We start from the raw sequence: 65,127 nt of genomic DNA on the forward strand, positions 1-65,127 counted from the left end.
TTTATTATTCAAACTATTTTAAACCATTCCAAAAACAAATATCTCGAGCAGGTTTTTACATAGCATCAAGCCCATGCAGAGTGGTACAGGTGGAGACACAATATAAATACCAGCTTGTTTTAAACAATGAAGTATAATACAAATATGAAGTATTGAACAACAGAATACTGAACAATGGCATTTATGTTTAGTGATGAAATGGAAGATTGGATTCCCAACTTTTAGAATAATCAAATTTATTTCATGAACCAAATCACAAACGTGTTAAACTGCAATGAAGCCAGGCATAGGTAAACCATTGCACTAATGCAGCAAGTTCTCCTCTTCCTATTGCAGTGCCCTGAAGATGCACTACTTTGTTTAAAAGGAATTTGGAATCCTAAAGGCTTATACATTTCTGATGTTTATGGAGAAAAATTACAATTACACTAGCTTTCAAATATCACAATCTCAATTGCACAACTTGCAACGTTAACAAAAAGCACTGTTCCAATGAATTTAATGGGGATTTGAAGCTCTAGACAGTCTACAGAAAAACTTCAGAATGTTGGATAACTGCATTTAGGCAAACAAAAAGTTTGGCATAGAATTGAAGTCAGTGAGGGAATCTAAACTTGACAGAAGTGTGAAAGCCACATTCAACAAATGAATAAAATTACTAGCAATCGGAACAGTGGCTGAGTTTTGGCACAAGTCTGTTAGTTAGTACTATGTTTCTGGAACATTTCAACGATAGTTTGTTGTTTTTTACTGTTTCTCAGTTCATTGACAGGAATCAATGCTGCAGAGTTAGCATCCATACAATTAAGTGGCCCCTGATGAAGGGTTCTTTGACTTTTAATTTGGTCTGCTGGGTGCTGCCAGGTTCTGCTTCTCCGTTTGTTTGTGGTAGATGAAGAATCTGTGAACACTCTTTGCTTGTTACCCAGTGCAGAGCGCCTAGACTGTGATCTCGGCGAGTTTCTGGAAGTTCGACTGCCCTTTCGTGTTCCCACTGAGGTTTGGTTTTTAGCATACACCCTTTTCTTACAATTTATGGGAGGTGATTTGTTGGTCCGAAGCAAATATTCGTCAGGTGATCCTCTCTTTCTGTCAACCATCAGCATCTCCTTGTCAAGTTTCCTCTGAATGCGTAATGCTAACAATCTGTCCTGCTCTTCTATCCTGAGCTTTTCAGATTGTTTTTTCTCCCAGTCTGAGTGTTGCTCTTCATGGAAGATTCCAGAAGAAGGTTCTATGCTTTCACAGGGTTCATTAGGACAGATTTTTCTCTTTTTAACAGTAGAGCAAGTTTCTCCCTCTGCTTCAGGGGAATTCCATGTTTTCCTTTTCACAACCATTTTCAATTGAATGGGAGTTTGGTTCAACATCTGGTGTTTAGTGCCTTGATCTTGGCTTGGCTTTTGTTTCAATGCAATGTTCTCATCTGTGTGTTTTGTTGCACAGTCTATATTATCTAAATCACAAATGTTTGCACTATTGTGCGCATAATCATCAAGTTTATGACCTAAAATTGGCAGAGATGAAAAACCTTCATCTTCGCCATTACTATTGATGGAATTTAACTTCAATTTTGTAAGTGGCACATCTTCTTCACACCTCTCTCTGCCCTTCCATACACCACTGCAAACTCCCACCATCTCATTTTCATCGTCTCCTGGGCTGTGCTCACCAGTTTCCTTGCCTTCTTGCTGATAATCTGTGATAGTTGCAGTGGGAGTTCCTTCCATATATTGGGCTAGCTCTGGCTGAGCTGGAATGCAGACTTGCTCTTGCTCCTCCTCATAATGAAAAGGAGAAATACCTTCAGTTGAGTCACTGTTTGAAATGTCATCTGCATCAGTAGATTTGCTGTCCTGAATAAAAACACAAAAGAACTTCAAAAGTTTGCAGACCATTCAAAAGCCTTCAGAGTGAATAGAGTATATCATTTAATGCAGTTGCACACAAGCGATCTTTTTGCTACTCAAATGAATTCTCATTGGTTTTATTTCTACTAATCTGAAGTTTACCGTGAAATATAAAATAATGTTTTTGAAAGAAATGGTAGTGATACAGTATTATGTTGCTGCTGGGGCATGGAGTTGAAGGCACTCGAAGTACTGTTACACTATTTTTATTGTTCCCATTTAGGAAAAGCAATCCTTGTGGGTTACTCTCCTTTTATTTTTCAATCCGGGGGCAGTTTCACTGCCTCCGTTGTGTATTATGGAAACCTGATTGTAATTAGAGCATTGCAGGACTGACTCCCCATGATTACAAGAACTGGTGGCCTTAAGCTTAAAAATGTGGCTATATGGCTGCACTCATACCTACTTTTCTCTTACTGGTTTGAACTTGGGTGTGAAATCTTCTCTGTTGTGAAAGCAACTCTGCCATCCTCCAGCAGGTAACTGCCTAACCATGCACAAAGCAAGATACACCATCTTAGAAGTTATGCTTAGTTTTGCTTTGAGGGTTTACTGGCATTTCTAGAAATGTTTCAGTATAATCGCCATTTACCTCTGAGGCACTTTGCCAACACAAAGGGGCTATTATAACTTTGATGGAAACCCATTGGGAAAAATCAGGCACCTCTTTACACTCATGGAAGTGGTCATTTCTTTAACATTTTTGACTATTTTTCATTGAAAAGATCCAGATAAGAAGTATTTTATAATATGGTTCAAGTCAAACATTCCTCTAAAAGGAATTCATTTCTTAGGAGAGCCCCATGCTATACAAATCTAAAATCAGCATATTAACCACCTTTTAGCCTAAGTGGAAGTTATTTGCCTTAGACATTTAACAATTCCGTAGCATGTCTTTGTAAGGAATATACACCTCGTACCCACTGTGTTTGGAAGATTTTGATCTATTTCTGACTGTTCTATGAAGAGAACAGAACACAGGAACTCGGGAGGGCTCTCCAGTTTTTGCAAAGGGAGCTTCGTTTAATAAAACACTGCAGATTACTTCTTCCAGAGCGGTAGGACAGAACGCAGAGATTACTTTGTTTAAGTAAGCTAGCCCCCAAATGTCAGGTAGCGTCACTTGTTCTTTTTCCTCAGACAATGTAAATATAACTTCTACCCATTTGAATTAAGCTATTCTGATCATTCCCATTTTACAGTTAACTTTGGAATAAACCAGCTTATAAGTTGAATCAAAACGGAAAAAAAAAAAATCGCCTGAGTTTTTACATGGTCCACCTTGATTGAGATTGAAGAAATATTTATTGAAAAGTCAGATATTGTTCAGATCATAACACAATTTCATTGTTACACTCTAGGGTCCTGCTGCCATTCAAGTAGCTAGTGGGCAGTTCAAGCAAACTTGTAATAGTAGGGGGCCAGGCCTGAATCCACTAAATCCAACAAAGTTTATTTTTGTACTTTTTCATGGGATTTGTTACTCATCCTTAACTCCCTTTGAAACTGTAGTGATAATATACTCTCTTGAACCCTACACTCAGCCTAGTGTAGGTACACCTACAGTGCTATTAGGGAGGGAGTTCCAGGACACTATCCAGTGACAGTGAAGGAACAGCGATATAGTTCTAAGTCAGGATGGTTTGTGGCTTGGAGGGGAACTTGCAGGTGGTGGTGCTCCAAAGTGTCTGCTGCCCTCATCTTCCTTGTGGTAGAAGTTGCAGTTTTGGAACATTTTGACGAAAGAGGCTCAGTGAGTTGCTGCATCTTGTAGACGGTACACACTGCTGCCACTGTGTGTTAGAGATATGGGGAGTGAAGTTGATAGATGGGGTAGCAATCAAGTGGGCTGCTTTGGCTGTCCTGGATGGTGTCAAGCTTCTTGAGTGTTGTTGGAGCTGCACTCATCCAGGCAAGTGGAGAGTATCCCATCAAACTCTTGACTTGCGCCTTGTGGGCAGGCTTTGGGGAGTCAGGTGGTGAGTTACTCACCCCAGAATTCCCAGCCTCTGCTCTTGTAGCCACAGTATTCATATAGTCAATTCAGTTTCTGGCTAATGGCATCCCTCAGGGTGCTGCTGGTAGGGGATTCAGCGATGGTAATGTCATTTAATATCAAGGGGAGATGGTTAGATTCGCTCTTGTTGAAGATGGTCATTGCCTGGCACTTATGTGGCACAAATGTTACTTACTACTTATCAGCCCAAGCCGAATACTCCCCACATGGGCATGAACAACTCAGTATCTGAGGAGTCATCAATGGTATTGAATACTGTAATCATCAACGAACGTTCCCACTTCTGATCTCATCTTGGAGGGAAGGTCATTGATGATGCAGCTGAAGATGACTGGGCCTAGGACACTATCCTGAGGAACTCCTGCAGTAATGTCCTGGGGCTGAGATGATTGACCTCCAACAACCATCTTTATTTGTGCTCCGTATGGCTCCAACCAATGGTGAGTTTTCCTCCCATTGACTTCAATTTTGCTTGGTCAAATGCTGCCTTGATGTCAAAGGCAGTCACTCTCCCCAAGCTCTTTGACTATGTTTGAATTAAGGCTACGATGAGATCAGGAGTTGAGTGGCCTTGGCAGAACCAAACTGAGCACCAGTGAGCAGGTTATTGCTGTGTAAGTGCCCTCTTGTTAGCACTGTTGATAACATCATGATGATAGAGAGTAGACTGATGGGCGGTAATTGGTCAGATTGACTTTGCCCTGCTTTTCATAGATAGGACTTAACTGGGCAATTTTCTGCATTATAGGCTAAATGCCAGTGTGCCAGTGTTGTAGCTGTACTGGAACAGCTTGGCTAAAGAGGCAGCTAGTCCTGGAGCACAAATCTTCACTACTATTGCTGGGATGTTGTCAGGACCCATAGCCTTTGCTGTATCCATTTGAGGAAACTAGAAAAGGTAACTGCAGTAGACTTGAATTTGTAACAGTGGAAAACTATTGCAATTTTAGGATCCACATCTAACATGGGAGTTTGCCCCTTCCTTTAAATTAAAATCCAGTGTAGCTTTTGTGTGCATATAAATGTTAAACTAAATTTTTTCAAAACACTTACTGTAGCAGATGCATCACTTCGCCGTCTAGGAGTTTCAACTATTTGATACTTCCGTGAGGTGGGAGATAAGTACCTTCAAAGAAAGTTAAAATTAAATAACATTTCTAATAAATCAAGCTGGCCTTAACAGAGTACTACTTATAGAAAAGGCAGCAATGTAAACCTATAGCAAAATCAAAGTCTGTGTAAACATCCCACATAATGGCAGAAGGTACTGTCACCAAAGCAAGACCTCTTGAAACAAATAAAATGTGGTTTCTACATAGAACAGAAAACTTCAGACACAAGCAACTTCATTCTATATAAGAATCCTATTATAACGCCTATAAAAGGAGTGCAAGAACAAAGAGATCCAAGGGTACATGTACAAAAATCTTTGAAGCTGTTAAAAGACAGGTTGAGAAGACTGCTTTAAAAAAAGGTATTTGGGATCCTTAGAGAGGCAGGAAGTACAATGACAAAGCAGTTATGCTGAACCTTCATAAAATGCTGGTTAGGCTTTAGCTGGAATATCGCACTCAATTCTGGGCACCGCATTTAGGAAGTGTGTTAAGGCCGTGGAGAGGGCGCAACAAAGATTTTCTAGAATGGTACTAGGGATAACAGGCAAAAACAGAAAATGCTAGAAGTGTTCAGGTGGTCAGGCAGCATCTGTGGAAAGAGAAACAGTTAATGTTTCAGATTGATGGCCTTGCATCTGACAAAAGGTAATGGGTCTGAAACGCCCATTATCGTAACTCTGGCTCCGTTTCCACAAGTACTGCCTGATTTGCTGAGTGCTTCCAGCATTTTGTTTTTTTAAAAAAATTTGATTTCCAGAGGGACCAGTTATGTGCAGAAAGGAAAAAGACTTGCGTTTATATAAGACCTTTCATGACTGCTGGATGTCCCAAAGTGAGTTACAGCCAATTAAATATTTTGTAACAGTGACAATGCTTCAAAATGTATGAAATGTGGCAGCCAATTTACACAAAGCAAGCTTCCACAAACAGCAATGTTATAATGGCCTACGGTGTTGCCTGAGGGTTAAAAATTGACCAGGATATCAGAGATAATTCCCCCTGCTCTTCTTCAAAATAGTCCTATAGGATCTTTTCCATTCACCTGAGTGGGCAGACGAGGTTTCAGTTTAACATTTCATCCAAAAGATGGCACCTTCGAACAGTACCGGACTCCCTCAGTACTGCAATGGAGCTTCAGCCTAGATGGCTGCGCTCAGGTGGTCCTGGGACAGGACTTGAACCCACAACCTTCTGTGCTACGAACCGAGCCATGCCAACATTGCAGAAGTTGTTGCTCTTTTTTTTTAAAAAAGTGTTCAAAATTGTAAATAAAGAGGAGCTGTTTCCAGTGACAAAAGGGTCACCAACTAGAGGACACAGGTTTAACGTGATTGGCAAAAGAATCAGAGGCAACAAACATTTTGTTTTAAAACATAGCAAATTATGATGGGCTGGAACATACTGTCTGAAAGGATGATAGAAGCAGATTGAATAGCATCCTACAAAGGGGAAAGGATAGATGACTGAAAGTGCTGTAGAACTAAATGGAAAGCTCTACCAAATTGCTGGGACAGGCAGGATGGGTCAAATGGCAGCCTTCTGTGTTGAATCATATGATCTTGCATTTATACAGTACCTTTAATGTAGGTAAACATTCCAGGCATTACACAGAAGTAAAATTACAAAAATCAATGACAAGTCAAAGGATTTGTTGGGCAGGGAAAGGGGGGTGGGGGGGTCGAGTAAAAGCTTGATAAAAAAAGTAGGTATGTCTAAAGGAATGAGGAGGCAGAGTGGTTTGAGAAGGATTCCGAGCTAAGGGCCTATTCAGCATAGCTGCCAAATTGGAAGTGTGCAAAGATCCAAGGGTTGTAGAGCTTGTGGAGATTAGAGGTAAGGATGGTTGATACTATGAAGGGATTTGAACATGAGGATGAGAATTTTAAATAGGGCATTTGGGGAAAAATCAGAGCCAATATAGGTAAACAAGTATCAGGGTGAAAACGTCAAATTTTCAGCTCTGAGTCAAATAGCACACCAATGTAGTGAACAGTCTACTTCAACCCAAGACAACCGTCAAGAATGGGATGGAATCGGTGGTGAGTGAGAGAAGTTTGTGACAGGAATTGAAGTTGATGGTGTTGGTCTTGCCGATGTTTAATTGGCTCTCTGTTATCCAGTACTGGACATTGGACAAGTAGTCCAACAAAACAGAGGCAATGGAACAGTCGACAGAGGCGGTGGAGAGGTAAAAAGTAGGATGTCTGACAATGGAACCTGTTGTCATGTGAGCTAAGAGGTAGAAACTGCATGGGAGTGAGGAATAAACAAGGGCCAAGTATAGAACCTTGGGGGCCTCCAGGGGTAAATGTGCTGGGGCAGGAGAAGAAGCCATTGCTACAACAGGGGAGCTAAGAGTGGAATCAAGCAAGGGCAATCCATTCAGCTGGACAAATTAATTAAAATAAAAACAATTGTTTGTTTTCATGAGCTTTGAGGTCACACCCTGGAAGTCAATATTGTAATTTTTTAAAAAATCAATTCCAACTAATTTTTAGTCAACTGAAACCAGATTTAGTCACAACACCAGGTGCACATCTTGGCTTTATCTTTGTTCAGTGCCAGGCAATGACCATCTCTGACAAGAGAATGTTTAACCACTTCCCAATGACATTCAATGGTATTATCATGGCTGAGTCCCTCACCATTAACATTCTGGGGTCACCACTGACTTAAAACCTCAACTGAACTAACCACATGATTGACATGGCCACCAGAGCAAGTCAGAGGCTGGGTGTTGTAATGAGCAGCTCACCTGACTTATTAAAGCCTTTCCACCATCTACGACAAGTGAGTCGTGAGTGTGATGGAATACTTTCCACTTGCCAGGATTAGTGCAGCTCCAACAACACTCGAGAAGTTCAACATGATCCAGGATAAAGACCACTTGATTAGTGCTATATCCACCAGCCTCAACATCCACCAGTCTGGCTTTATATTTCAGATTTTATTAACTGAATTTAAATTCCACCAGCTGCTAAGGTGGGACTTGAACCCATGTCCCTACAGCATTAGCCTGGGCCTCTGGATTATTAGTTCAGAGACATTACCACTATGCCACCATCTCCCCTTTGGCGTAATTTATTTTAGTTAATAACTGGGACCATGGGACTTTAAGTCTCTTTTTAAAAGTTAATGGTCACCCTCAAGATCATAGCAGTCAAGAAACTTAACACCACCCAGCACAAACCAGCCCACTTGATCAGTACCCCATCCACCACGGAAGCACACTGACAGCAACGTGTACCATCTACCAGATGCACTGCAACAACTCAGCCAATGCTCTTTTGACAGCACATTCTGAACCTCTACCACCTAGAAGGACAAGGATAGCAAGTACATGGGACCACCACCTGCAAGTTCCCCAAGGCACACACCATCCTGACTTGGGACAATATCGTCTTTCCTTCACTATCACTGACCCAAAATCCTGAAGCTCCCTCCCTAAAACCTTTGTGGGTGTACCTACCCATGTGGGCTGCAGGTCAAGGCGGCAGCTCACCACCGCCTTCTTAATGACAAATATGGCCATTAAATGTTAACCTTGCCAGCAACATTCACAACCCAAGAGCGGATAAAAAAAAATTGCCTCAGGAGTCCAAAGTTCTACCCTTGCTGCCTCCTCTTCTTCCTCATTTATATGCTGCCATATGGCCACATCATCCAAAGCCACAGAGGCTGGCTCCACATGTACACTGATGGCATCGACTTTACCTCTCCAGCACCTCTTCCTCTCGCTCTAGCCCTTCACCATTCCTTACCCTTGACCAACATGCAGTCCTAGTTGAGGCAAATTTTCTCCAGTTGAACATTGTCAAGACCAACATCACCTTTGGCCATTGTCACAAACCTCGTACCCTTGTCACTCATTCCATCCTCCCACTCCCTGGCCAGTCTCTGGGTGAAGATGATTGCTCACACCATGGCATCTTTTTTGACCCCAAGTTTCCAAGTCCATATTTTCCCATCACAAAGATGGTTTACTTCTACCTCCAAGGCATTACCCACCTCAGTACAGCTGTTGCTGAAATTTGCATTTATATTTTTGTCACCTGTAGGCTTGGCTATTCCAAGGGCTCTCCTGGCCAACCTCTATCCTCTGAAAGTTCCTATTCACTGTAGCTTGTATCCAATCCTCTGCTCACGTCACCTCGCTGCTCACTGACCTACACTGGCTCCCAATTGCGCATGCCCTAACCCAGCTGCCCCTCACCCCACCCTCCAATTGAAAAATTGTTTTAAATACCTCCATGGCCTCGCTCCTCCCTATCTAACCTTCTCCAGCCTACATATTTGCTCTCCTCAAATTCTGACATTTTGTGCAACTCCAACTCCTTTCAACACACCATTGACATCCATGTCTTCAGGCTTCCAGACAATAAGCTCTGGAATACCCTTCGTAAACCTCTTTGCCTCTCTTTCCTCCTTTAAGGCCTTCCTTAAATGCCATTTCTATGTCCAAGATTTATTATCCACACAACCCCCATCTATTTCCTTCCATCTCTCCAACTCACCACCCAAGGCCCAAGCACTCCTTCCAAGTCAAACAGCAATTTACATGTGCTTCATTCAATCGAGTGTACTGAATTCACTGCTCAAAACATGATCTCCTCTACACAGGGGAGATCAAATGCAGGTTGAGTGACCACTTTGTGGAACACCTCCATTCAGTCTGCAAGCATGACCCATAGCTTCCAGTGGCCTGTCATTTTAATTTTCCAACTTGCTCTCAAACTGACATCTCTGTCCTCAGCCTACTGCAATGTTTCAGTGAAGTTCAACGTAAGCTGAAGGAACAACACCTCATCTTTTGATTAGGCACTCTACAGCCTTCCAGACTCAATATTGAGTTCAACAATTTCAGACCATTATCTGCTCCATTTTGTTTCCTTGTCTTTGCTTGTCTCAGTTTTCTTTCTTTCAGTCAGCAGCACAACAGCTCTAGGCACATCTTTTGTTTATTTTTTTACCCTATCATCATTGCCCTTGACCCTGGAAGATTAATTGTTCTGTCATTCAATCTCCTGACTTCCACCCCACCATAGACCTTCCTTTTGCTCTTGTCCCACCCACCCCTTGTTCAAAACATATTACATGTCTAACTTTTCCTAGGTCTGATGAAAGGTCATCGATCTGAAATGTTAATTGTTTCTCTCCACAGATGCTGCCTTAACATGCTGAGTATTTCCAACATTTTCTGTTTTTATTTCCTTCTATGTCTTGGCATAGATTTTTATCTGATTGCAATTCTATGAAGCCTTGATACTATTTTCTATATTGAAAGGCACCATATAAATGCAAGCTGTTGTAAATTTTTAGCTATAGATATGAAGAGAATTCTGTACCTGATAGCACTGTCTTCTTTGTGTCAACTACTTTTGTCAAGCAAAATAAAGTGGAGCCCAAACAAGTAGCAGTCTTCTCTGTTGATGTTCAACCATCCATCTTATTCCTAAACTTAATTCTGTGGCAGATTTGGCATCCCACATCCTAGGTCTTTCCTAATCATACTGTGCTCAGAAGCCAAATCAGATTTACAAAGTCTATGTTGGAGAAGGTTAAGCAAAGATACTTTGCACTGCACCTGCCATGACCTGAACATTTCACACAACCCAAGAGGTTTGAACATCACTTATAAATAATGAAACAAACTACTAATAACACTCATTTGATCAAAATAAAAATATGGGAAAACACTTATGAAACAGGAAGCTACATCTTAAAAGGGGTGGTACCTATAGTAATTTGGCTCTTTCACAATCCAACTCTACTCTTGCTTTATGTAGAAGATACAAGAACGAGGAAGAATGATCCCTTCAATGACCCACATGTAGTTGGGTTCAGGATCCCCTTTGTAGCTCTACTTACTTCTGTATATCTCCTGTATGGCTGGGACTGTGTGTAGTCAATTTGATTTCCCTGTTGACTGATGAACAATTGGATTTTGAGGAATTCCGTCTTGTACGAACGTTCAAGTTTTCTGGAAAAGTCTTGGATACTGAATTCTGCAAAGAAAACAGATATTTATAAAGGAAATACAATAGTACAAAAATATTTACAGGTACGCACTGGATTCATTACTTATTCGTGGGATAAATACTTTTCTATTTATTTATATAGCTCACTACAATTGTATCCATTCAGATTCATTGACCTATTGCAGAATTAGATTTTCAGCTGGCCACATCTCTTGAAGATCAATGTTGATTATGTCATAAAATATGTCCAGATTCATGTCACTTGGGTTAATACATTAAGAACCAAGGCAGGCAGCTCTGGAGGTGGTAAATGAAATTTACTCAACATATTAGCCTTTAGTTTACTATTTGAAACAATTATATACTGGTTCAAATAGAGCATCTCAAGATCAACCTTGCAAGAGATATAGCTGCAACTATTTGAAGGAATTTTGTATCAAGAACTGTGAATACACCTGCTGACAATCAATCCTCATCGATCACTACCTGGAGCCCTGGGATGGACAGTTTGTCGTCGCAGTCTCCGTGTTACATTATTATATTGGCAGGCCTTAACTAGCACCAGTTTTCAGTGGGCAGTCAGGGAGAGAATTTGACAGTCAACAGACAGGGCTGTCAGCATTTTAAGTGAGACAGATTACCAAAGGGACTTTAAGTTTTGATTGTGTTTATGACAGTTCAGATATAATAAGTTTAAAGAGAAAGCAAGCTGCATCTTTACTGTGTGTCAAGGGACATTGAAAAATATATATTTTTCACTAATCCTACTACTCTTTCTTGGGTATTTAAGATCACCAATTTGCCCAAAATTTGCATAATTTTGGAAGACTGAGTATCCAGTCTACTACCACAGAGAATGACACATTCCAGTTGCAGAGCATAAGCAATGTTTGAACCATGGTATCTTAGAATTTAGAAGGGGGTATTCAGTTTACTGTACCTGTGCCAGCTCTTTGAAAGAGCTATCTTCCCCCCTTAATCCTGAAAATTAGTTATCTTCAAGTATTGTCAGCTGTGGCTCAGTTGGTAGCACTTTCATCTTGGAGTCAGAAGATTGTGGGTTCAAGGACCACTCCAGAAATTCAAGCACAAAAATCTGGGATGGTACTCAGTGCAATACTGATGGAGAGCAGTTTTTTGAATAAGCTATTAAACAGAGGCCTGAACTGCTGTCTCAGATGTATATAAAAGGCTCATTGCAATATTTGGAAGAGGAGAGTTATCCCCAGTGTCCTGGTCAGAGTGACAGTTGTTTAAAAAGGGTCTTTTAGGCTACAAGGTTTAGGCAGCTAAAGACAGAGCTGCCAGTGGAAGGCATACACAAGAGCTGTGGGTCAAAAGTGGAACTCTGAAAGTAGGTTGCAAAGCTGCAGAAAGTTATGGAAATGAAGAGGCCATGGAGGGATTAAACTATGAAAAGTAACAACTGGAGGCCTTAAGTGACCAGGGAAACCATGCAATAAACAGGGGAAATATTGAGGAGTTGCCAGTACAGAATAGCATATGGGTAACATAGTCTGACCAGCTGAGGTTTAACAGTGGAAGTAGTCCTTCTGATGGAAAGAATATGGAAATTGAAACTCGGGTTAAATAGGACAGACTATGAACAGTGTAGTTCAGCCTGTAATGATGGCCAGGGAGGACTTGGAGTCATTAGGGCAGGTGTAGGGTTTGTGGCTGGGGCTAAAGATGATGGTTCAGTCTTCACAATGTTTAATTGTCAAAAACTGCATGTCATCCAAGACATTTAAAAAAAAAACTTTTCACAGGGTGTGGGCATCACACGCCAGCATTTGTCTGTCCTAAGTTGTCCTGAGAAGGTGATGGTGGGCAGCCTGCTTGAACCGCTGCAGTTGTAGCAGCAATTTGATACAATTGAACGAATGCTAGGAAACTTCACAATCGTGTTGCATGTGTGTTGACTGGAATTTCACACTGGCAGACCTTCTAAGGATGGCAGATTTCCTCCGCTAAAGGACATATTGAACGAGTTGTTTTGAAAGCAATCTGACAGCTTCATGGTTACTTTTACTGATAGCAGCTTTTTGGTTAGTTTTCTTTTTTATATAAACTGAATTCCAATTCTTAAACTATCATGGTGGAAGTGAATTCATTTACTGGATTACTCTGGGTCTTCTAGAGTCCAGGAACATAACCACTACATCAGTGTGCCGCAATTGACTGATAGTAGAGGCAGTGGGGGTCCAGAGAAGTGAAGAGGGAAAGTTGAATGTCAGGTAATATGTGAAAGCTGACCCCACATTTGTGGTTAATAATGCCAAGCCAAAGCATGTAGATGAGGAACAGGAAGGGGCCAAGGGTGGATGTTGGGGAAGTCCCAAGGTGATGGTGCAGAGATAGGAGATACCATTGGAAGAAATTTTCCACTATACATGGATTAGATGGAGGAGGATGGTAGGGTTGACTGTGCATGGTAACGCCATGTAGCCACTGTCACACAGTGATTTTTGTGACTTTGGTTAGAGCTTTTTTGGTAGGGAGGGAAATCCAATAATTTGGAGGGACTGAAGTAGGGAGTTATGAGAGATTTAACTGGCAATACTTTGAAGGATGAGAGGAATGGGAGATAAAATATTTAGATATTCAAAAATTGTAACTGACATTGACCAAGGGCAAATTGACAAAAATGTTATTGACTGAAGCAGCAGTGCAACTAACACAAGCTCTGACCCTAAAAAAATTTAAGCTGGAATTCTGCCAAAAGTCAAAATTTTAAATGAAAATCACACTGGACAGTCACTTCGTTTGCAGGTTTCCTGTTTTTAATCAATGCATTCACTCCTATTTTTGTATGTTGGAAAAGAGCAGCAGGCCCATACAGTCAGTGCAATTAAGCACCATGAACCCCAATCAGCAGCCATATCTTTTCCTGGGAGATACAAAAAACTATATTTTTTAAAAATTAGGCCAGTTTTAAGAGGGAAAAACATCCTGGTAAATTCCACTCCAACCCCCTGAAATGTGATCAAAACTCCTATCTTTTGAAAGCCACAATATTAACTATACCCACAAATTTGTCCAGTTCCCTTCTAAATATTTGCAGCAAATCTGTACTCTGTGAGCATGCCAGAAATTTATTCCAAAGGTTGATGGCTCCCTGCAAAAGTTCTGAAGAGAAACCTTAAAATACATTATGGAGCCGTTTATAAATCAACTAGCTTTCTTAAGCAATATTGTGTTCCTTTAGCTTAATGAAAAAGCACGGAATTAATTGAGGCTCATCAGCTCATATCTTGAAAGCATCCAAAGTTATCAGTTGATAGTGACTTACCACCTTCTCACTCAGCATTTTAGCTAGTTTTTCATCTCTTTTTAATTGTTCATCCACTTCCTTCCTCTGCTGTTCTTTATAAATTAGTTGCTCCTTCTCCTCTGCCAATATCTTCTGGATTAAGTCTTCACTGGCTCGGAGTTCCTCCTCTTCACGAGCATGGCGTTCTGCCTTCAACTGTGAAGTAATTCCAGCATGATCATCTCATTATCTATGGCTGAAGAAACTGACTTCAGATTCTAATATTCCCACTATGGGTTAACCACAAGCAATTCGGAACCCCATCTTAAACGAGTCCTTTCATAAGCTCTTTCATTGGTGCCGTTTACCAAGTGGGCCAATATTCTTATCATGGTGCGCCTTTAGTAATCTCCAGCCAATTTATTCACCTGATTAATTCTAAACAGACCAACAAGTGCACACATTCCTGAGATGGCCCAAAAGGGGTTTCCTGCAGGACTGGGAAACTTCTACCTCAGCTTTCAGAAACCTGTATTCCCACAGATAAGCAAGAGCTCAATGTTGACCAAAATAAAAGAAGAAATATTGAAGAAAACAAATATAAAATACTGTATCACAGCCTGGATGCCAATGAGAATACTGTCCATTTTTTCCATTTAGATACAATATCATAAGAAACTCCAAAGTGCTTTTAATTTGACAACATCATGAAGTAACTAGTTCATGAAATAATTCCTTGGAAAGGATGCATCCTGTCACAAAATTCAGTTGGTAATGTATAATTATACCAAGCTTTATGACAGCCTGAATTTTACAGGCAACTCATCAGAATCACTACACAGTTGTAGTGTAGTTGCAAGCTTCTCTGCACTTGCACATTTGTAGGCATAATCAACATTACAGCAGAAGTGATATAAAATTCCAAATAATCAAATGTTAATGGCTCTTTGCATGGTGAACAGCCACTAAGTATGAACCAAACTCAATAGTCAGATACTGTTAAGTATCTATATTGTCGAGCAGAACCAATACCACATGTGAAAGCATCTTCTTGGAACCACCATGAAGTAAAGACAGTGACTTCATATGTATACAAGTGCCTCTCTGAAGAGCGCCAAAAGCCTATTATTGCCTTGCTTCAAAGATGATTGTTGATTTTGTACTAGAGAGGTAGGTCGAGAGGGAAGATATCCCAGAAACTTTAAACAACTTCACAGAAGCAGATTCAACCATGTTCATTAAGAGAACCTAATTACTTACTGGCCATTAAAAAGTGTTTAAATATTGTAAAAACAATATTAGATGGGTAAAAGGCAAAACATTTTATAAAAAGGTGGTAAAGTGGAAATCCTCAAGAAATTAAATTAGCATCTTTTCTTCTACAAATGCTAAACAGTAACATTGGCTTTTACAAATCACTATTCATAGTAACTGGTCACATATATGGTTTAAATCTATTAGACATAACTAATACTTAGCGTGTTATGCCACTCTATTCATTATATTGATCAGTTTCAGCTGAGTAGAAACAACCCTTTGAGGAAAGAGAACAAGATAAAACATCCAAAGATTAAATTTAAATGTAAAAGGATTGCTTAGTCTCAGCTCTTTTACGCTGACATTTGAGCAATACTCAGAGCAGACGATATAGTTAGATTTAAGTTTAACTTTCGGGCATTTTTCCATAATTATTTGTAATTTTAAAAAAAATCTAGAATCGAAAACTAGTCTCAATAATGGTGACCATGAAACTATCATTGATTGTTGTAAAAAAAAAATCTGATTAGAGAAGGAAATCTGCCATCCTTACCTGGTCTGGCCTACATGTGACTCCAGATCCACAGCAATGTGGTTGACTTTTACCTGCTCTCAAGGACAATTAGAGACGGGCAACAAATGCTGACCTTGTCAACGACATCCACATCCCAGGAAGAGAAACATTTCTTCTAGTAGGCTTTAACAACTTTTTATTCACACAAAGAAGCATTTCAAAGGGTGTATCTTGTAAAGAACATATCTTTTTATTTCTGTTGGACTATGGATTAAAATTACAATGGCTAAAGTTTGAAGGACATGTCTACTGGAACAATGTGAGGGATATACAGAGTGTGCCATGAAAGACAGGATGGTGCTGAGGAGGAGCCTGATCAAATGCCTGGCAACGTTTTAATTGGCTCCTGACCAGATGGCCAGGGCTTGTGTGAGAGCAGTGCAGCAGAATAGCTCCTAGCCTGAAAGGAAATAGACCTAAACCTCTCTCTCCTGTGTGTGTAAGATTCCAGTAATTCTACAATAATAGCTAGCTGGCTTTTTCTCCTCATATCTCTATACCCAGCTCTCTCTCTGAAAACCCCTCTCAAGAGGCAGTGGGGAAAATCACTGTTAGAGACATTGAAAGGCAAGTGCTCAGCCAGTGAACTAAATACTGCAAGTGCTAGAAGACCACCAGCAAAGAACTGAAAGGAATTTGGAAGACATCGATAAAAATCAACCCATCGAATCCTGTACTCTGGAATTGGTGCTATTTGACTGTTTCATCCCACCCTTAAAATCCATGTTTTTCTTAGTCTTGTATGTGTATGTATAGGGATTTAAGGAGGGGTAGAGTTTAAGTTATAGAGTTAGATGTTAGCAGTTTATATTTCTTTCTTTTGCCACTGGTTAAAGACAATTTGTTCAATAAACAGTTATTTACTTATTAAATTTACAAACATGGTGCTTGTATTCTGTTAACCTAAATTAAATAATTAAGTGGGTTGCTCAAACTTTTTTCACGTTTGTTGTGGCTCAGGGAGCAGTGGAGCTCACTGTCTCCAGTGAGTCATGACAATCAGCATTGCAACAACAGCCTGAATTCCTGATGCACTGCTCAAACTGTGCAGCCGGCACCTTTAGATGTAATGATCACTTGGAGCCTGTCCAAATTGCAATGCATCTATCCAATGAAGTGCTGTACCCATGTTATTATGTTCCTGTGCAGAGTTGAAAGCCATGCAGATGGGCAGCCATTTCTCTCTCTTTCCTGCTGATGGCATTGACTCCTTGCTGAGATACAGTTTCATAAGTGGTCACTCACCTAAATAGCCATTTCTGTGTGAACCTGTGTAAAGACACTAATCTATTAATCAACACATTATTTCACTCTGCTCTATTATTTTCTGTATTTTACTTGGGAAAATTGATTGTAGAGCTTACCTTAAATTGTCCCTTGGCCGTGACAGAAGTTGATTTTAAATAAAAAAACATTGATGAAAGGTGAACCTACTGAGTGGGCACTACTAGTATTCAACTATATGTAACAATGGACAAAGTCATCCTAACCCCAAAAGTGTGCTCCTTGCAAGCATCACTGGATAATGATTAAGAGCAGCAATTGTCTCCAATTTTTTTAACTCCTCTACTATTGGTGTGACAGTTCAGCTAAACACAGATTGGGAACTGAATCTAAGATCTTCCTAATCTGTATAGTTCAACTACATGGAGCCTTAATCAGCTAAATCATTGGAAGTTGATTTTGCTGATAGGATGAAGTTTGCCAGCTATTTGTTAGCGTACACATTCTGAATGGTGTTTCCAGCATCCATGCCTTTTGAATGCAAAAAATCAACAGAAATGTTTTATTTCTCTACCATGTGATTAGCCAATATGGTAAGTTGACACTAGAAGATTGTGGCGTAAATGCAACAAAAATTTTGCCTGTGAAATCATTCTTATGAGATTTGGCAACAGCACAGTAGTATGCCTTTAGTTGACATTGATCTCCTCTCGAAGAAAGATAGCTACATTCCACTGAGGTGCCCCTATACCAGGTAACAAAGGCTGGGGAAAAAAAAGAGCCTGCTCATTTGTCTAATTGTACTTTGGGAATGCAACCCATCAGCCTTTCCCAAGTCCAGGCTTTAAAGAAAGGCACGTTGTCCTGCACCCAATATGAAGGCTAGCATAGGATTTTTCACAAACTGTCTAATATTCGCAGACAGGACATGGTTTCTTTAAGTCTGCACCCATAAAAAGGACATTGAACCAGTAGCAAGCTTTATGTTTAGGCCTATTGGTGATTCAATGAACAGGGAAATCGGACCTAAAGCCATCCCACTATCAAGGAACATGGTAGAAAAACATGAGGATGTACAGCCAACAACATACTTGTGGGGAGGAAACATGGCTTAGCAATGGGAACTCCATTCATCTCAAGTCTATGGGGCCAGTCAGTTACGTGAGCCCACTAACTAAGATGGTGTAGGTCAGGGTATTTTTTTATTATGTATTCCCCTAAAGGAGGTGAAAAACAACTTATGAAACTTCACATTTTTTCCCTGAATATAGAAGATAGGATACTATGGATGCTTTGTTCATTTGACACTACAATTAACATTATTCAATCCTGGCTAGTTACACTCGTGAGATAATACTTCCACAATCAAAATAGGATTGTACCCAAAGAAAAGAGAGCATGCCCATCTACATCAAGATCTATCAGTCAACTCCCCTGTATACACAAGTGGTTCATAGAGTCCATGCAAGGAAGAATATAATGAAGTGTGTGCAAATAACGGTTTGCTTTCCCAGCATATCTCAAAGTCCTGGACTCAAGATACAATGTTAAAACAGCTTTCTGCTGAACCCAGGATGCATTGTGTAAATGGGCCTAGGCAAGGGTTTCTTCTTAAGAATAAAGATCTGGTGAAATGTATGAAAGTCACCCATATCTTTTGGAAGAGATTAAGGATCTAAATGAATCTTGCTGCATCCATGTTGTTAATCTAATGTCAGTTTTATGTATCTATGCATTGATTTAGTGGTAGTATGTATGGGATGCAGAGGTCAAGCAAAAAGTTTGCATATATGCTGGATTGTGGAACACGATGAACCAGTACTCATGCTGGATGTAGAATGTGGTGCAGCTAAACACAATGTGAGCTCAGTAAAGACCCATATACATACACTGGTAAGTGTGATGAACCTGTAGTATAATGTCTCATTAAAGACCAGGTTCTGTATTGTTACACTGATGCCTGTGTACTCTGGTATTTAAATTAACAAAATTAATTAAGATGAAGATGACCTAAAAATGTACAAATCTTACATCAGCTGCACAAGCACAGAACCATATTTCTATAGTTAAATCTCTTCTGCATGGAATAAAAATCTACATAATCTACTTCTCACCTTACTGATCTGCTCTTCATACTCCTGTCGAACCTCGCCAGGTTTGGATAATTGAGGTCGTGAGCGCAATCTGTCAACTTATAAAATAATGGATAGGTCAGTTTTCCAGTGCATTACTCATTTCCAAACATTTCCACCAATCCCTGGGACTCCTGTTCCTTATTACAGAAGTGACCCTGCTACCACCAATGGCTAACTCGTTTGTTATATATGTCTGACAAGAAGCAAAAAGAGTGAAGAACTGTTATACTATTCACGAATCGTTAACTCTCAACAACCATATTACACATCTAAATTCTACACACTAAACTTTAAACTAACTTTGGCCCAATTTATGATTTAGGTTTGGTGTAATATGCAATTGAGAGTTACATCATTTAATAGATTAGCAGATACAGAGTCCCCTTCACTTATGCATATCTGCTCTTTGCCTGCTGTACACAACTGCCAGCTGGTATTCAATTCTGAAGAAAGGTCCTTGACCTGAAACATTATTTCTCTCTCCACAGATTCTGCCAGATCTGCTGAGTATTGTAGTGCCCAGTATTTTCTGTTTTCATTTCAGATTTCCAGCATCTGCAGTATTTTGCTTTTCTGCTGGACAGTTATTACGTTTGTCATGGCAAGTGAGCACAATTTCTAATATGTTATTTTACCTGAAGGCCGTTTAAAGTTTTGAACCAGATGTTGTTACAGCTGGCATAGCTTTGTAATTTGACTTAAAAGCTGTTAAGTGCTTGCAGCAGACAACAATTAAAAGGAACAGCACACTTAGCATTGTGTTAATTATGCAGAAAATGCCAGTTACAATACGAAGAGCACAATTATAAACTTAAAAAAGGCTGAACTTAATTGGTGAAAGATTTACTTTTCTCGAGGGTGGGGGGGGGGGAGAATATCTCAGATTGAATAAATAAACTACATTCAGACAATAAAGCAAACAGCCAGCATTGTTTTTCTTGAAAAGCCCAGCCTATCTTACTGATGATTTCCTCTACGTAAAATATCTAAGGATTTTATATTAGCTTATACTAAGCGTACCTGTATTGCTATTGGGTACAGATGTTACAAACATATGAAATAGGAACAGAAGTAGGCCATTAGTCCCTTGAGCCTGCACCACCATTCAATAAGATTATGGCTGATCTGTGTTTTGAATTCCAAATTCCCATCTACCTCTGACGACCTTTGATTCCCTTGCCTAACAAGAATCTACATCCGCCTTAAAAATATTGTGACCCCGCTTCCACTACCTTCTGAGACAGAGTTCCAAAGTCACACAACACAAGTGAAAAAAATTTCTCCTCATCTCTGTCCTAAAAGGGCAACTGCTAATTTTAAAACATTCCCCCATAGTTCTGGACTCAGCCACAAAAGGAAACATCCTTTCTATGCCCACCTTGTCAAGACTGTTCAGGATCTTATCTACTTCAATCAAGTCACCCCTCACTCTTCTAAACTCCAAAGGAAACAAGCCCAGTTTGTCCAACCTATCCTCATAACACAACCCACTCATTCCAGGTATCAATCTGGTAAACCTCCTCTGAACAGCCTCCAACGCATTTACATCCTTCCCTAAATAAGGAGGCCAAAACTGCACACAATATTCAAGATGTGGTCTCACCAATGCCCTGTATAACTGAAGGATAACATCCTTACACTTGTGTTCAATTCCTCTCATAATAAATTATAGCATTCCATTAGCCTTCTCAATTGCTTGCTCTACCTGCATACTAACTTTTTGTGACTCATGCTCTAGAACACCTAGATCCCTCTGCACCTCAGAATTCTGCAGTCATTCTCCGTTTAAGTAATACTCTGCCTTTTTATTCTACCTGCCAAAATGAACTTCACATTTTCCCACATTATACTCCATCTGCCAGATTTTTGCCCACTCACTCAACCCATCCATATCCATCTGCAACTTCCTTAAAGTCCTCTTCACAACATACTTTCCTACCTACCTGTGTCATCTGCAAATTTAGCTACCATGCCTTCACTCTCCTCATATAAGTCATTGATATAGATTGTAAAAAGTTGAGGCCCCAGCACAGACCCCTACGAGACTCCACTCGTCACATCCTGCCAATCAGAAAATGCATACTCTCTGCTTTCTGCTAGCTAGCCAATCTTCTATCCATGCTAATATGTTACCCCCTACATCGATGACCTTTTATTTTCCACAATAACCTTGGATGCTGCACCTTATCAAACGCCTTCTGGAAATCCAAGTACAGCACGTCTACAGGCTTCCCTTTATCCACAGCACATATTACTCCTTCAAAGAACTTCAACAAATTGGTTAAACATGATTTCCCTTTAACAAAACTATGCTGACTTTCCCGATTACCTTGAGTTTCTCTAAGTGCCCAGCTATAACCTCCTTAATGATTGATTCTAACACCTTCCTCACAACAGATGTCAAGGTAACTGGCCTATGGTTTCTTGTTTTCTGCCTCCCTCCCTTCTTGAATAGAGGCGTTATATTTGCTACCTTCCAGTCTGATGGAAGCTTTTCAGAATCTAGCGAATTTTTGAAATTGAACACCAGTGCATACACTACTTCATTAGCCACCTCTTTAAAGACCCTAGGATGAAGTCCATCAGGACCTGGAGACTGGTCAGCCGCAGCTCCATCAGTTTGCTCAGTACCGCTTCCCTATGATTGTAACTTCACCAATTACCCCTGTTCCTTCCACCTCCTAATTTTCAGTGATGACTGGAATGTTTTTTATATCTTTGAAAGTGAAGAGGGAAGCAAACTATTTGTTCATGTCATTTGCCATTTCCTTATTATCTATTATTAACACCCCACCCAAACCGATTCTACATTTTTGTTTCTTTATTCATTCACGAGATGTGGGCTTCACTGGCTGGGCCAGCATTTATGGCCCATCCCTAGTTGCCTTTGAGAAAGGGGTGGTGAGCTGCCTTCTTAAACCACTGCAGTCCATGTGGTGTAGGTACACCCACAGTGCTATTAGGAAGGGGGTTCTAGGATTTTGACCCAGCGACACTGAAGGAACGGCGATATAGTTCCAAGTCAGGATGTCGAGTGACTTGGAAGGGAACTTCCAGGTGGCGGTGTTCCCATCCATCTGCTGCCCTTGTCCTTCTAGATGGTAATGGTTGTGGATTTGGAAGGTGTTGCCGAAGGAGCCTTGGTGAATTCCTACAGTGCTTCTTGTAGATGGTACACACTGCTGCTATGTGTCAGTGGTGAAGGGAGTGAATGTTTGTGGATCTGGTGCCAATCAAGCGGGCTGCTTTGTGCTGGATGCTGTCAAGCTTCTTGAGTGTTGTGGGAGCTGCACACATCCAAGCAAGTGGGGAGTATTCCATCGTACTCCTGACTTATGCCTTGTAGATGGTGGACAGGCTTTGGGGAGTCAGGGGGCAAGTTACTCATCACAGGATTCCCAGCCTCTGACCTTTTCTTGTAGGCACAGTGTTTATATGGCTAGTCCAGTTCAGTTTCCAGTCAATGGCAATCCCCAGGATGTTGATAGTGGGGGATTCAGTGATTGTAATGCCATTCAATCTCAAGGGACAATGGTTAGATTCTCTCTTGTTGGAGATGGTTATTGCCTGGCACTTGTGTGGCGCGAATGATACTTGCCACTTGTCAGCGCAAGCCTAGATATTGTCCAGGTCTTGCTGCATTTGGAGTATCTAAGGAGTCGCCAAATGGTGCTGAACATGGTGCAATCATCAGCAAACATCCCCACTTCTGACCTTATGATGGAAGGAAGGTCATTGATGAAGTAGTTGAAGATGATTGGGCTGAAGACACTACCCTGAGGAACTCCTGCAGCCCTGGATCTCAGGTGATTGATCTCCTGATTGACCTCCAACAACCACAACCATCTTCCTTTGTGCTAGGTATGACCCCAACCAGTGGAGAGTTTTCCCTGATTCCCATTGACTCCAGTTTTGTTAGGGCTCCTTGATGCCACACTCGGTCAAAGGAGACCTTGATGTCAAGGGCAGTCACTCTCACCCTCACCTCAGGACTTCAGCTCTTTTGTCCATGTTTGAACCAAGGCTGTCATGAGGTCAGGAGCTGAGGGGCACTGACGGAACCCAAACTGGGCGTCAGTGAGCAGTTATTGCTCAGCAAGTGCCACTTGATAGCACTGTTGATGACCCCTTCCATTACTTTACTAATGATGGAGAGTAGACTAATGGGGTGGGAACTGGCTGGGTTGGATTTGTCCTGCTTTTTATGTACAAGTCAGACATGAGCAATTTTCCACATAGCCGGGTAGATGCCAGTGTTGTAGCTGTACTGGAACAGCTTGGCTAGGGGCGCGGCAAGTTCTGGAGCACAAGTCTTCAGTACTATTGGCAGAATATTGTCAGGGCGCATAACCTTTGCACTATCCAGTGCCTTCAGCCATTTCCTGACATCACATGGAGCGAATTGAATTGGTTGAAGACTGGCATCTGTGATGCTGGGGACCTCCGGAGGAGGGTGAGATAGATCATCCAATTGGCACTTCTGGCTGAAGATTGTAGCAAATGCTTCAGCCTTGTCTTTTGCACTGATGTGCTGGGCTCCCCCATCATTGAGGACGGGGATATATGAGTTATTTAATTGTCCTCCACCATTTCACAACTGGATGTGGTAGGACTGCAGAGCTTAGCTCTGACCCGTTGGTTGTGGGATCGCTTAGCTCTGTCTATCACTTGCAGTTTATGCTGTTTGGCACGCAAGTAGTCGTGTGTTATAGCTTCACCAGGTTGACAACTCATTTTTAGGTATGCTTGGTGCTGCTCCTGGCATGCCCTCCTGCACTCTTTATTGAACCAGGGTTGATCCCCTGGCTTGATGGTAATGGTAGAGTGGGGGATATGCTGGGCCATGAGGATACAGATTGTGTTTGAGTACAATTCTGCTGCTGCTGATGGCCCACAGCGCCTCACGGCTGCCCAGTCTTGAGCTACTAGATCTGTTTGAAATCTATCCCATTTAGCAAGGTGGTAGTGCCATACAACACGGTGGAGGGTATCCTCAATGTGAAAGCTGCACCTGCATGTTTGCCTTAAGTGACTTATTGATGAGGGCATCCAGGACCTTTTGTACACCTACACTTTCTAATCTCTCACCATTTAAGAAATACTCTGCACATCTGTTCCTCCTATCAAAGTGGATAACCTCAAATTTTTCCACATTATATTCCATCTGCCATGTTCTTCATGCCCACCTGACTAAGTCTGTCCAAACCCCCTTGAAGCCACTTTGCAACTTCCTCATAACACACATTTCCACCCAGCTTTGTGTAACCCGTGAACTTGGAAATATTACATTTGGTCCCCACATCCAAATCATTGATCTATGTTGTGAATAGATTGGCCCCAAAGTACTAATCCCTGTGGTACCCCACTAGTCACAGCCTGCTAACGCGAGAATGACCCATCTATTCCTACTCTGTTTTCTATTTTTAATCAATCCTTAGTCCATGCCAGTATATTACCTCCTAACCAGTGCACTTTAATAGGCAAAGTACCTAAATATCTTATTTTCCTTTTAGATACCCATAGGTTTAAATTTTGTCCCAAGCTTTAGATTTTCCCTCTCTATCCTTCCCTTGAAGGAGTCTTCCAAATTTATCACTTTTCTATATTTTATTTCAAGGCCTATTGCAAGCTCAGGAAGTCCAGTATCTTAATAGTTAAGACCATTGTCAACTTTAAGTTAATAAGAACAGAAAATACTGGTACTACTCAGCAGGTCAGGCAGCATCAGTGGAAAGAAAAAGAGTTTATGTTTCAGGCTGATGACCCTTCACCAGGCCTGAAATTTGAACTGTTTCTCTCTCCACAGATGCTGCCAGACCAGTTGAATATTTCCAGGATCTTCTGTTTTTATTTCAGGTTTCCAGCATTTGCGATCTTAAAGTTAATAGCTTATTAGAATCTACTTCCTCCTTACTTTGACTTGGTTTATTAATTGCTCTTTAGCTGGATACAAATTCAATGCTATCTTTCCCCTCGGGTGTCCTGCACCTATTCTTTAAGGTAGGTTTTGTGAAGTAAGCTCCCTCGACGATACCAATTGTCCTCAGTGTATACCAAGAAGAATATATTAGAAAATGGGGGGAGGGGGAAAGAGAGACACCAGGGGCAGGCGGGAAGGAAGGGAGAGAGGCCGGGGGCGGGCGGAGGAGGGGAAGGAAGGAGAGAGACCGGGGGCGGCAGGGCAACTGAAAATGTTGGAGTTAAAAAAGAGATGCCAAGAGGTGAGGAAGGACTTATCTCCAGAGTAGAACCCAGTGGGGAGATATTTCAATTTGTACAAGCTCTTCCAAAGTTTGAGGAAAAAGATATTGAAGCCTTCTTTATTTCATTTGAGAAGCTAGCTAAACAGATGAAATGGCCATAGGAAAACTGGACTTTATTATTACAGTCTAAGTTGTTGGGTTGTTGCATGAGGTATATGCTTCGCTATCAGAAGAAATATCAGTGAATTATGATGTGGTGAAAAAGGCTATCTTGAGCGCATACGAGTTGGTTTCTGAAGTATACAGGCAGAAATTTAGGAATATGAGAAAACAGCATGGTCAAACTTATACTGAGTTTGAAAGAGTAAAACAAGGTAATTTTGACCAGTGGATAAGGGTGTTAAAAATAGAAACAACATATGCAGCTCTTAGGAAAGTAATTCTTTTGGAAGAATTTAAAGATTCAATCCCTTTGGTAGTGAGAACTCATGTGGAGGAACAGAGGGTTAATTCTGTAAGACAAGCAGCAGAGATAGCTGATGATTGAGTTAGTTCATACAGCTAAACCTTTTTTCGTCACCCTTTCAAATTGGAAAAGGATATAAAGTGGGAAGCTGAAAGGAAGGTAGGTAGTCAGGGAAGAGAAGGAGTAGCTGAAAGTTCCCAGGAAGTTTTTTCTCAGAATAAAAAGGAAGGTGCTGAAGGTAGAAGTGACATTCGAAAATTGGGTTGTTTTCATTGTAAGTGGGGCACACAAAATCAGTGTTGGAGATTGTAGGAAAAATCTGTTAGAGTTGTTGGGGTATAGAAAAGCTCTGGAAGTAAAAGTACTGTGAATTCTGAGCAGCAGGTTGCAAAAACGTTTAAAGACTTTGCGTGTAAAGGGAAAGTTTTTCCATGTGTACAGGGCGGAGTAGGTAAAAGCTGTTAAAGTTTTAAGAGACACAGGGGCTAGTCAATCCTTAATGTTGTAGGATAGTGATATTTGTTGTTCAAAGGGAGTATTGCAGGAGCAGGTAATAATAATTGGGGTTCATGGAGATGCTAAATCTATTCCATTGTGGAAGGTAAATTTAAAGAGAAAATGGAAGACGGGTGAAGTAGGGGTGGTGGAAAAAATTGCCCATTGCAAGGGATTCAATTTATTCTGGGTGATGCCTATGGTGGTTGAGCAGCCTGTAGAAGTGTTTTCAACAGAGGTATTACAGAATAAACATCCTGGATTGTTTCTTGTTTGTCTTGTAACAAGACCAAAGGCTCATAGGGAAGAACAAGAAAAGCAGGCAGTTCAAAGGCAAGAAGGTGGTGTTGAAATCCAATTAGCTGGCACTGTGTTTGATAGCATTATTCAGAGGAAGGCATACAGGACAGTTCAGCTGAAATGTTTAACTCAAAGAGATTAATAGAGTTACAGAAAAAGGATTTGCAATTAAAACAGTTATATCAGAAAGCTTATTCAGAAACAGGACCAAAATGCATTCCAGTATGTTATTATCTTTGAGGAGATATTTTAATGAGAAAGTGGTGGTCAGATCATGTCTCAGCAAATGAAAGCTGGAGGGAGGTGAATAGAAATGAGATTCTGAGGATTGCTCATGAAATTCCAATGGGGAGACATTTAGGTATTAGGAAAACACAGGAAATGATTCAGAGGTTTTTTTTGACCAGTACTTCAAAAGGATGTAGTCAAATTCTGTGCAACCTGTTATACATGTCAAATAGCAGAAAAACCACAAGCAGTGATTAAGCTGGCGCCTTTTGAAGAACCTTTTACCAGGGTCATGATTGATTCTGTAGGACCCCTCCCTAAGACAAAGTGGAAATCAATATTTAACGACAATAATGGATGTGTCTCCCAGGTTTCCTGAAGCGATATCTTTAAGAAATATTACAACTAAGAAGATTGTGAAGGAGTTAATTAAATTTTTTTAGGAGATATGGTTTACCTAAAGAAATACAATCAGATCAGGGGTCAAATTTCATGTCACAGCTGTTTAAGGAAATAATGAACAGCTTGGGGTAAAACAGTTTAAGTCAACAGCTTATCATTCAGAGTCACAAGGAGCTTTGGAAAGATGGCATCAAACTTTTAAAACTATGATGAGAGCATACCGTCAGGATTATCCACAGGATTGGGATACAGGAATTTCATTTCTGTTATTGGCTATTAGAGACGCTCCGAATGCATCTACTGGTTTTGCCCTTTTGAACTAGTTTATGGTCTTGAGATAAGGGAACCACTGAAATTGATTCATGAGAAATTGGTGGGTCAAAGTTCAGAAGCTATTCTCCTGGATTACGTATCAAATTTCAGGGAAAGATTGAACAGAGCATGTGAGTTGGCCAAGGAACATTTAAAGACATCACAGCAAGTGATGAAAGTGAAAACAGATAAGAAAGCTAAAACTCTCAGTTTAGTTTCTGAAGAGAAAGTACTAATTTTGTTACCAGTACTGGGTGATTCATTAAATGCAAGATTTAGTGGGCCTTACAGGATTGAAAAGAAATTGAGTGAAGTAAATGATTTAATAAATGCTCCAGATAGAAGAAAGCAGTCATGTAAATATGCTTAAAAAGTACTTTGACAGGGAAGAGGAACAAAAGAGGTATTAGTGATAGTGGGTGATAAGCAAGAGGTAGAAAGGTAGGACTCTGAAATTGATTTTCCTCTAATCAAATTGGTTAACAAGGGGTTGCTTGAAAATTAAAATGAAATATTGAGTTACCTTCCAAGCAAGTGATTTGGAAAAGCTATTGCAGTCACACAACCCCATTTGTGGAAATAAGTTAGGAAAGACACATTTAGCTATACATGATGTATGTATCGAAATTTAATCTTCAATAAGGCAACATCCTTATAGATTAAATCCGACAAAGATATCACAAGTACAAAAAGAAATTGATTTCATGCTTCAAAATGATTTCATTGAGTCTAGTTGCAGTAATGGGAGTTCGCCTATTGTACTGTTATCGAAACCAGATGGAACACAAAGACTATGTGTGGACTATCAAAAAGTGAATGCAGTGACAAAAATGGATTAATATCCCATACCACGGTTGGAAGATTGCATTGAGAAAGTGGGACAATCGAAATTTATGAGATTGACTTGCTAAAAGGATATTGGTAGGTACTATTGTCGGAGAGAGCAAAGGAGATATCAGTTTTTGTAATGCCAAGTGGACTATATCAGTTTAAAGGAATGCCATTTGGTATGAAGAATGCACCTGCGACATTTCAAAGACTGACAAAGTAATTGCAGGTCCAAGCAATTGTGCTGTTTATATTTATGATCTAATTGTTTTCAGTCAGATGTGGGAGGAGCATTTACAGCATCTGGAAGAATTATTTACTCGACTACAAGAAACTAATTTGGTGATGAACTTGGCTGAAAGTGAATTTGCAAAAGCGCAAGTTACGTATCTAGGCCATACCATTGGACATGGTAAGCTGGCTCCGAGAGGTGCGAAAGTCAAGGCTATATTGGATTTCCCGGTGCCTACAACAAAACAAGAAGTTATGAGATTTCTGGGCACAAGTGGGTTTTACCAGAAATTTTATCAAATTTTAGCTGAGTGGCTGCTCTACTGACTGAACTATTAAAAAAGAACAAGAAGTTTCAATGGACACTGGAATGTCAGAAGTCATTCGATAGTTTGAAAACTGTATTAACTACACCACCAGTTTTGGAGGTACTCAATTATGCCAAGCAATTCAAGTTGGCTATTGGCGCAAGTGACATAGGCATTGGGGCTGTACTGTTACAGGAAGATGATACAGGAATTGAAAAGCCGATAGGGTATTTTTCACAGAAGCTGAAGGTACAACAGAGAAGATATTCAACGATAAAAAAAAGACTGTTTGGTGTTGTCATTGCAGCATTTTGGAAATTTATGCTGCAAACAATTATTTATACAGACCATAATCCTTTGAAGTTTTTGGACAAATTTTGAGACAAAAGTGCAAGGCTTTTCAGATGGAGTCTACTATTACAACCATTTAATCTATCCGTTGTACATATTGCTGGAAGAGAAAATCTGTTCGCAGATGCATTATCAAGAGTTTGAAGCTTAAATGAAAATGGGACATTTAAAAAAAAAACCTAGACACTGAGCTGGAGTGTTTTCTGTTGTTACCAAGGACTTGTGTATATTGTATTGTGTTAATGTATGCATCTGGTAATGTAATAGTGTAATAAGTATAGGAGATAGTGTGAGATGGGTTATTAAAATGAAGGCATCTTTTAGAATTATGAAGGTTCATTTTTTGATAGGGAGAGGGATGGCATGAAACTATTAATGTATATTATTGGAAATTATTTTTCTTTTAAAATAGAGGTTTAGTATGTGGGTGTGTCTTAATTGGATTAAAGCCAGCTAGTCTACGTGCTTTGACGTATACTAGTTTTGAGATGTAAGAGGTACAGTGCATTTGCATTTTGTTGAATACAGCATTCACGAAGGGGAGTGAAATCTGGCACCTAGCTAGCAGAGACCAAGCAATATTTATATTGCTAATAAAATTGGTACTATGAAAAGGGGTTTTATTGTTAGAAGAGGTGGAGTTCAAAGGGGCTGGTGATACAATGAGAATTGACATTCAATGAGTTGTGCTAGGTATAACAGATAGCAGTTTCCTGTGTGCAGAGCAGAGGCAATGTAAGGTCTAAGCCTACCACTGTGTCACCAAAGTGAAAGGAACCTCATTTGAATTTGTAAGGTGAAAATGCTTTGCCTGTGTTTGGTTAAAGTCTATGGGCTGCTGTTCCCTTAATGGAGATTAGTTTGGGAATTTGTTTCAGAAGTCCTGCTTTTCAATCTCCTTCCTAGCTCCGTAAAATCTGCTTTCAGGGTGTCATCCCCTTTCCTACCTAAGTCATTGGTACCAACGCGGGCCACGACCTCTGGCTGATCACCCTCACCCTAAAGAATGTCCTGCAGCCAGTGACATTCTTGACCCTGGCACCAGGGAGGCAACATACCACCCTGGAGTCATGTCCATAGCCACAAAAACACCTGTCTGTTCCCCTAACAAACAAACTCCCTATCACTATAGCTGTTCTTTCCTTCTTCCTCCCCTCCAGCACAGCTGAGCCGCTCGTGGTGCCACAAATTTGGCTCTGACTGCACTCTTCTGAGGAATCAGTGCCCTCACCAGCTTACAAAATGGAAAATCGATTTGTGAGGCCCAGGGCACTCTTGCATTACCTGCCTAGTTTTCTTGGGACTGTCTGGCAGTCACCCATTCCCTTTCTACCTCCATGCTCCTAAGCTGTGGTGTGACTACCTCTCTGAACGTGCTATCCACATAGTTATCAGCCTCATGGACACGCCAGAAACTCCAGCCGCTGTTCGAGCTCTGAAAGCTGCAGCTCAAGCTTCTGCAGCTGGTGACACTTCCTGCACATGCAGTCGTGTAGGTCACCAGGAGCATCCACCACTTCCCACATATTACAGGACACGCATTCCACACAACCAAGCAGTCCTCTCCTGGCTTCAATTTACTTCTTTTACGTTTACTTCTATTGACTTTATATTACTTGGCCCTACTTAATAAACCTTACCGAAAGTACAGTTCCTGTTTATTTTAAGCCTTAGGAATAGAAGCTTAGGGCTCTGACTCACCCTCTCGGTCGCTGGGTTCCTCGTTCCGGTGCTGAGGAAACTGCTGCCGGATCTGCTCCTGCAGCTCCGTGTTAACCAAGTTGCCGAGACGGGCCTTGGTCCGCGCCCAGTTGGAAAGGCGGCGGCGACACAGCGGGCAGTTCAGGTTACTGATCTCCACCGTCTGCTGAAAACAGCCCAGGCACAGCGAGTGTCCGCACGGCGGCGTCACCGGCTCCGCCAGCAGCTCCTGGCAAACCGGGCACAAGCATTCGGCCAGGCCGAGGGCCGGAGGCGGAGGTGGGGCCCGGAGCGGGGCCTCAGGATCGGCCAGATCGCTCCGTCTCTTTCGCCTCATTATGGCCGCTGCAGCTCCGGTTCAGTCCAGCTTGGGAGCGGTTTCACGTTCTCTCGTCCTCCCGGAGTTATTCTGGGGGTGGGGGTGGCAGACACTGTCAGGCCCTCCACCCCTTTCCTCGGCCCAGGTGAGGGACAAACAACCGCCACCCACGGCCTTTCTTCAAATCGCCGCCATCTCCCGCTCTCGAGCGGAACCTCCGCACTGCGGCTGCGCGCGTTCTCCCCAGCAACCTCCGCACTGCGGCTGCGCGCGCGCTCCGCAGCAACCTCCGCACTGCGGCTGCGCGCGTTCTCCCCAGCAACCTCCGCACTGCGGCTGCGCGCGTTCTCCCCAGCAACCTCCGCACTGCGGCTGCGCTCGCTCTCCCCAGCAACCACCGCACTGCGGCTGCGCGCGTTCTCCCCAGCAACCTCCGCACTGCGGCTGCGCTCGCTCTCCCCAGCAACCTCCGCACTGCGGCTGCGCGCGTTCTCCCTGGCAACCGCTTCACTGCGGCTGCGCGCGTTCTCCCCAGCAAATTCCCCATTCCATTGAGGCTGTGCGCGATCTCACTGGCTATTGAGGCAGCTGGTGTCCAAATGCGAGGAGAGCGGGACAATATTTGGGCCTGGGCTGATAAGTAGCAAGTTACATTCACACAAGACCATCTCTTACACGAGAGAATCTAACCATCATGCCCTGACATTCAATGGTATTACCATGACCTTTTTTTTATATTCATTCATAGGATGAGGGCTTCCCAGCTGTGCCAGCAATTATCGCCCATCCCTAGTTGACCTTGAGAAGATGGTGGTGAGCTGCCTTCCTGAACTGCTGCAGTCCATGTGTCCCCCACTATCAACATCCTGGGGGTTACCATTGACCAGAAGCTGAACTGGACCAGCCATATAAATACTGTGGCTACAAGAGCAGGTCAGAGGCTGGGAATCATGTGATGAGTAACTTGCTTCCTGACTCCCCAAAGCCTGTCCACAAGTCAGGAGTGTGATGAAATACTCTCCACTGCCTGGATGAGTGCAGCTTCCACAACATTCAAGAAGCTTGACACCATCCAGGACAAAGCAGCTTGATTGGCATCCCATTCACAAACATTCACTCCCTCCACCATCGATGTGCAGTAGCAGCAGTGTGTACCATCTACAAGATGCACTGCAGAAACTCACCAAGGCTACTTTGACAGCAACTTCCAAACCTGCAACCTCAACCACCTAGAAGGACAAGGGCTGCAGATACATTGGATCACAACCATCTACAAGTTCCCCTCCAAGCCACACACCACCCTGACTTGGAGCTATAACGCCGTTCTTTCACTGTCGCTGGGACAAAATCCTGGAACTCTATTGCTAACAGCAGCATAGGTGTTCCTACACCACATGGACTGCAGTGGTTCAAGAAGGTGGCTCACCACCAAGGACAATTAGGGATAGGCAATAAGAATGCTGGCCTAGCCAGCGATGCCCACATTGCATGTAAGTATAAAAGAAAACACCCCACCCCCACTGCAGCTGTGTGCTCTGTGCTGGGAGCTGTTTCCATGTTTAACCATCTCTGGGCAAAGTTCCTGGAAAATTCTAATAGGAAGGCAGTGGATACTGAAGATCTGAAATATAAACATCAAATGCTGGAACACACTCAGCAGATCTGGCAGCTGCAGAGAGATGAATAAAGTCAGGTGGATGACCTTTCATCAGGAATCTACTGGAACATTCCAGCTGTCTAGATTTACTTCAATTAGCAAACTGCCTGCCCTTTCAGCAGATGTCAGATCACTTGTTTATGCAGTTATCCTCAAATAATTGTCCTGAAAAGATTTGCCCTATAAAATATAGTGATTGACTTCTTCCTTCTGGAGATTTGGGTGTCTCAGCATTTATTGCCTAGCATTTATTTATTGAAGGTGGTAGTGAGCCACCTTGATGAACTACTGTAATCCTAGTGGTGAAGATAACTCTCAATGTTGATAGGGAGAGAATTCTAGAATTTTAACCCAGCAATGATGAACAATTGGTGATATATGTCCAAATCAGGATGGTATGTGACCAGGAGGTGAGGGTGTTCCCAAATACCAATTAGCTTTATTCTCCAAGGTGCCGGAGGTCACAGGACTGGAGCATGCTGGTGACTGACTGCAGCGCGCCCTGTAGATAGCACACACTGCGGAGACTGTGCGCCGGTGGTGGAAGAAGTGGATGTCTAAGCTAGTTCTTCTGGATGTATGCAGGAGGTGAGTAACTATGTTTTGGAGGAGAGTTCAGCCAGAAGCCAGGAAAGCTATTTTTGGAGCTATCCACAAACATGGTATGACAGGCCTGTGAGTTTATAGCACGTTGTGCACAGAGACAAATTGATGCTGCAATTTAATCTCTGCTGTCCAGTGTAATGAGGACATATGTCAAGGCTGCAGACAGACCACGGCACTGAGGCAAATTGGCAGTTTACTTTTTTCGATCTTTTGGCATGAAATTCACAGGAGCAATTTATTGCGTAATGAATTTGCACTTGACTAATCTGAGAATATTACAATGTTGTGAGATTTTTAAAAATGACTTTTTTTTTTACTACTGAGCTGTTCATGGCTTGCAAGGCAAAAGAGACAAGATTTAACGTGGATAGCTGGGACACATTGTAGCAAAATGTATTCTTTCCACCACTCTTGTCAGCAGTCAAACCAACACCTTGTATTCCAACACAGATTATGTTGCTTCTGAATCACATTGGTACTAGTTTCTGGAAGAACACTTGAGGATTTTGTCGTTCATGAGGAAGTATTTACTTGAGTTCATCCAACTGTAAGAATGAACTTTAATGTCCAGGGAGCCTTCAATCGGATGGGCCAGCACAACTTGTTAACTCTTCCCCTTCCCTGACTCAGGGTGCCTGGGTAATTAAGGCAAAAGTTGCAGAAGTTACAAGAAATGCAAGTATTTCACGGGGTCGTAACATGCCGGGGACCTCTCCGAAATGTGTATCTTGGGCACTTTGAGCAATTTGCTAATTGCATCTGCTTAATCTGTTAGTTAGGTCCATTTACATGTGGGTGCACTGAACAGGGAAGAGGTTGACACGAGGTGATATCCATGTTTGCAGGCCTTTTAGAGACACACTAACTCCCTTCTATATCATTCCAAAAATACTCCACTGTGGCTCTTATATAATATTCACTCTCCACTAATGTCAGCAGTGGCTCAGTGATAGCACTCCTGTGCCTGAGTGAGAAGGTTGTTGGTTTGAATCCCAGCCCAAAGACTTGAGCACAAAATCCAGGCTGACACTCTAGTGGTGCACTGAAGGAGTGCTGCACTGTCAGAGGTGCAATCTTTTAGATTAGACCGAGTTAAACCGAGGCCCCTTCTGCTCTTTCAGGTGGATGTAATAGATCCCATGGCACTATTTCGCAATCCTCAACCAGCACCTAAAACATGAGCTGGTAATTTACATCATTGCTGTTTGTGGAAGCTTGCTGTGCGCAAATTGGCTGCCGCATTTCCTACAACAGTAACGACACTTCAGAAGTACTTCACTGGCTGTAAAGTGCTTCTGGGTGTCCTGAGGTCATGAAAAACGTAAAATGAATTTAAATTCTTCATTAAATCAGTTTAGTGCCTTATGGAGACATCTGCAGCCTAGAACATGGAGTACATAAGAAATAGGAACAGGAGTAGATGATTAGCCCCTCAAACCTGCTTCACCATTCAATAAGATCATGTCTGATCTGATCCTGGCCTCAACTCTGCTCTCATGCCTGCAGCCCCCTAACCCTTGACTCCCTTGTAGAACAAAAATTTGTCCAGTTCTGAAGCAGAGTCATATTGGACTCAAAATTCTAACACTGTTTCTCTCTCCACAGATGCTGCCAGATCTGCTGCGTTTTTCTAGCACTTTCTGTTTTCACTTCAGATCTCCAGCATCCATAGTATTTTGCTTTTATAAAATTCTGTCTAACTCAGCCTTGAATATAGTCATTTACCATTGCTCTCAGGGTAGAGAATTCCAAAGATTGACAACCCACCGCCTTAAATGGGAGACTCCAGCTCAAGATTCCCCAATGAGGGGAAACATCCTCTCAGCATCTACCCTGTCAAGCCCCCACAGAATCTTATATGTTTCAATAAGATCACCTCTCATTCTTCTAAACTCCAATGAGTATAGGCCCAATCTGCTTAACCTTTCCTCATAAAATATCCCCTTCATCCAGGAATCAGCCTAGTGAACCTTCTCTGAACTGCTTCCAATGCAAGTATCTCCTTCCTTAAAGACCAAAACTGTACACAGTTCTCCAGTTGTGGTCTCATTGATGCTCTGTATAGCTGTAGCAAGACTTCCCATACTCCACCCCCTTACAATAAAGGACAACATTCCACTTGCCTTCCTAATTACTTTTTGTGATTCATGTACAAGAACACACAGATCCCTTTGTGCTGCAGGATTCTGCAGTCTCTCTCCATTTAAATAATATTCCGCTTTTCTATTCTTCCGGTCAAACTGGACAATCTCACATTTTCCCACATTATACTCCATCTGGCAAATGTTTGCCCACTCACTTACTATCTATATCCCTTTGCGGGCTCTGTGTCCTCCTCAAAACTTGCTTTCCTACCTATCTTTTATTGTCAGCAAATTTGGCTGCGATTCAGTCAGTCCCTTCATCCAAGTCAATAATATAGATTGTAAATAGTTGAGGCCCCAGCACTGATCCCTGTGGCACTCCACTTAATAGTTATAGTTTGCCAACCTGAAAATGACCCATTCATCCCAACTCTGTTTCCTGTTAATTAGCCAATCTTCTATCCTGTGCATTGTGACAGATTCTTGATGCTTCAGAGGTCTGGGACACCTGCACTTGTAACAAATCTTTCCAAACTCTTGGGCTCGAACTTACTGCTTTCCAATGCAGCGGGTGACATTCCATCACATTTGAGAGCATGTTAGCAAGGAAAGGAAGTAGATAAGGAGAGAAGGACATGAGTCCAAGTATCCCACGAGAATGCTGAGTTAACAAAAATACCTGTGACAAGACAACAACTTTGGGGAGGTAAGCAATAAGTAAAACCAATGCAGAGTAAGCATGACTTACCAAAAAAGAGTGAAGTGCAGAAACACTGTAGTAATAGAGGATTACATTGTCAGGAAACAGACATATTATTTTATAAAAATCTAAAATGCAAACAGAAAATGGCAGAAATACTCAACAGACTAGGCAGTAACTGTGGAGAGAGAAACAGAGTTCATGTTTCAAGTCGATGACCTTTCATCAGAACAACTTGTTAATTTTGTCCGATTTGTACTGTGGGTTAATTTAATTTAGCGCTAAGGAGTTGTTGCTCATCAGACTAATGAATCCAGATTTGGTTTCAAATGAGGCTGTAAAACTCGAATTTAATCTCTCACAGGTCAGGTCTTCCCACTCTTGTGCTGGAAAAACTTTCCCTCTGATTTTAACTTCTAATTTCATACAGGCCTCAATTGTAACAGAAATGAAACTGCCCACTGAAAGGATAAAGTGAGCTGGCTGATCATAGGTATCGAGAGGCAAATCACAGGCTGTGTTGAAACACATGCAGATAAACCACACCTGGAATAGTTTTAAACACTGCACATTCTCAGGTGGGTCTCAGAACGCTGAACTTTATTACAGAAGTAAGAACACAGCAGCTGCCAGAATCCAAAGCAAAATAAAAAAAAAAATGCTATAAACACTCAACAGGTCAGATAGCATCTATTGATAGAATACACTGTTTCAGCTATGGGACCCTTCCTCAGAACTGGAAGGTATGACAGATGGATATTTGAGACTTATATTGGGAATGCCAAAGTGCCTATCTATTCTCCTGACTGTGGAATCTTTTACCACTACGATGTTTCTGAACTTCACTCCCCACTTTTTGGCAACCCCTTGCTCTGCAGTGTTGTGGTTTTACTGATGGAAGCTGTTTCCTTCCTGGAAGCTGTTGTCATGTCACATGTATTGGGTACTGAATGCCTGTTTGTCAATTCAGCACCCTTGGCAGATCCTGGTTATGAGATTCCAGAGGGAATTTCACTGCCCAATATCTTACACAGTCCTAACTTGCTTATTTTGCAAAGAACCAGTGACTTGATTTTATTAACTCGAGGCAAAGGATATTACAATGTGGACCAATGAAGTCAATCCCCAGACATAGAGGTTTGAGTTGTGCATGTACCCTGCTCTTCACATTGGCCTTGGTCTCCTTCGTGTGCTTGCTCTAGTGACTTGTTGTTGCTCTGTTGCCACCTTTTCACTTTCTTTCTCTGCCAACTGCACAAGATGGAGGAGACAGTGATGTAGAATGCGACTGGGCACGGCTTTGTCTAACACCTCTTGGATATTCTGACTGTACCTCTGTCTTTCCTTCAGTGAGTAATAGTCAGCCTCATTGCAGTGAGTCACAAAGAAACCACACATAGCCTTTATGTCGGATTCATTCAGACCAAACTCAGGGAGAACACTTGTCCACGTGGCCTCAAGCTCCATATCCCAAGTTTTTCTTCTCAGGATAGAAGACAGAGTGGGCAGAATGCTGGTAAAGCCTGGCTGTTTCTCCAACACACGAAGATGCAAAGACTGAAGCATGTCAACAACATAACTGAAGAATAAGTTGACTTCCACACGTGTGAGCCTATTAGGCACAGAACAAAGCACAGAGTAAGTTGTGGTACTGATGGATACAGAGGAGTTTAGATAATCAACATTATTAAATAAACTTTAAAAATTGGGTTTAAAGTATTAACCTTCATCTCTAGATACCTAGGTTCAAATCTAGCTCATGGTAAATTTTAGACACATGGGCTCAGAAATTTGATCGCATAGCATCTGTGGCTTTTATGGCACTAAATGGCCTCTTAAGCCTTCAACATGGTGGGTGGGAACTGCATATTCATCACAAGCTGAAAGTGTGCCATCTACCAGATTGTAGGCATCACCGTTGGAGTCAGGAAATCCTGTTGAAATTGTGTTAACAGGTCAGTACATTGTTTAAATTATGGTTCTGACATTGCAGGACCCAACTGTGATTTTGGTGTGTGCCTGCATATGACTCGACACCCTCTCGAGAGCTTTTTAAAGGGATCAGGCAGTACTTACAGTATAGTTACTAGTTTGTCATTCTAGGCTGCTGGTTAACTTCTGACTGTTTCTTGGTGTGTATTGTCACTCTGGAAAGATCACTTTGTCTAAGGATAGCAAGGATTCGCTGGTGTTGTACTGTTGATGCTCTTTGCCTCACTGATTGTTTGACTGCAGTTGTGGACGGTTTCAAAGGGCTGCCTATGGGGCTGGTGGGCAAGGGAGAGAACAGCATAGAGCATGAATAGCTGCTACAAGAGAGGAGGAGGAGGGAACTGTACAGAGGCCATAGCCACAGCAACTCTTCAGAGAGCATTTCTCCTGCCTGAGCTTCACTAAAAAGCAATGTCTGAGGAGCCTTTACTTTACAAAGGAGGCTATCACCAAGCTGTGTCACTTAATGCAGCTAAAGCTCAATCCTCACATGGAAGGCACTGCCTGTGACTATCAAGATCACTGTGACTCTTAACTCTTATGCCATAAGATTCTTTCAGGCTCTGACATCTCAGAGTTGGTAGTACACTACTGTATCAAGAAGATTACCAAGGCTCTCTACACCTGAAGGAATGCCTACATCATTTCCCCTGTGGGAAGACAGAAGCAGACAAGACAGCACTAGGCTTCACCTGCATGGCAGGCTTCCCCACGGTTCAAGGTGCCATTGCCTGCACACACATTGCTTGACATCTTTATCAATTGAAAGGGATTTCATGACCTCAATGCAACCATCATGCAGCTTTGTGCCAGTATATTGGCAAACTCATGACTTTTTCATCCTGTGTCAGTCCTTTGTTCTAATCAGACCATCAAGTTATAGGTCAGCTATTGGGCAGAATGTATTCCCTTCTGTCAGAATGCCATGTATTCCACAATAAGAGCCATGCCACCACATGAAACATAATTAAACAAACAATTAGCATGTTCGAGCAATACTTCAACTGCCTGGGCCATTCCAGTGGAGTTTGCCATACACCCCTGAGCACGTGTCTAGATTTGTGGTTGTCTGGTGCATGTTCCATACATCATGACTCTACCACCATCTGGGCCACAGGGAGAGAACGAGGAGGAGGTGGTGGAGGTGCATGAAGAGGAGAAGGACTGGCATCAACCAGCAATGCTCCTTGCTGATAGTACCCTGAGAGAGCAGCTTATCGAAGAACACTTTATCCAAATCATCCCTGTCATCAGTCCTGCAAACCTTATCAATGATTCTGGTTGCCTTCCTTCAGCCCAACATTATGGGTCTTCCATTATTTCACTACATTATCAACACCAAATGCAGCACAAAAGTATAAATTTACCAAACACGTACTGTCACAGTGTATGTCACCATTAACAACAAAAATTATCAATTAATTCTTATGCAAATCATTAGTGCCTGTCTTGTCTGCTCATTTACCTATCCTAGCGTGCTGATAAAACATTTCTCAGTAGCTACAGCTCGGGATGCAGAGGCTGCTGAGCTTCCATTGCGGTGGCCAACCCCAAGCTTCTCTGGGCCTAATGTGTCTTCCTTTAACCTAGCATCTGAGTTGGTGCTTGCGAGGGTGAGATGGACGATGTGCCATCAGTAAGGCTACACTGGCATGGGGCTTCACCATCTTCAGCACCTGAAATGAAAAAGAGGGTCTGAAGGATAGCTTTTGGTGTCTAGCAGAGAGAGAGAAGTGGCTGGTGAAAGCATCTGCAGATTGTCATACAATGTGCAGGACACAATAAAAGTCAGAAGGGGCGAGGAGGATAAGGTGAGAACAAACCCTGTGTGATGTTACCTCCAGTGTTGGCACTCATCACGGCTGTGATTCTTCCCATTCTGTGATAGTCAGGCGATTGTCTTCGAGGGTTGTTGAGGGTGCGCAGACAGACTCTGCCTTCTATGCAGCTTTCTGATACTTACTGCAAGGCTCTAGATGCCGTGAAGAAGGATTCTGCATGTGCAGCTGGTGGAGTCCTCCATATATCCCACCACGTCAGAAATGACTGCATCAAAAATTCATGCTCTGAAAGCAGGTGGTATTTAATCATTGGCCCCCAAAATTCTGGACCCCTGTCGCCAGTAGTACACAGCCTTTGGAGGGTGCAGAGGAGATTTACTAGAATTGTACCAGGGATGAGGGACTTCAATTATGTGCAAGGGACTAGAGAGGTTGGGGTTGTTTGCCTTAGAGCAGCAAAGGTTTAGGGGTGATTTGATAAAGATGTTCAAAATTATGAAGGTTTTGATAGAGCAAATAAGGAGAAATTGTTTCCACGGTGGGAGATTTGGTAAACTAGAGGACACATTTCAAGTAATTGTAAAAAGAACCAGAGACAAGATGAGAAATTTTTTTTAAGTTGTTGTGATCTGGAATGCACTGCTTAAAACTATGATGGAAGCAGACTCAACAGTAACACTCAAAAGGTAATTGGAGAAATACTTGAACAGGAAAGTTTGTAGGGCTTTGGAGGAAGGGAAGGGGAATGGGACTAATTGGATATCTCCCTAAAAGTCCTGACACATGCACAATGAGCCAAACAGCTGACTCCTATATTCAGAGGACATGCTCCTTGAATGTGGTGATCCTACAAACTGTTCATGTCCCCTCTCCGCACGCCACCCACCCACCTGCCCACTATGTTGCTGAACTATCAATGTCATGGCATGAGGCTCCCACCCTTCCTGCCCTCAGATTTTAAGGGGTTTCCTTTCAAAAGGGTGAAAGGTGAAGCATTCAGGTGATGGTTGTGGAAAGTGTTGACAATGGGTTATGTGTAAAAAAAAGGGGAGCCTCAGTGCTGTATTAGCAGGAGGCTGTGATGAACAGCCATGTAGGACAGTGATGATTAACACTGAGTGGATAATGCCACTTTCTGTAGTGCCACAGCAGCAGTGCTAGATTTATGTACCGGCTATACTCATCCTCTCCTGGTAACGTCATTGAATTTCTCCTGTCACTGCAGTCAAGTCCTCGGCACACAACTGACCTGACCGGTGGCTGCTGCCACTTCCTGCTGACTGTTTATTCCCTCCACTGCTCCACTTCTGCAGTGTTCAATACTTTTCTTGTCAAATGAGGGGGATGTGAATTTGCAATCCACCCCGAGCAGACATCAGTATTTTTCTGACCTGTATTCCTCAGGGTTAATCAAGCCTTACAGTCACAAATGAACCAGTATGGTGGAAGGCAATGCCACAACACTCACCAACACTTTTTACTCACTTCTCCCCACAGCACGCTGCATCACTTGAAAGCCTGGAGCTCCCCAGCAATTTATTCTAACCCTAATCTTAACTAGGGTTGACAACCCAGGTTGGCCATTTTCCTGTACCTGTCATCCCACAACCTCCCACTTCAACCTCGGCACTCCTACACCCCTGTCGTTGGTTAACCAGCACTTCCATCCTCCCAGTGCATCACCTTCCCAGCCAATTTGAAGATGAATAGACTCTTCAGACCCAATTGGATGAGTATTCACTGTAAGTCAAACAACATTTTATCTCCAGGTCCAAAATCTTATGAACATACAAATTAGGAGCAGGAGTAGGCTACTCGGCCCCTCGAGCCTGCTCCGCCATTCAATAAGATCACGGCTGATCTGAATATAACCTCAACTGCACATTCCCGCCTACCCCTGACATTAACAAACCTTAACAATGTAATTGACATTAACAAACTTTAACAATGTAATTGATAAGACATTGACATGTGATGTACTGCAGGACTGGACAGATTGGGTTTAAATCTGATTAAGACAAATTGAGCACATCCCAAAAGTAGGTTTATTATTGTAAAAGCAAAAATGTGTTTACAATGTATCTTTGGGGGACACTTGTGACCAAAATCTGAGCTGGATTGGTAACACTTGATCCAATGGGTATCCTACTTGAGAGTATAATGAGTCTATTTGCTTGCTTGTAATCGTGTGTATGTTCATAAATCTTGAAATTTATCATGCCTAGAGTCTGAGACTTATAGGACTGGACTGGAATTCCTATGTGGTATCAATCAAACAGTGACAATAATTCTGAAGAATTGGGAATAAAGTAAAATGCTTTTTAAAAATCGTATAGAATCTTACAACCAATGAAAAGGCTTTTACAATCATGCAAGCTGATCAAAAATTGATGTACTGTATTTGTACACAGATTCAGAAACTCTCAGGGGCCTGTTCTGCCATTGGTGTAAGAATGGATCTCTTGCTTCCCCTACCTGAAGTCAAAGTCCCTATTGCAGAACCTTAGAGTTGGGATCACCAATATAGACTGTGTGGCCAGCAATATCTGTTCTGAGCTGACCTATACGTCCTTCTGAGATGCAGCGGTATCTTGCTGCTCTGCCTGAAGTCACCTTAAGGCCCAAATTATTTCCTTCATATATCTCTTTGGCCCTTACTTCAGCCAGTCCAACTCTAGAGATAAGAGAATTCTCATGGGATCAACTACCTCAGCCCAGCAAAGGATTAGGGTCTTCAGAAGACCTGAAGTTGGTTTGTGAACGAGCGCGAGTTCCGCTGAGACTTTTCACAAGTATAAGAGGGGAATTTCCAAGGGAGATCCACGAACGCCCTCAAAGTCACCCATGAGGGATGATGGGCAGAAGATCCACAAACGGCTCTCTGCTCCTGGCTAGGATTTAAAGATTCGGTCCAAAAGGAACCCGGCCCAATCTAGATTTAGTTGAAAATGGGACTCGTACCTTCTCCTAATTCAGGAATTGAAACCTTAGTTACTTGAGCTGTAATGTATGCTGTAAGTTGATAGGTGGGATCCCAATAACATATATACTATAAACACCTTGCTAATAACCTTGCATTGTCATCCACAGAACTTATTGAGAAAGAAAACTCTTAGGCCAAGATCTTCCTGGGCCTGTTCAGCCTGCAGAGGTGCAGAGGAGTTTAGCCCCAATTAAGCCCCAAGGCCAGAGGCTCCAGTGCAGATTCTGGGTAGAGGGTCATTTTTTTTTTTATTCATTTGCAGGCTGTGGGCATTACTGGCTAGGCTAGCATTTATTGCCCATCCCTAATTACCCTTGAGAAGGTGGTGGTGAGCTGCCTTCTTGAACAGCTGCAGTCCATGTGGTGGAGATACACCCACAGTGAGATTAATGAGGGAGTTCCAGGATTTTGACCCAGCGACAGTGAAGGAACGGCGATATATTCACAAATCAGTATGGTGAGTGGCTTGGAGGGGAAGTTCCAAGTGGTTGTGTTCCCATGTATCTGCTGCCCATGTCCTTCTTGATGGTAGTGGTCGTGGGTTTGGAAGCTGTTGCCTAAGGCATCTTGGTGAGTTTCCCCAGTGCATCTTGTAGATGGTACACACTGCTGCCACTGTGCGTTGGTGGTGGGGGGAGCGAGTGTTTGTGGAAGGGGTGCCAATCAAGTGGGCTGCTTTGTTCTGGATGCTGTTGAGCTTCTTGAGTGTTGTGGGAGCTGCACTAATCCAGGCAAGTGGGGAGTATTCCATCACATTCTGACTTGTGTCTTGTAGATGACAGACAGGCTTTGGGGAGCCAGGAGATGAGTTACTCATCGCAGGATTCCTAGCCACTGACAACTGCTTAGTCAGAGTTGGCCCCTGATGCCTAAAAGGGTACATTCATGGTAGCCACCGCATGCCAAGCTGATCCACCCTCCCTTGGCAAAATGGAGTCCTCCGCCTGTCGACATGGGCCAAAGAAAAAATGTTCTTTTAAAAAAAAGTCTTCGTGTCCGCAGTATTGACGCCTTTCAAGGGTACAAAGGGAAGAATTTTCCAGGAAGCTTGAAAATTTTGCCCCAACAAGGCCCCTTGCCATAGTGGATGGGTAGAACTTCCACCCAGAGGAGCCCCCCCACACTCCCAACCTGAATTTAGTCCAAATGGAGCAGAATTTTGGCGTGGTTTCTAACATTCACACAGCCCTTGCACAGCTATTTCGACCGACACATTACCTGTCTTCCAGGAGTGATGACCACAGTTCATCTTCTCCGGCTTCCTTTCCAATGCTTTCACATTGCGGTTCGAAGGAATGAATGAGTTCCTTTGCATTCTGACCCAGTTCCTGGTATTCAGCCCTCAATTCTTCTATTCTCTTCTCCAATCTGAAAGTTGAATAAAAAAAACTGTAAATTTGAAAGTGCGCAAAATCCTCTGTCATGCATTATCAGTGAAAATCTATGGTTAAGAACAGATGTTAATCCTTCCAGAGTGGCAAAGTGCTGACAGCATCCAGATTTGAAGGGCCTGCCCATTTCCTTGATTATTGTAGATTTGGGTGGGTGTAGGGGACACTCTAGTGGTGATAGCAAAAAAAAATTAATAAGAGAAATTCAATGTGATTAGAACAATTTAAGGGATAGAGCCATAGAGTACAGAAGGGAGCCATTCACAGAATTGTTATGGTGTATAAGGAGGCCATTCAGCCCATCGTGTCTGCACCAGCACTCTGAGCATTTTAACTTAGTGCCGATCTCCTGCCTTTTCCCCGTAACCCTGCACATTGTTTCTATTTAAATAATCATCCAGTGCCCTCTTGAATGCCTCAATTGAACCTACCTCCACCACACTTCCAGGCAGTGCATTCCAAACCCTAATTACTCGCTATGTGGAAAAGTTTTTCCTCACCTCGCATTTGCTTCTTTTGCAAAGCACTTTAAAACTGTGCCCTCTGGTTCTCGATCCATTTACAAGCGGGAACAGTTTCTCCCTATCTACACTGTCCAGACCCCTCATAATTTTGAAAACTTCTATCAAGTCTCCTCTTAGTCTTCTCCTCTCCAAGGAAACAGTCCCAACTTCTCCAATCTTTCCTCATAAGTTTCCTCATAACTGAAGTGTCTCATCCCTGGAACCATTCTCGTAAACCTCTTCTGCATTCTCTCAAATGCGTTCACATCCTTCCTACAGTGTGGTGCCCAGAACTGTACACAATACTCCAGCTGAGGTCTAACCAGTTCTTATATAAGTTCATCATAACCTCTCTGCTCTTGTATTCTATGTCCCTATTAATGAAGCCTAGAATACTATATGCTTTAGAAACAGCTCTCTCTACCTGTCCTGCTACCATTAATTACTTATGTACATATACACCCAGGTCTCTCTGCTCCTGCACACCCTTTAGAATAGTATCTTTTATTTTATACTGTCTCTCCATCTTCTTTGTACCAAAGTGTATCACCTCATACTTCTCTGCATTGAACTTTATCTGCCACCTATCTGCCTACTCCACCAATGTGTCAATGTCCTTTTGAAGTTCTACACTGTCCTCCTCACAGTTTACAATTCTCCCAAGTTTTGTGTCATCCTCAAACTTTGAGATTGTCCACTGCACACCAAGATCTAGTTCATTTATATATATCAGGAAAAGCAAGGGTCCCAATACTGACCCCTGGGGAACTCCACTACAAATCTTCTTCCAGCCTGAAAAATACCCAATAACCATTACTCTCTGTTACCTATCCCTCCATCAATTTTGTATCCATGTTGCTATTGTCCCTTTTATTCCATGACCTATAACTTTCCTCACAAGTCTGTTGTGTGGCACTGTATCGAACGCCTTTTGGAAGTCCATATACACCACATCAACAGCCTTGCCCTTATCAACCATCTCTGTTACCTCTTCAAAAAACTCCAGCAAGTTAGTTAGACAAGATTTTCCTTTAACAAATTCATGCTGACTCTTCTGAATCAATCCACATTTTTCCATGTGACTATTAATTCTATCCTGAATAATTGTTTCTAGAAGTTTCCCCACCACTGAAGTTAAACTGACTGGTTTGTAATTGCAGGGCAGACCTTTACGCCCTTGTTCAAAAAAGGTTGTAATGTTTGTAATTCTCCAGTCCGCCGGCACATCCCCTGAATCCAGGGAACATTGAAAGGTTATTGCCTGTGCCTCTGCAATTTCCACTCTCATTTCCTTCAATATCCTTGGATGCATCTCATCCTGTCCCAGAGCCTTATCAACTTAAAGTACCGACAGCTTATCCAATACCGCCTCCATTCAGCCCATCAAGTCGATACAGGCTGTCTGTGGAGCAATCCAGTCAGTCCAATTCCCCCACCCTATCTCCGCAGCCTTCCAAGTTTATTTTCCTCAAGTGCCCATCTGAATCATTAATTAGCTCCATTTCCACCACCCTTGTAGATAGCAAGTTCCAGGTCATTATAACTCACTGTGTGAAAAAGTTCTTCCTCACATACCCCCAGCATCTCTTGCCCAAAACCTTAAATCTGTGTCCTTCAGTCCTTGTACCATCAGCTAATGAGAAACACTTTTCTTTCTTTACCTTATCTAAAACTGTCATGATCTTGTACACCATAATCAAATTTCCCCTCAATCTTCTTTGCTCCAAGGAGAACAATCCCAGCTTAATTCTCTAACCTAGCGTTTTAGCTGAAATCCCTCAATCCTTGGAACCATTCTGGTAAATCTCCTCTGCACCCTCCTAAAGGACTTTCACATGTTTCATAAAGTGGGGTGACCAGAACTGGATGCAGTACTCTGGTTATGGCCTAACCAGTGCTTTATAAAGGTCGAGCATAACTTCCCTACTTTCGCTCAATATCCATATTTATGAAGCCCAAAATCCCATGTGCTTTGCTAACTACTCTCTCAATATATCTGGCCATTTTCAAGGAATGCACATGGACCTCAAGGTCCTTCTTTTCCTGCACACTCTTTAGGACTGTGCCATTAAGTCTGTATTGCCTCTCCCTAGCTCTTCTGCCAAAATGCATCACTTCAAACTTCTCTGTATTAAATTCCATCTGCCACTTGTCTGCCCATTCTACTAGCTATCTATGTCCTGTTGCAGCCAATTTTGTATCATCCTACACTACTGCACCCCACTTATAACAATAATCCAGTAGATTCAGCTGATTACCGCAGTGATCTATCAAATTACTGCAAATATTGTCACAGTGGATCTGTTGGTTACCATATTTCTACCCTGTTGCTGTCAGGAAGCTTAACGGTTTTATGCTTTCTATTTTATTATTATTATTATTATCCACCTGCTCTCAGAGTCCTGAATCTTATCTCTGTACAACTTGAGCTCAGAATAAACAGCCTCATAACAGTCATTGAAGCTTTTCAAACATTCGTGCATGCTCTGATTGGGCTGAAAAGAAGTGACCTTTAGCTGGAAATGTATCCATCTCATTTAGTGATTACATCACTCCATGATTGTGACACCTCCTCATCAACCTGACATGATTTACCACTTAGTCTTATTTAGGATTGTAAATGTAAATGGTAACTGGGTCTCACTTCAATTTGTAAATGAATATAATGTAGGATGGGGGAGTAGCTGGTCTAAATTGGACCATGAAGCTGTTTGATTGTCATAAAAACCCAACTGGTTCATTAATGTCCTTTAGGGAAGGAAACCGGTCATTTTTATTGGATAGGGTCTATATGTGATCCCAGTCTCACACTAGTGAGGTTGACTCTTTACCAACTCACTGAAATGATCTAGAAAGCCACTGAGTTATATCATACCACCACAATAAAAGGAAATCAAAAATAAAACTAAATGGCTAACTGGCATTGGATTCAGAAACAACAAAGGTATATCAAACCCAGGCAACCTTCAAAGTCACTAATATTTGTGGACTAATGCCAAAGTTAGGAGAGTTGTCCCAAGGACTAGTCAAGCATCAGCCTGATTCCTCCATCACCTGGTTGTGTCCTGTCCCAACAGCAGCACAGACCCACCAGAAGTGGGACACAGTGGTATATAGTCAGGTTGGAGTGTCCCTGACATTGACACAGGATCCCATGAAGTCTCATAGCTTCAGGTCAAACATGGGCAAGAAAACCTCCTTCTGATTGCCAATCACCACTCTCTCAGCTTATGAATTAGTGCTCCCCTGTGTTGAACACCACTTGGAAAAAGTGGTGAGGAGAACAAGGGCACAGAATATACTTTTGGTGGGGGACTTGTCACAACTATAAATGACTGAGCTAGCCAAATCCTGACAGACATAGCTGTCAGACTTGTGGCAAATGGTGTGAGAACCAACGTGAACCAAAAAATCTACTTGACCTTGACCTCACCGATCTATATGTCACAGATGCATCTATCTGTGATAGTATTGGGAGGAGCGACCACTGCACAAGGCCTTGTGGAGACTGGATCCGGTCTTCACACTAAGGATACCCTCCATCATGTGTGGCACCAGCACTATGGTAAGTGAAGTAGATTAAGAACAGATCTGGCAGCTCAAAACTGGACATCCATAAGGCACTGTGGGCTATCAGCAGCAGCAGAATTGTATTCCACAACAACCTGTAACCTCATGGTCCAGCATTCTCTTACTCCTCCATCACCATCAAGCCAGCTAGCCTACCTAGATTCTGTGAGGAGTGTTGAAGCTCATGCAAGAGCAGCATCAGGTTTATCTAAAAATGAGGTGCCAACCTGATGAAGTTATATACATACTAAACAGCTGGAGCAGTATTTGCTCAGGACTAAAGACAAACTTACAGTGGGGGGGTGGTGAGTAGAATCTAGTCATTGTAGTCCATTTAGGTACCAGTGACATAGGCAGGACAAGGAAGGAGTTTCTGCATAGTCAGTACGAGGAGCTAGGCACAAAATTAAGAAGCAGAACCTCAAAGATAATAATTTCTGGATTATTACCTGAGCCACATGCAAATTGTCATAGGGCAAATAAGTTTAGAGAAATGAATGCGTGACTCAGAAGACTGGTGAGGGAGAAGTGGGTTCCGGATCATGGGGCACTGGCACCAGTATTGGGGAAAGCAGGATCTGTACAGTTGGGACGGTCTACACCTGAACTATGCTGGGGCTGGTATCCTCGTGAGCCACATAACTAGGGAAGTAGAGAGGGCTTTAAACTGATTAGTGGGGACAAGGTATCAAATTTGGGAAGATGTGGTAAACCAAAGAGTAGAGACAAGGCAAGAGAGAAAAGTACTAATATGGGAAATGATAAATGGAACGTGACAGGAAGGGACAGAGAGTACAAATGTAAGAGTAACTTAGCAGATAAGGCTAGACGCTACAAAAATAATAAAAGAACAAAACTAAAGGCTCTGTATCTAAATGCATGTAGCATTCGAAACAAAACAGATGCACTGATAGTGCAAATAGAAATAAATAAGTACGATCTGATAGCCATTACAGAAACATGGCTACAGGATGACATAGATTGGGACCTCAATGTTGATGGGTACATAACATTTAGGAAGGACAGGAAGTTAGGAAAAGTTGGAGGGGTAGCTCTGCTAATTAATTATGGTATTGGCACAATAGACAGGGGTGACCTAAATTCAGGAAAACAGGATGTAGAAGCAGTTTGGGTTGAGATGAGAAATGATAAAGGCGAGAATTCACTTGTGGGAGTGGTGTACAGGCCCCCTAATTGTAACTACACTGTAGGATAGAGTATAAAGGAAGAGATAATGGGAGCTTGTCAGAAAGGTACAGCGACAATCATGGGGGGTTTTAGTCTACATATAGACTGGAAAAATAAGGTGGGTAAAGGTAGCATAAATGAGGAGTTCAGAGAATGTTTTCGGGATGGTTTCTTAAAACAGCATGTTCTGGAGCCAATCAGAGAGCAGTCCAAACTAGACCTGGTATTGTGCAACGAGATAGAATTAATTGATAACCTCACAGTGAAGACCCCCCTAGGTGGCAGAAATCAGAATATGATTGATTTTTACATTCAGTTTAGGGGAGAGAAGAGTGGGAGACTAGTATTTTGAACTTAAATGAAAACAATTATGAGGGCGTGAAAGCAGAGCTAGCTAATGTGAACTGGCAAATAAGGTTAAGGGATAGCTCAATAGAGATGCAGTGGCAGACTTCTAAAGGGATATTTCAGAATACACAAAATAGATACATTCCAATGAGAAAGAAAACTTCCAGGGGGAGGACCAATCATCCATGGTTAACTAAAAAAGTTAAGGACAGTATCAAACTTAAAGTAAAAGCAAATAATTGCACAAAGACAGGTGGCAGGTCATAAGATCGGACAAAATATAAAGAACAGCAAAGAATGACAAAAAGATTAATAAGGAGGGAAAAATTAGAGTATGATAGGAAGCTAGCTGGAAATAGATGTATTGTGAGAGTTTCTATAGATACTTAAATAAGAAAAGAGTTTTTAAGAAGTGTGTTCCTCCTATAGAAAGTAAGTCTGGAGAATTAATAATGGAAAATATAATTAATAATGGAGATGGCAGATGAATTGAACAGGTATTTTGCATTGGTCTTCACTATTGAGGATACAAGTAACACCCCAGAAATAGCTATAAATCAGGAAAGGGAGGAAATCAGGAAAATTACAATCACAAGAGAAGTGGTATTGAGCAAATTGTTGGAGCTGTGGGCTGGCAAATCCCCAGGTCTTGATGGACTTCATCCTAGGGTCTTGAAAGAAGTGGCAGGTAAGATAGTTGGTGTGTTTGTTTTAATTTTCCAAAACTCCCTGGATTTGGGGAAGGCTCCATTAAATTGGAAAATAGCAAATGTAACTCCTTTATTCAAAAAGGGAGGGACACAGAAGGCAATCAGGCATGGTTTTGTGAAAGGGAAATCATATTTAACCAATTTATTGGAGTTCTTTGAAGGAGTCATATGTGCTGTAGATAAAGGGGACCCATTGGATGGTTACTTAGATTTCCAGAAGGCATTTGATAAGTTACCACATCAAAGGTTATTGCGGAAAAGAAAAGCTCATGGTGTAGGGGGTAACATATTGGCTGGGTAGATCGGCTAGCTAACAGGAAACAGAGGATAGGCTTAAATGGATCTTTCTCTGGTTGACTGTAACGAGTGACATGCTGCAGGCTCAAGTTTTTATAATTTATATAAATGACTTGGATGAAGGGACAGATGGTATGGTTGCTAAATTTGCCGACAACACAAAGATAGGTAGGAAAGTAAGTTGTGAAGAGGATGTAAGAAGGCTACAAAGTGACACAGATAGGTTGAGTGAGTGGGCAAATATCTGGCAAATGGTGCAAAATGTGGGAAAATGTGAAATTGTTCATTTTGGTAGGAAGAATATAAAAGAAACATATTACATAAATAGTGAAAGATTGCAGAGCTCTGAGATTCAGAGGGATCTGGGTGTCCTAGTACATGAATCACAAGAGGCTAGTATGCTGGAACAGCAAGTAATTAGGAAAATTAATAGAATGTTATCATTTATTGTGAGGGAAATTGATTACAAAAGTACAGGGGTTATGCTTCAGTTATATAGGCACTGGTGAAACCACATCTGGAGTACTGTGTACAATATTGGTCTCCTTATTTAAGGAAAGATGTAAATGCGTTAGAAGTAGTTCAGAGGAGGTTTACCAGACTAATACCAGGAATGGGCAGGTTGTCCTATGAGGAAAGGTTGGACAGGTTAGGCTTGTATCCACTGGAATTTAGAAGAGTAAGAGGCAACTTGATTGAAACCTTTCAGATCCTGAGGGGTCTTGACAGGATGTGGAAAGGATGTTTCCTCTTGTGGGAGAATCTAGGACTAGGGATCACGGTTTAAAAATAAGGGTTTGCTCATTTAAGACAGAGATGAGGAGAATTTTTTTCTCTGAGGGTTGTGAGCCTTTGGAACTGTCTTCCTCAAAAGGCAGTGGAAGTAGAGTCTTTGAATATTTTTAAGGCAGAGCTAGATAGATTTTTGATAAACAAGGGGGTGAAAGGTTATCAGGGGTAGGCGAGAATATGGAGTAGAGGTTGCAATCAGATCAGCCATGATCTTATTGAATGGTGGGGCAGGCTCGTGGGGCCAAGTGGCCTACTCCTAATTCATATGTTCATATGCCTGTATGAGCTAAGCAACCCCATACTCATTGGATCAGATAAAAACTCTGTAGTCCTGTCACATCCAGTGATGAATGGTGGCAGACATTTAATCAACTAACAGGAAGAGGAGGCTCATAAAGACATAGGTTTATAAATCATAGGATCAGGAGTTTGCTGTATGGTTCCTCAAGCCTGTTCAGCCATTCAATAAGATCATGGCTCATCTGATTTTGACCTAACTCCACTTTCCTGCCTGTTCCCTATAACCATTGACTCCACTATAGTTCAAGAATCTCTATATCTCTGCCTTGAATATACTGAATGACTCAGCCTCCACAATTCTTGGGTAGATTCACAACCTCCTGGGAAAAGAAATTCTTCCTCATTTCCATTTTAAATGGGCAACCCTTATTCTGAAAATATGCCCCCTAGTTCTCAGTTCACCCACTAGGGGAAACATCCTCTCAGCATTCACCCTGTCAAACCCCCTGAGAATCTTATACGCTTCAATGAGATTACCTATCATTCTTTTAAATTCCAAAACGTATAGGCCCAACCGACTCAACCTTTCCTAATAAGTCAGCCCTTTCATTCCGGGAATCAACTAGGTGAACCTTCTCTGAACTGCGTCCAATGGAAGTATATCCCTTCTTAAATAAGGAGACCAATACTGTACACAGTGATGTAGTTGTGATCTCATCAATGCCCTGTACAGTTGTAGCAAGACTTCCCTACTTTTATACTCCATCCCCCTTGCAATAAAGGCCAACATTCCATTTGCCTTCCTAATTACTTTCTTTACCAGCATGTTAACTTTTTGTGTTTCATATAAGAATCACTCTGTACCACAGCATTATGCAGTCTCTCTCCATTTAGATAATATTTTGCTTTTTTTATTCTTTCTAACCAAAATAGATAACCTCACATCTTCCCAAATTTTTGCACACTCACTTAACCTAGCCTTTGACAGACACTTTGTGTCCTCCTCACAACTTCCTTTCCCACCTATCGTCAGCACATTTGGCTACAATATAGTCGGTCCCTTCATCCATGTCATTTATATAGACTGTAAGTAGTTGAGGCCCCTGTGATCCCTGTGACACCCTGCTAGTTACAGCTTGCCAACCTGAAAGGACCCATTTATCCTGACTACCTATTTTCCATTAGTTAGTCAATCCTCTATCCATTAACCCCAACACCATGAGCTCTTATCTTGTGCAGTAACATTTTATGTGGCACCTTATCAAGTACCTTTTGGAAATCCAAATACATAACATCTACTGGTTCCCCTCTATCCACTCTGCTTGTTACATCTTCAAAGAACCCTGATAAATTTGTCAAACACGATTTCCCTTTCATTAAACCATGTTGACTCTGCTTGATTGTATTATGAATTTCTAAATGTCCTGCTACTACTTTGTTAACAATGCATTGCAGCATTTTCCAAATGACAGATATTAAGCTTACCGGCCTATAGTTTCTTGCTTTCTATCTGCCACATTTCTTGGAAAGGGATGGTACATTTGCGTTTTCCAGTGTGCCGGGGATCTTTCCAGAATCTAATGAAGTTTGGAAGATTGCAACCAATGTACCCAGTCTCATGTTGTAAGGAACCAATGTTTACTGAAGCTACTCTCTCACCATTCAAAAAATATTCTTTTTTAGTGGATAACTTCACACTTTGTCAGATTGTATTCTACCTGTCATGTTCTTGCCCACTTACCCAACCTGTTTATATCCCCCTGTAGCCTCTTGGCAAGCTCCTCATGACTTACTTTGCCATCTAACCTTGTATAGTCAGTAAACTTGGATACTTTATTTATAGGCCTCTTATGTAAGTCATTAATATAGATTGTAAATAACTGATGCCCAAGTGCTGATCCTTGCAGAATCCAGCTAGTTACAGCCTACCAACCTGAAAAAGTCCTGTTCTTACTCTCCTAGTCTCTATTTTTTATCCATTAACTAATCCTCAATCCATGCTAATATATATTACCCCTAATCCGATGAGTCCTCATTTTGAGTATTAACCTCTTGTGTGATATCTTATTGAATGCTTTCAGAAAATCCAAATACACAACACCCACTGCTTCCCCAACATCCATCTTACTCAGTCAATCCTCAAAAAACTCTTAACAGATTCGTCAAACACAGTTTCCCTTCCCTAAACCCATGTTGACTTTTTATTCTTTCACAGGATGTGGGCTTTGCTGGCTAGGCCAAATTGCCCATCCCTAATTGCCCTTGAGAAGGCAGTGGTGAGCTGCCTTCTTGAACTGCTGCAGTCCATGTAGTGTCGCTACACCCACAGTGCTGTTAGGGAGGAAGTTGAAGGAACGGCAATATTGTTCCAAATCAGGATGGTGAGTGGCTTGGAGGAGAACTTGCAGGTGGTGGTGTTCCCATGTATCTGCTGCCCTTGTCCTTCTAGGTGGTAGAGCCACAGGTTTGGAAGGAGCTGCCAAAGGAACTTTGGTGTGTTGCTGCAGTGCATCTTGTAGATAGTACACACTCCTGCCACTGCTCACTGATGGTGGAGGGAGTGGATGTTTAAGGCGGTGGTGGGGTGCCAATCAAGTTGGCTGCTTTATCCCGGTTAGTGTCGAGCTTCTTGAGTGTTGTTGGAACTTCACTCGTCCAGGCAAGTGGAGAGTATTCCATCACACTCCTAACTTGTGCCTTGTAGATGGACAGGCTTTGGGGAGTCGGGAGGTGAGTTACTCTCCACAGAATTTCCAGCCTCTGACCTGTTCTTGTAGCCACAGTATATGGCTGCTCCAGTTCAGTTTCTGGTCAATTGTAACTCCCAGGATGTTGATAGTGGGGGTTTCAATGATGGTAATGCCATTGAATGTCAAGGCGTGATGGTTGGATTTTCTCTTGTTGGAGATGGTCATTGCCTAGCAAAGGTGCGGCGCAAATGTTACTTGCCACTTGTCAGCCCAAGCCAGTATGTTGTCCAGCTCTTACTGCATATGGGCATGGACAGCTTCAGTATCTGAGGAGTCGCAAATGGTGCTGAACATTTTGCAATCATCAGCGAACATCCCCACTTCTGACCTTTTAATAGAGGGAATGTCATTTATGAAGCAGCTGAAGATAGTTGGGCTAGGACACTATCCTGAGGAACTCCTGCAGTGATGTCCTGGGACTGAGATGACTGACCTCCAACAACCATAACCATCTTCCTTTGTGCTAGGCATGACTCCAACCAATGGAGAGTTGTCCCCCTGATTCCCATTGACTTCAGTTTTGCTAGGGCTCCTTGATGCCACACTCGGTCAAATGCTACCTTGATGTTAAGAGCAGTCACTCTCACCACTCTGGAGTTCAGCTCTTTTGTCCATATTTGAACCAAGGCTGTAATGAGATCAGGAGCTGAGTGGCCCTGGCAGAACCAAAACTGGATGTCAGTGAGCAGGTTATTGCTCAGCAAGTGCCACTTGATAGCACTGTTGATGACCCCTTCCATCATTTTTCTGATGATGAGAATAGACTGATGGGGCAGTAATTGGCCAAGTTGGATTTGTCCTGATTTTTGTGTACAGGACATACCTGGGGAATTTTCCACATTGCCGGGTAAATGCTAGTGTTGTACCTTTGTTGCAAACTATGTTTTAATTCTTTAAATGCCAGCAATTACTTGTCTACTATCATACCGTTCAATGTAGTTTCCCAATCTTGTCCCTCAAACTAGTTTGCTTTGTTTAGATTTAAAACCGTAGTTTGGACTTAACTCATTATTGTCAAGTTTCCCTAAAGGCCCCGGCTCATTTCTCCACGCCTTGCTGTCTTGCACTTTCCTCTTCAATTGCTCGGAGGAGCCTCCCATTTTCAATTTCACTGAGTAATATGACCAGGAAGACGAATACATGGGGTGGTTTCCCGTTGCCGTCCTGTGTGCTTAAAGGAAATACAAATCCTCTTCCCAAAGGATTCTCCACCTGTAAGCAGCCATTGTCCCGCAAGGTTCCAGCCTTCTGTGCCATTAATTCTGTGATTCTGTGATTCTTCTGCCATCACCACTGAAAATTCACTGGTTCTGCTGTTGGCCATGGCTCCTGACCCTGAGTATGGGAGCCTTTCCTGGGCCTGGGGTGACCAAGGAGGACCACCCTGAGGTCTCAAATGACCCTGAAGGTAGGGGAGACAGTACACTGAAAAGGCAAAAAAAAAATTAATATTTGAGCCACACTATAATATGATTGGTGGGCTGGATGGCCAATCTTCTCAGTGGTAGGTCACCTGTCCATATATTTTTACCATACAGTTTCTGGTGGCGGCCCCCAATCAGGATATTCATTCACTGGTATTCATTTTCTTTCATCTCCATTCCTTCTTGCGTTGGTTGGTGAATAATGCTGGAAGGAGTGGATGAGTTGTTTCCCAGATATTCAGTCACCTCCCTGGAGGTGTTACTAGCTACAATCAGGATCAGGGAGTGCAAAAACGATGCCAAATAGCCTGGTTAGAGGTGGCAGAGGAACTCATTTGCAGACCATCAGCCCATGTATCTGAACCCAGTGCAGGAAGAGGATGGATGATTTCATAGATTAACAAAGATGAGTCTAGATTCTCCTTTCCCTATTCCTGGTATCACAACTGGTCACAGTGCCTCCCCCACCTCCTTCAACAACGATCTCTACTGCATCACATCCCCCACTATCAATCATAAGGGTACACTGCACCACCTCTCACATGATCACTCCCAACACACCATCACCTTCCTGCTTGTTATCTTCACTCATTCCACTTGCCACATGCTCTTCACACCTTCTGTCAATTGCTGAACCTGCACCTTCCCTCATGGTGCCTTTGTCAATTAACTTAAGTTACTTACTTCCCACTCAAGATATCTCCATTCTCCTCATATCTAGCTTTGTCTCCCTCTCATCCTGTACACATGTAGTAGGCCCATACATGCACTGACTTTCTCTCCTCACCCTTTTGCAACAGAAGACACCACACAACATGAGGGAAGGAAGGGAGACCGGTGAAAGAACAGTTCACATCATGACCTTCACCTTGTTCACTGAGGAGATGGTGGCCTAGTGGTATTGTTGCTGGACTAGTAATCCAGAGACCCAGGGTAAGTAATCCAGAGACCCAGAGTAATTCTCTGGGGACCTGGGTTCGAATCCCACCACGGCAGATGGTGGAATTTGAATTCAATTTTAAAAAAATCTGGAATTAAAGTTGATTGTTGTAAAAACCCATCTGGTTCACTAATGTTCTTCAGGGAAGGAAATCTGCCCTCTTTACCTGGTCTGGCCTACATGTGACTCCAGGCCCACAGCAATGTGGCTGACTCTTAAATGCCCCCTGAACTAGGGATGGGTAATAAATGTTGGCCTGGCCAGTGACACCCACATCCCATGAATGAATTTAAAAAAAACATGACAAGGGAGCAGCAGCAGGTACTGTTGGCAGCGGCAGCCCAGGAGCCGACTCACCAAGAGGTACGCCACAAATGAACACTTTCCCGAAGTCACCTCACCACCGAGCTCAAATAACACGCAGATGCCACGGTTCTGGGTACCTGCAGCATCTTTCACTTCTGCAAGTTGCTCACCCTGAACCCAACGCACTAGTTTGTGATTGGCAGGACTTCTAAATTTTTCTGCTTAAAAATTGCATTGGGTTCCTCATTGAATCACAAAGGTTGGATTCGCGAGGCTCCTACTAGCTCCAAGCTGGCTGCCTAGAAGCGTCATAAAGTTAAAATGACACTGTGGGCAGGAACAGATACACTCACCATACTTTAACTTCTTGCATGCCCCATCCTGCAAACCAACTGTCACAGCCTGTGCCTTACCTGCCAATCCTGTGGCTGAGAAGCTCCATGGAAACTCTCTCAGAGGAAGCTTTTAACTCTCGTCTCTCAGTTTTCATTTTCTGTTCCTCCATCTTTACCTCCCGTCGCTCTGATTTCACTCCCCATCTCTTCATCTTCGCCTCCAGACAATCCCCAGCCAAGCCGCTACCTTCCAGGCGACTTAGGGAGCAGACTGGATGAAAGAGCTATGTTAGCGATGAGCTGACCATGGCACAAGGCCATGACTCAATAGCATCTAATTTAAACTATGGCAAAAAATAGAAAGGGCAACTTGGGCACAGAGATCAGCCCACTGACTGCGACTCACCATCATACCATATTCTGTCCAAAGATCTTCACTCGGAGGGAGGGGTTTGTGTCAGAACTCGATGGACATTGCTGCCAGCAAGCAATTAATTATGGTTATTTTAAAGTTGGCCTGTTAATTGCAGCGGCCAGCCCTGAAACCTGAGCCTGCTGTTTATCAAGTTGAAATGATCCTAAATATAAAAGGCATTGCACATGACAAGATACCAATAGGTTTTCAGCTGCTCAAGGGGTGCATCGCTCATTGACTGCGGACATGGCGATTGATTCTACACCAACCTAGTCTGGTTATGACAGCAGAGTTACTGGAAACTGCGGTTGATTTGAGATTGATCGACAGTGTGTTAGTAACATCACAAAGTGACTGGAGGGGCAGTGCCATCGATTCTGTACCCACTTTCCGACTGCTTTTAACAGTGTACAGTTACTGGGAGCAGAAAGATTGATTCTATAGTGTGTAACAGTAGTTGCAATACAATAGATTTTAGACTGAACCACAGTTTGTTTATAACATCATACAAACACTGGAAGAAGTGTGAACGATTCAAGACTAATCTACAGCTGTGACTGGGAGCAGTGTGATTGATTCTATACTGATGTTCAGTCTGTTTAATAACAGTATAAAGTTACTGGGAGCAGTGTGATCAATTCTATACAAATTTACAGACTGTTTATAACAGTATACAGTTACTGGGAGCAGTGTGGTGGATTCTATACCAATTTACAGACTGTTTATAACAGTATACAGTTACTGGGAACAGTGTGATCGATTCTACACCGATATTCAGTGTGTGTATAACATTATGCAGCAACTGTTGTTATTAGTAATTTGAACATTGTGTTACATTGCTTGTTATTGAAGCAGAATGATTTTCAGGAACATTTTTCAGATCCGTAATGGTTCTGAGGTGACGGACTCCAGTGTGATTCTGGGTAAAACACGTGCTGTCAATGGCGTTGTTCCAGTAACTCACAGCACAGGTCATGTCTTCAGCAGCAATGCGCACTTTGCTCAGAATGCCATTTCAACTGTCAAGAATTGTGCGTTTCCTCAAAGCAAGGGTCCTGTCCGTCACTCTATTCATGTGATTGGCAGCCGTGTGATTAACTATAAAAAGTGTCCTCTTTATAAATTGTTTCAGGAAACTTGGAAAATCACCTGTCCTAATGCATTGCTGATTTATAACACGCGGAAAACTGTGATTATCAGTTCTTAAGTGGAGGGTACAGGCTAACATTTTACATAATGTAGATTTCTAAAGCAATGGAGGGATTCTTGGATTTGTAGAGGTTAAACTGTGCCTGGTAAAGAGAACTTATTGTTTATTCTGACTTCAGACTTGATAATTTTTTAAGTGAGTGGCTTTCTTTAGTGTCAGTTTAGTAGGCAGAGCAAAGAGGCAGCCTGAAAGGACAGTGGCAGCCTGTGCCTATTGAGCGGAATCTTCTAGTGATGGTTTATTTTCAGAGACTGGGACCATTTCCAGATCCCAAACCTGTCTGGTGTGTTGCAGTGTGCACTCCAGCATGATCTTCTTTGTGCTGCGGGTGGGCCTTTCCTACCTGTGGGCCCATCGCTGGGGTAAGCACCTTCCCCTCCTATTGTTAACCCGGCCTGCCACCAGGAGGCCACCTCCACAAAGCTGCCGGATTCCGCACTCATTGGCCGGAATCTTGTGCTCTTGTTGGTGGTAAGCTTGGAGGCGGGAAGGGCACATACTTATAAGCGGGATGGTGGCCCACCTGCCACCTTCCCGCTTAATTCCACTAGAATTAAATTCTGGGCAGGAATGCCCATGGTCGACCTTCCCACCCGTTGCCAATTGAGGCCCTTAAGTGGCCAATGAATGACCACTTGAAGGCCTTATCCCACTGCTGCTGGTATTAACCCAGCTGTAGACGGGCCTATCACCATGCAGTGTGCATGATAGGTAAAGCTGTGCGGGCAGCTTGTCATCTCAGGGCTGGATGGGGTGGGGTTCCCTCAACCAAAGGCGCTCAGTGGACATTGGGAAGGTGCAAGCCCTCTGAGAGCCACCGCCCTGCCCTTGCTGCCCACTTCCCTGTCCCTTTCCCCGCGACCCCCACCCCTCCGCATTACTTACCTTTGGCCTGGGTCAATCCTCGGACTCTGGGTGGGACGGGTGGTGGGCAGTGAGGGGGTTGTCCTTCCAGCAGCAGCCACCACCTCCCCAGTGGCGCTGCTGAGCACAGGAGCTGCCTGCTTCTGGTTGTCTAATTGGCTGGCAGTTCTCGGTAAGTGAGACTTCCGCCCCAGGGTCTTGATTCCAGGGCAAGGTCTGCCGCTGATCTCGTCACTGCCTGATTGGCTTGTGGTTCGGTGGGCCTTCCCAGAAAGAGGCAGCAGGGGTCTCTCACTGACTCTCCAGCCAGCAGGTGAGACCCCCAATGCCTCAACAAGATTTCACCCTTTGGGAGTCTGCTCTGGCTGGAAGAAGCCTCCTCATCCACCTCATTAGTCCCTTCATTGCTCATTATTTGCTAACTGCCGCTACTGGGTAAGTAGGCACTGCTGATGTTCACCTGTCTCTGGCACAATTGCTGGGAAGTAGGAACAGTGAGACACTGACTTGATGCCCTTATCTCCCATTTTGCTCCCAGTCCTGCCTTTAAACCTCTCTCCTCAGGACCCGGAAGATTCTGCCCAATATCTCCAGGTGAAGTCATTACACTCAACCGAGGTGATTGATTATCCTGGAAATAGTTCCAGCAAAGTAGTCTGGCCCATGCATGATGGACTGAATGACCTCCTTCTGCACTGTACTGTATCATTCTATGATTTCTGACAGAAATTCTGGTGATGAGCAGTAGGAGGAATGGCCTCTATAGGAACATTTGATTGGCAGAGTAAGCATAGAGGTATTGGTCTCTGTCCTGAGGGAAAAAAATGAACCAAACTCAGCCCCTGCTCTTAAACTTGGATAATGAGAGGTTTCAGTTTTTCAGAGGGGTTTGTGTAGGCTTGAACCAGTGGCCCAGGCTGGGTGCTTTCTTGATTAGGCTAAACTTGGTTACTGTTGGCTGTTTCTGCAAACTGCCACAGAACACACCTTGTGATCCAACAGAGATGGAGCTGAAATCAGGAAGGCCCTGATGTGTGTGTGACATGGCTGTTGGATGGGATCCCACCTAACTGCTACCTCAATGCTCACTGTTCAGTTGAAGTGAGAGCATCATGTGGGAAGATTGTGAAGACTGCTGCATTGAGTAAAGGTTTGTGTGCGTGTCTGTGACTCCTGTAACAAGCTAATCCTATGATGGATGTTGCAAACATGGATTCTCCTGCCTTCTCGGCCAGTATCCTGGCCAGATAAAGAAGAACCTATGACACATGGATCTATTCATCCGATCCCATATCTGGGATTTCGCACTGAGTGGGACATTAGGTAAATAATACATCTGCCCAAAAAAGGGATGATTGTATTATAATACGATGCGAATGACCTTATAAAAGGGACAACAAGGAACACCGGATGAAGTTTCAAATCTAAATTACACAAGACAACATGTAACTTTTGAAATGTAATATTTGCACATTTTACCTGCTCGAGTAGGGCAGAGGATTGGTGTTGGTGGTGATACGGTGGGGGTGGGTAGGACAGGATGACGGTATGGAGAGTGAGGAGCCATGAGTTTCCTTCTCTCCTTCCCCTTGCCTGAGGTAATTGAACCATCACTCAGAAATTGGGGCAGGTAAAAGCTCACTGTGGCTCACCTGGGAAGGGAGGGTTACTGACAGGATTGGCAGTTTGTAATAACTTCGCTTGATGCTTCGTGGGGACCGCTCCCCTGCTCTTCTTTGAGGCAGGTCCTTCACATCCACTGAGGCCTTGGTTTAACGTCTCATCTGAAAGACAGCGTTAACTCAGACACCAGGGGCAGGTTCACTTTAAGTGAATTCCACTGACAGGAGTGACCGATGACACTTGAGTTCAAAAACAACAAGCAGTGTAAAAAATTGTGACACCACCTAGTCAGAGTAAAGCTGGGACTGCACCATTTACTAGGTACTGTTGCATTAAATCCCCACATTGCATCCTCTGACATTTATTCCTCATGACAAATTGTTGCCTTGTTATCCAAGACCTAAAATATCGAAATCAGACTGATTTAAATGTATTTATTAACTATGGTGTTAAATATAGAGCTTGGAGTGATTTTACATGTGTGTTAACCAAGGCATCAAAATGTAACATTGGGGGTCATTTGCCACAAGTGTGTTAGTGTTAGAGCCCTGTGTGATTTTATGCATGTGTGTTAGCTGAGGTGATAAATGCCATTATCTGAGTGAAATTTCTCAATTTTAATAAAGTTTTTTGTTTGACACAACAGTGTCTGACACTGTCTAAACTTATAACTGAAGGAAGTACGGATTACATCTGGTTTAAGGGTATCTAAAAGAATCCTGATTCATACATCTGAAGTGTTGACTCCATTTTGCTGGTCAGAGATTTACTGTTAATTAAAGTTTTTCCCCAGTCCATCATTATCAATACTTATCCATCTGCACATGTTTATTTGACTGCGGTTCTAATCTACAGATTCACTAGAAGCGAGAGAGGGGAAATGGTATCTCTCTCTGTCTCTCTGTTGCTCTTTCTCTCTCTGCTTCCATATCCTGCCTCAGTCTCTATCTACACCTTGTCTCAGTTTCTTTCTGTCAGTGACTCCGTCTGTCTCTCCATACCCTTGCCGAAGTCCTTATGACTCTTTATCTTTGATTCTGCCTGTGCTTTGACTCACCCTCTCTCTTGGCTTTTTCCCATTCTCATGCCCAGTAAAGGCCTGTCATATTCATAACTTATAAAACATAAAGTATACTCAGTGTGGAATCTTCTAGAACTGACTTTTCTTTTTAAAATGGACACATGAGCTGCGCAAGATGGCCGTCAATAGTCATCTGACTTGGTCTATGGATTCAAACACTGCCACACTGTCTCAAAAGGACAAAATGACACATTCTAGACTAGAGGTATCATTAACCATCCCCTGAAACCATCCAAAAAGGTATTTCCTGAATTGAATGGGTCATTCTGAAACCAATGCGGCAATTGTCTCGAACCCCCAGGGTGAATACCTGCAAACAAAAGTCCAATTTGTGGCTATTCAACATAATCAACAAAATCAATAATTCCTTAATGAAGCTGCAAGTATCAACAGACAGCTAATGAATAAAGCATTGCAAGTCATTAGTTTTTGAAGTTCTCAGGATTTGGGCGACACTGGCACTGGTTCTCATTTATTCTCATCCTGCAAGCAATGGTATTACACCTGAGTGGCCTGTGTAGCTACGTCAGAGGACAGTGAGAGTTAACTTCACTGTGTTGGATTGGAGTAAGATACAAGTCAGACCAGGTGGTGGCACCAGGTCTCTTCCCTGACACCGAGTGTACCAGTTAGGTTTTTATGATAAACTATAGGTCATTTAATTTGGTTTGATCCTGGACTATTCCAACATGCTCCGGGCCGGCCTCCTACATTCTGTAAACTTGAGGGCATCCAAAACCCTGCTGCCCATGTTCTTACTGGTTCCCTATCGCCCCTGTGCATCCAGTCAAGCATTTCAAAATTCTCATTTTCAAGTCCCTCCGTGGTTTTGCTCCACCTTCTCTGTGTAACCTCCTCCAACTCCACAACTTTCTGTGATCTCTGCATTCCTCTCATTTTTGCCTCTTGCACATCCCCGATTTTAATTGCCTAACCATTGGTGGCCATACTTTCAGCTGCTTAGATCCTAAGTTCTGGAATTCACTTCCTACAGCTCTCAGCCTCTTTACCTCTCTTTCTTCCTTTCAGACGCTGTTTAAAACCACGTCTTTGACCAATATTTTGGTCATCTGCCCTTATACAGATGATAAGGTGATAACCTAATGCAGCTCGATGTTAAATTTTGTTTTTTAAAGCTGCTGTGAAACATCTTGGGACATTTTGATATATTACAGATGCTGTATAAATATAAGTTGTTGTTGGTGCTACCAGATTTGTTGAATTCAATTTGAACTCGTGACCTCTGGGTGCTGTTGTCTGTGCTTGAGCTAACACTTTTACAAGCTGTTGGGAGAGCTGTGCACTGGGGGTGATTCTCTATTTTTTCATGGGATGTGGGCGTCGCTGGCAGGGCCAGCATTTGTTGCCCATCTCTAATAGCCCTTGAACTGAGTGGCTTGCTAGGCCAATTCAGAGGGCAGTTTAGAGTCAACCACATCACTGTGGGTCTGGAGTCATGGCCAGACCAGGTAAGGATGGCAGATTTCCTTCCCTAAAGGGGGTTAGTGAGCCAGATGGGTTTTTACAACAATAAGTCATGGTCACCATTACTGAGACTAGCTTTCAATTCCAGATTTATTAATTGAATTTAAATTCCACCAGCAGCCGTGGTGGGATTTGAACCCATGCCCCTAGGTTATTAGCCTGGACTTCTAGATTACTAATCCAGCGAAATTACCACCACGCCACCATCGAGGGGTGATTGGTGGGGAGATGGATGGGTTTATAAT

The 65,127-nt window shown here is 42.5% G+C and overlaps 2 protein-coding genes across 3 annotated transcripts; both read right to left on the minus strand.

Moving 5' to 3' along the window:
* Window positions 1-219: 219 nt before the first annotated feature.
* LOC144693633 (E3 ubiquitin-protein ligase RNF168-like) lies at window positions 220-31,848 on the minus strand. Of its 2 annotated transcripts, XM_078563467.1 has the most exons (6): window positions 31,289-31,848; window positions 19,443-19,519; window positions 14,313-14,489; window positions 10,911-11,047; window positions 4,981-5,053; window positions 220-1,856 (listed from the first exon to the last, which is right to left on the minus strand). In XM_078563467.1, the coding sequence occupies exons 1-6, from the start codon at window positions 31,623-31,625 to the stop codon at window positions 699-701; spliced, it is 1,959 nt and encodes a 652-aa protein (XP_078419593.1). In that variant the 5' UTR covers window positions 31,626-31,848; the 3' UTR covers window positions 220-698. The 2 variants fall into 2 exon arrangements, with proteins under 2 accessions (XP_078419593.1, XP_078419594.1); XM_078563468.1 differs by lacking the exons at window positions 19,443-19,519; window positions 31,289-31,848 and adding an exon at window positions 14,702-14,896.
* A 5,562-nt stretch (window positions 31,849-37,410) lies between these two features.
* On the minus strand, window positions 37,411-58,600 carry LOC144694141 (single-pass membrane and coiled-coil domain-containing protein 1-like). Its single transcript, XM_078564489.1, has 3 exons — window positions 58,283-58,600; window positions 44,629-44,778; window positions 37,411-38,266 (listed from the first exon to the last, which is right to left on the minus strand). Exons 1-3 carry the CDS (start codon window positions 58,414-58,416, stop codon window positions 37,819-37,821), a joined length of 732 nt encoding a protein of 243 aa, XP_078420615.1. The 5' UTR covers window positions 58,417-58,600; the 3' UTR covers window positions 37,411-37,818.
* Window positions 58,601-65,127: the final 6,527 nt, after the last annotated feature.

This window comes from Cetorhinus maximus, chromosome 19 (genome assembly GCF_964194155.1).
Source record: "Cetorhinus maximus chromosome 19, sCetMax3.hap1.1, whole genome shotgun sequence".
Lineage (NCBI taxonomy): Eukaryota > Metazoa > Chordata > Chondrichthyes > Lamniformes > Cetorhinidae > Cetorhinus > Cetorhinus maximus.

What these genes read in the sequence shown, in the direction of transcription:
- LOC144693633 (XM_078563467.1), bottom strand. Translation starts at nt 31,625, where the DNA reads ATGAGGCGAAAGAGACGGAGCGATCTGGCCGATCCTGAGGCCCCGCTC. An exon ending in GGAACCCAGCGACCGAGAGG is followed by an intron (nt 19,520 to 31,288) that starts GTGAGTCAGAGC and finishes TTATTTTATAAG; the next exon opens with TTGACAGATTGCGCTCACGA. An exon ending in AAATGCTGAGTGAGAAGGTG is followed by an intron (nt 11,048 to 14,312) that starts GTAAGTCACTAT and finishes TTTTCTTTGCAG; the next exon opens with AATTCAGTATCCAAGACTTT.
- LOC144694141 (XM_078564489.1), bottom strand. Translation starts at nt 58,416, where the DNA reads ATGAAGAGATGGGGAGTGAAATCAGAGCGACGGGAGGTAAAGATGGAG. An exon ending in CTCAGCCACAGGATTGGCAG is followed by an intron (nt 44,779 to 58,282) that starts GTAAGGCACAGG and finishes TTCAACTTTCAG; the next exon opens with ATTGGAGAAGAGAATAGAAG. An exon ending in TCATCACTCCTGGAAGACAG is followed by an intron (nt 38,267 to 44,628) that starts GTAATGTGTCGG and finishes TGTGCCTAATAG; the next exon opens with GCTCACACGTGTGGAAGTCA.